At 40.7% G+C, this 72,089-nt stretch overlaps 1 non-coding gene across 1 annotated transcript; it reads right to left on the bottom strand.

Moving 5' to 3' along the window:
* Positions 1-57,917: 57,917 nt before the first annotated feature.
* On the bottom strand, positions 57,918-58,024 carry LOC148874630 (small nucleolar RNA R71). Its single transcript, XR_016106394.1, has one exon. It is a non-coding gene; the product is annotated as a small nucleolar RNA R71 (small nucleolar RNA).
* Between the last annotated feature and the right edge of the window lie 14,065 nt (positions 58,025-72,089).

Here is a 72,089-nt window from a genome sequence, read left to right as displayed (position 1 = left end):
TGTGTCTTCTTCCATCTTCAGGATGTAAAAATCAGCTGGAAAGATCAAATCGTTAACTTGCACTAATACATCCTCAACAATTCCTTCTGGGTATGCATTAGAACGATTAGCCAATTGAATAACAACTCTAGTCTCTTTTAAAGGACCTAGTCTCAATGCACAGTAAATCGAGTATGGCATGACATTAATAGATGCACCTAAGTCCAGCATGGCACGCTCGATTCGTTTATTGCCAATCACACAGGGTAGGATAAACATACTTGGATCAGCACGCTTTTCTGGCAGGGTCCTCTTGATCACGGCTGAAACGTTCTCTCCTACTCTTACATTTTCATCAATTCGCAGCCTCCTCTTGTTAGTGCATAACTCTTTCAAAAATTTTGCATATTTAGGGATTTGTTTTATTGCATCTAGCAAGGGAATGTTGATCTCCACCTTCCTGAAGGTTTCTAACACTTCTTGTTCATATTCCTCTTTCTTTGAATTTTCCAACCTGCTAGGAAAAGGTGGTACAACATTAGTAACCTTAGGGAGAGGGGGGTCCGATTTTACCTCAATGGGGCAATCATTTGACCCTTGTCCTTCCTCTTCCTTGGCTACCTTCGATGGTGAACTTGGTTGGGACTGCAACTCTCTTCCGCTTCTCAACACCACCGCACTTGCATTCTCTTTCGGATTAACTACCGTTTGTGAGGGTAGTTTCCCAGAGTTCTGCGCCTCCAACTTGCTGATGGAAGTGGCAAGTTGGCTAATTTGGTTCCCCAAATTCTGAATGCTAGCTCTTGTTTCCTACTGTAATTGCTAAGTATTAGTAGCTAGAGCCTTAACTATTTCATCCAAAGACATACCTGAATTCGGGGGTTGGCTTTGCGCTGTGATGGGTGTTGAAAACTGGGGCTGTCGACTGAGAAATTGGGGCTGATATTTCTGCTGTCCTCCTTGGGTCCCGTAGCTTAAGTTTGGATGATCTCTCCACCCCAGATTGTAATGATTGGAGTAAGGATCATACTTTCGTTGGGGCTGGCCCGGGAATCCTCCCATGGCATTGACTTGCTACATCGGGCCATCTTGTAATGATGGACACATGTCCGTAGGATGTCCAGGGATCGAACAGATACCACACACCCTGGCAGTTTGTAACTGTCCTGCTGCGAGCTGCTTAACCAAGGCAGTTAAATCAGAAATCTGGTTTTCTAAATTTGCATGGCTTACCTCGTTAACCCTTCGAATGGTACCTTCTGTCCTTGTACCAAATTGCTGAGAATTTTCGGCCATATTGGAGATTAATTCCCTGGCCGCTTCAGGTGTCTTGTTCACTAGAGCTCCTCCACTAGCTGCATCGACCATACTTCTATCCATGGGCTGAAGCCCTTCATAGAAGTATTGGATTAACAATTGTTCAGGAATTTGGTGGTGGGGACAACTAGCAACAAGCTACTTAAACCTTTCCCAATATTCATATAATGTCTCACCACCAAACTGCCGAACTCCACATATTTCTTTTCTTATATTTGCAGCCCGGGATGCAGGAAAATATTTATCTAAAAATATCCTATTCATTTCATCCCATGTGCGTACTGAACCGGAAGGGAGAATATATAACCAATCCTTTGCTTTATCTCTTAAAGTAAATGGAAAGGCTATGAGTTTTACCTGGTCCTCGGTCATACCGTGGGGTTTCATGCTTGAACAGACGACATGAAATTCCTTTAGATGTTTGTGAGGGTCCTCACCTGGGAAACCATGAAACAAAGGTAATAATTGAATCAAACCAGATTTGAGTTCAAAGGCTACCTCAAGAGTGGGGTACGTGATGCATAAAGGTTGTTGGTTCATAATTGGTGCAGCCAACTCCCTTAATGTCCTCTCTCTGTCAGCCATTCTTTCTACTTCTTCGAAGATGGGAAGATCACAATCTGAATTCACCTTCTTTGGTGAACGATCCTTCCTTTGCTTCGCCTCCTTTCTTAAACGACGAGTGGTCCTCTCAATTTCGGGATTGTACTCGAGTTCACCTCGTTGAGAAGCACGAGTCATAAAACAAAAGAGGTTAACAAGAGGAAGGTAATAGCTAAGAAATTAAAGTTGCTCCCCGGCAACGGCGCCAAAAATTTTGACGGGTTTGTCGAAGCCCTCAAAATTATTACTAGTCCCACAATAAAATATTTGCAGTAAAAGTGGTTCTAGGTCGAATCCCACGGGGAGCAAATCAGTAATCTCTTAGCCGAATGGATAAATTAATTGTGTGGGAAAATTAAATAACTAAAATTAAAAGAATAACAAACTAAGAGAAAAATCAGTCTTACCGAATTCTGGTTCAAGGGTTCAGGTTGAATCGATTGACCATCGATCCTAGGTACACTTCAGCATTCTTGCAATTCAGGCATTTAACCTTAGATTTATTAGGATAGCCATAATAAACCTTGTGTTTTCCTAATTCAGTTGACCAAACCCAGCATTCGATCAACACTTATCACCACTCAACTGGGTACGATAGCGTTCCATGTTAAACAATGATAGCATTAAGATTTGTGAAAACAGTTAAACCAAAATAACAATAATTGAGATAGCTGCAATTACTGAATTTTGTTCCATCGATTCTTTTAGGTTGAACCATGTTAAAACATTGGTCAAAGGCTGTCACGAACAATTGACCCAAAAAGATATCAACCTAATTGTTATTTGTACCATTATTCGTGACAATTACGGATCACCGAAATCATGGATAGCAGTAGGAAAATCAACATTAATTCAGTTTGTCAGACTAATTAACATTAACATCCAATAAAAATGTGCACAAGAACCAATGAATACTTGAATTAAAAAGAAAGAAAATAAAGTAACTACAGAACCTCACAATGGCACAAACGAACCTCCCCCCTTGAACCAGAAAAAGAAGCTTAGCTGCTCATGATCTGCGCAATCTCCATGCTTTGCTTCTCCATGGCCGAACTGATCTTCTTGAGTTGCTTGATACTTGATTGCTGGATGATTGAGTGATTGCTAGAGCTGGTTCGCCCCCCTCTTTATATAGCCAAAGGAGAGGGCTGTTTTCCAACTCCTTCTAGGAGATCATCTTATCTTTAGGGTGTTTTGATCTTATCTTGAACTAATCCTATCCTATCTCTTATCTAATGCTCTAATCTCAATCTTCTTATCTCTCTAGGATTACATTCAAGACTTTAGATCTGATAAAAATCTCTCCTTGGAGATTACATTCGAAATTCGGACTCTTAACTCTTGAATTCGAGTTGGACTGCTTCAAGGTACTTCTGCGAGTTAGGCTTAAGTTGTGAAATGGGCTTGGCTGCGAACTTGCTCCGACTTTGGGCTCGTTTTCATACTCGATGCGGGCCGAATCTGTCAAAACTCAAAACATAAAAGTTGTGGGCCTTCCTTTCATCTTTCTAATGCTTCTTGAATTGTCCAATTCAGTGTATGGAATTGAGAGTTAGGCCTAGATTAATGAATGTCGCCGAAACTGTGCAAAATCACCCGATTTGCCCTGTTTTCTTCCAATTGCCTTCTTTATTGCCCTGAATCGAAATACAAGAGTAATGAGTCCATTTAAGTGCTAAATAAATGTAAAAGAGTGAATATTAGGGGATAAAATTAGGGTTCGTTTTGGTCTCATCAGATAGTGTCACAACTAGCTCCTCCTGCTACACCACAACTCAACGGTGTTTCAGAGAGGAGGAATAGGACCTTCTTGGACATGGTCCGGTCACTTCTCGTACACTCAGAATTACCCACATCCTTTTGGGGATATGCATTAGAGACTACTATCTACTTGTTGAATCGGGTTCCAACCAAATCAGTTCTGAAAACTCCATATGAATTATGGACCAGAAGGAAGCCAAGTGTAAGACACTTGAAGATTTGGGGTTGTCCTACACATGTTAAAAGAACAAGTGCGGACAAGTTGGAATCCAAAACCAGTTGTTGCCTATTTATAGGCTACCCAAAGGATTCAGTGGGTTACCTATTCTACGACCCAAGTGAGTAGAAAGTGTTTTGTAGACGAAACGCCCAATTCTTAGAATATGAATACATCATGGACACTCACCGTCAGGAAATAGTTCTTGATGAGGAGAGCTCACGAGTAGTGGGAGATGTCCCACAAGTTCCAGGTAATGATCAACCTAGAAGGTCCACCCGGGTATCCAGACCACCAGTCCGATATGGTTATGACCAGGATACCTACCTGGTGGAAGCCTTGACTAGTGAAGAGGATCCCGTGACTTACGCAGAAGCTATGTTAGACATAGATTCCCAGAAGTGGGTGGAGGCCATGAGAGCTGAGATGGACTCGATGGAGACCAATGGAGTCTGGACTCTAGTAGATCCACCCTCTGGGGTAAAAGCAATTGGTTGCAAATGGATCTACAAGAGGAAGAAGGGCCCCGATGGCAGGATTGAGACCTACAAAGCTTGCTTGGTGGCGAAAGGGTATACTCAGAAAGAAGGCATCGATTATGAGGAAACCTTTTCGCCCGTGGCCATGCTTAAATCCATTAGAATCCTACTAGCTGTAGCAGCATACCATAATTACGAGATTTGGCAAATGGATGTCAAAACTGCGTTCCTGAATGGAGATCTTAGTGAAGATATCTACATGCAGCAGCCGCAAGGCTTTATTGCTGCTGGTCAGGAACACATGGTATGTAAACTCAACAGATCCATATATGAACTTAAGCAGGCTTCTAGGAGTTGGAACATCCATTTTGATTCTGCCGTCAAAACGTTTGACTTTGAGCAGAATCCGGATGAGCCCTGTGTTTACAGGAAGTCCAGTGGGGATAAGATTACTTTTTTAGTACTGTATGTTGACAATATCCTACTCATTGGGAATGATGTAGGAATATTGACTTCGGTCAAGGTATGGCTGTCACAGCAGTTCTCCATGAAAGATCTTGGAGGAGCTTCATATATATTGGGTCTTTGACTCTATAGAGATAGATCGAAGTGGATAATTGGATTATCCCAGGCTGTTTACATTGACAAAATTGTCAAAAGGTACAGCAAGGAAAACTCCAAGAAAGAAAATGTTCCTTTCAGACATGGAGTAACTCTCTCCAAGAAGATGTCTCCCAAGACTTCTGAGGAGATTGAGGGCATGAGAGACATTCCCTATGCCTCAGCCGTAGGGAGCATCATGTATGCCATGCTGTGCACTCGCCCGGACATAGCTCAGGCGGTGAGTGTGGTAAGCAGATTCCAGGCTAACCCAAGGCAGGAGCATTGGACAGATGTGAAGAATATACTTAAATACCTTCGAAGGACAAAAGAGTTTTGTCTGGTATTCGATGGTAGTTCACTACAAGTTCTGGGGATCGTGTGCTGTTTGTTAGAAAAGTAGCAAATAGGGGTCCACTGCAGACTCCACAACCGAGGCCGAGTACATTGCCACAAGTTAAGCTGCCAAGGAAGCCGTGTGGATGAAGAAATTCATACACGAATTGGGAGTGATTCCGTCTAGCACATCACCCATCCCGTTGTTGTATGACAACATTGGAGTGATCGCCCAAGCTAAAGAGCCTCGAGCCCACTCAAAGTCAAAGCACATCGAGAGGAAGTACCATGTACTGCAAAAGATCGTTGGTAGAGGGGACGTCCTAATTCAGGAGGTAGCATCAGCGGATAATGTGGCAGACCCATTGACTAAGTCACTGACACAGAAGGTGTTTGAGAAACACATGGAAAGTATGGGACTCTGGCTTGTACCAGATTGGACCTAAGTGCAAGTGGGAGCTATTAGACAGTCTTGTATGCCCTTAGCTTCAATCGGATTTGATGTACTTTTGTTATTTAGTGGAAATAAATTAAAGTGCATGTTTGATTCATGTTGTTTGGTGTAATTCTGTGTAAGACCCTAAAACTGGACACTTATAGAAACTTGTGTTAGTTTTAAATGGTCACAGCCATTGGATAAGTCTGGGGAGATTTATCCTGCCAAGGCTGATACTGATGTGCCACCAAGTGTTGGGATGGCTTGTTTCGGCCATCATGGTAAGACCTAAGGCACATGCAGTATGGGATTGCTTGAACCCTTGAACCAGACCAGATTTCTAGTGTTGCACTAGACCTTGGAGACAGATGAGCAAAACTGGAAAGTTACACCTGACCCCTAGACTCGATTATGACACATCACTAGGTGTCAGATCGGGCTATCTTTGATGTGTCAATCAGTGAGATCCTTAGTGGGGGTCAAAACTTGGACATGTTGGGGCAGTTTGAGAATTCATTTGAGTGACTGGTCATAGTGACAGGATCAGCCCCTTTGTCGGACAATGGTAATGATCAGGAATGCACCATCTCTGATGGAAACCAAATTGCCGACAATTGATTTCAATCGTTGGAATTTTGTTTTGCAAAATAAGATATATATATATATATATATATATATATATATATTATATGTATATGTACGGTTTCAAAATATTTGCAAAAGGTTTTAATTCCCGGGATCCATGAGAGTAGAGAGTGCGGCACTGTTCCTTGCAGCCGAGGGAGAGGTCTTCTCTTGTTGGGCAGTGCTTGATCATTAAGGGCTGAGAGGTTAAGTGTAAGACCATTTAGGATATTACCTGATGGGCTAATCTTGCATCTGCCCACAGTCCCTGGGTTTTTATAAGATGGCTTGGCCCAGGGACCACTTAATGTAAGTGTTGGGCCCATAGGGTCCATGTGATGGGCTCAAGGGGGTCATTGAGTCTTTCAATGAATTCGGCTGGGCCTTATAATAAAGGCTGGGCCAAACCCATGTGGCTGGTGTGTAGATCAATGCTTGGGTCCCACGCCATACAAAGAAGCCCAACTGGGTAGCAGGTTGGAAACTGGTTAAAAACTAAACACTTAATGGGCCAAAAGCCCATTTCGAACTGGGCTGATATGATCATCAGTTCATGGGGCGAATCTGAGATTAGTGTTAGTAAAAGGATTGGGTCATTGACCTTATCCACTCTAAGAGACCAAATTCAAATTAGATTTGAATCTGGCAACCTCCTGATAAGATCAGAAGTTAACTAACTTAATCTGCTGATAGGATTAAGATTAATCTCTATCAAAATACTGATTTGGATTATGATAACTCCAAAAAATATTGGGAGGTTTCTTAATCAAGAATAAAGAGGAAAAACCCCAGCAGAAATATAAGACTTTGAACTAGGGGTTTGAGAGAGCAAGAAACACATCCTGCAATCTGAGATTTGATCTCTCACAGACTCCATAGAGAAGAGACAATTCTGCCCTCTTCGTCCCTGGACTTCTCCTCCTTCAGCCGCCGCCACTACCTGTTGAAAGATTGGATCTTTGCAGCAACAGAAAGTCAAGAAAGCAGTTCTTGTCAATAGCCTTGCATGAAAGACAAAAGGATTTGGTGTTCAAGGTTTCCAGAGGGTTCTTGTGAAGAATCCAATGTGTAGGATGCACCCTGCTGGTTCCGTTCCATCCACAGCTGTGTCATTTTCAGTAGGAGCGGATCTTGGTTACTACTTTGGGCGTGAACACCAAATTTGGGAGATATTATTTCTCCGGATCTGGTTTGTTTATGGTTCAAGTAGGATCCTTGAATAATGTATTCTAAATTTAGGGAATGCGATTCCTAGTTGGAAGAAGGTAGGAAATTTTTGAAATTTGCCCCCCATTCCGCACCCTTCTTGGCATCCATTAGATGGATCCTACCATTCTTTTCAGAGAGGATGTACCTAATACAGAGAAATAGTATCTCCCAATGGAGGTGTTCACGCCCAAGGAAGGATCCAAAATCTGCTCCCTCTGAAGATGGTAAAGTGCAGGATGGAGCAGAATCAGTAGTGTTCTTCAAAAAGAACTTGACCTTTCACAAGAATCTACAGAATGGCTTGTGAATACAGCTCCAATCAATCTTTTACCAAAAAGATTGATATCAAGATCCAATCTTGATCACTCTTGTAGAGAGTAGGAGATCGAACTGCTGGAGGCAGCAAGAGAGTATTCGCAGGGTGCAGAATTCTCTCTTCTTGTGATTTCAGCTCTAAAGACAAGAATGTGTTGGTTGCATGTCTAAAGGCTGCCGCCCCCTCCTCCTTTTATATACTTAAAGGGATCAGCTCCTAATCCCATTAGGAGTTACTGATCCAAATCATGTTTGGATTAGAAGTTCCTTTAATTAATAAGGGATAACCCTTATCTTATCTGTAGATCAGATCAGCCATCTCCTAATCTAATTAGGAGGCTTCCAGATCTAAATCTTATTTAGATCTTGGATTCTCTAAGTGGATAGAGTCTGGGCCCAATCTTATCAGCTGATCCATCTCAAAATTCACCCCTTTTAATTCACTGATCGAATCAGCCCAGTTCGAAATGGGCTTAAGAACCATTTAAGCTTACGTACTCACTTAGCCTTCCAAACTGCTGCCCAGTTGGGCTTCCTTGTATGGCATGGGACCCAAACATTGATCTACACATCAGCCACATGGGTTCGGCCCAGCCTTTATTACAAGGCCTGGCCAAATACACTATTATGGACAGTGCACCCCCTGAAACCAATCAAATGGGTTCTATGGGCTCAGCACTTACCCTAAGTGGTCCCTGGGCCAAGCTACCTTGTAACACCCAGGGACTGTGGACAAATGCATGATTAGCCCATCAGGTATTATCCTCAATGGTCTTACACTTAATCTCTCAACCCATAATGATCATACACTGCCCAACAAGAGAGGACCTCTCCCTCAGCTGCAAGGAACAGTGTTGCATCCTCTATTTATATGGATCCCGGGAATTAAAACCTTTTGCAAATCGATTCAAAACCATAATATATATACTTTTATATCTCATATAAAATATATTTTGCAAAACAAATCTCAACAATTAAAATCGGCTACCAACAGTCTTGGCTTCCATCAGTGAGAGTGCAACCCCGATCATTACCTTTGTCTGACAAAGGGGCTGATCCTGTCACTATGATCACCCACTCAAATGAATTCTCAGACTGTCCCAACATACCCAGGTTTTGACCCCCGCTAAGGATCTCACTGATTGGTATATCAAAGACAACCCAATCTGACACCTAGTGCAGTATCATAATCGAGTCTAGGGGTCGTGTGTAACTTTCCAAGTTTTTCCCATCAATCTCCAAGGTCCAGGGCAATACTGGAAATCTAGTCCAGTTCAAAGATTCAATTAATCCTACACTGTATGTGCCTAGGGTCTCACCCTGGCAGCTTAGACATGCCTCCCCAATCGACTTTGTGGCACTACAGTGTCAGCCTTATCAGGATAGGTCTCCCCAAACTGACCCACTGGCTGTGAACATTCTAAACTAACACGAGTCTCATTAAGTGTCCAGTTTAAGGGTATTACACAAAAACATACCAAGGGAACATGAATCAAATATGCACTTTTTTCTTCATTTACAATAAACTTATAAAGTACATCATCTTTATTGAAGCTAAGGGCATACAAAACTGTATAACACCAGGCACATGGGTTTGGCCCAGCCTTTATTACAAGGCCCAGCCGAATTCACTGAAAAGCTCAGGGAACCCCTGAGCCCATCACATGGACCCTATGGGCCCAACACTTACATTAAGTGGTCCCTGGGCCAAGCCATCTTATTAAAACTCAGGGACTTTGGGCAGGTGCAAGATTAGCCCATTAGGTACTATCCTAAATGGTCTTACACTTAACCTCTCAGCCCTTAATGATCAAGCACTTGCCCGACAAGAGAGGACCTCTCCCTCGGCTGCAAGGAACAGTGCCGCACTCTCCACTCACATGGATCCCGGGAATTAACACCATTTGCAAACATTTTGAAACCATATAAATATATATATATATATGTATATTAATTTTGCAAAACAAAATTCCAACGATTGAAATCAACTGTCGGCAGTTTGGTTTTCATCGGAGAGAGTGCATTCCCGATCATTACCTTTGTCTGGCAAAGGGGCTGATCCTGTCACTATGATCACCCACTCAAATGAATTCTCAGACTATCTCAACATACCCAGGTTTTGATCCCCGCTAAGGATCTCACTGATTGGCATATCAAAGACAGCCCGATCTGATACCAAGTGAAGTGCCATAATTGAGTCTAGGGGTCAGGTGTAACTTTCCAGTTTTTCCCATCTATCTCCAAGGTCCAGGGCAATACTGAAAATCTGGTCCGGTTCAAGGATTCGAGAAATCCCATACTGCATGTGCCTTGGGTCTTACCCTAGTGGCCGAGACAGGCCATCCCAACACTTGGTGGCACACCAATATTAGCCTTGGCAGGATAAATCTCCCAGACTTATCCAACGGCTGTGAACTTTTAAAACTAACACAAGTCTCTATAAGTGTGCAATTTTAGGGTCTTACATAGAATTATACCAAACAACATGAATCAAACATGCACTTTATTTATTTACACTAAATATCAAAAGTACATCAAATCGGATTGAAGCTAAGGGCCTACAAAACTGTCTAACAACTTCCACTTGCATTTAGGTCCAATCTCGTACAAGCTGGAGACCCATACTTTCCACGTATTTCTCAAACACCTTCTTTGTCAGTGGCTTAGTCAATGGGTCTGCCACATTATTCGCTGATGCTACCTTCTGAATTAGGACGTCCCCTCTACCAAAGATCTCCCGTAGTACGTGGTACTTCCTCTCGATGTGCTTTGACTTCGAATGGGCCCGAGGCTCTTTAGCCTGGATGATCGCTCCATTGTTGACATACAACAACGGGATGGGTGATGACTGGATGGAATCACTCCTAATTCGTGTATGAATTTCTTCATTCACACGGCTTCCTTGGCAGCTTCACTTGTGGTAATGTACTCAGCCTCGGTTGTCGAATCTGCAGTGGACCCCTGTTTGCTGCTTTTCCAACAAACAACACACAATCCTATCATGAAAACATACCCAGATGTAGACTTTCTATCATCTGTATCCAACTGAAAATCGGCATCAGTATACCCCTAGTACTTGTAATGAACTACCATCGAATACCAGACAAAACTCTTTTGTCCTTTGAAGGTATTTGAGTATGTTCTTCATAGCAGTCCAATGCTCCTGCCCTCGGTTGGCCTGGAATCTGCTTACCACACTCGCCGCCTGAGCAATGTTCGGGCGAGTGCATAGCTTGGCATACATGATGCTCCCTACGGCTGAGGCATAGGGAACGTCTCTCATGCCCTCAATCTCCTCAGAAGACATGGGATACATCTTCTTGGAGAGAGTGATTCCATGCCTGAAAGGAACATTTCCTTTCTTGGAGTTCCTCATGCTATATCTTTTGACAATTTTGTCAATGTAAGTGGCCTGGGATAATCCAATTATCCGCTTCGATCTATCTCTATAGAGTCAAAGACCCAGTATATATGAAGCTTCACCAAGATCTTTCATGGAGAACTGCTGTGACAGCCATACCTTGACCGAAGTCAACATTCCTGCATCATTCCCAAGAAGTAGGATGTCGTCCATGTACAACACCAAAAAGGTGATCTTATCCCCATTGGACTTTCTGTAAACACATGGCTCATCTGGATTGTGCTCAAAGTCAAACGTTTTGACAGTAGAATCAAAACGGATGTTCCAACTCCTAGAAGCCTGCTTAAGTCCATATTTGGATCTATTAAGTTTACATACCATGTGTTCGTGACCAGCAGCTATGAAGCCTTGCTGCTGCTGCATGTAGATATCTTCACTAAGATCTCCATTCAGGAACGCGATTTTGACATCCATCTGCCAAATCTCGTAGTCATGGTATGCTACTACAGCTAGCAGGATCCTGATGGATTTAAGCATGGCCACAGGCGAAAAGGTTTCCTCATAGTCGATACTTTCTTTCTAAGTATTCCCTTTTGCCACCAAACGAGCTTTGTAGTTCTCAATCCTGCCATTGGGGCCCTTCTTCATCTTGTAGATCCATTTGCAACCAATTGCTTTTACCCCGAAGGGCGGATCTACTAGTGTCCAGACCCCATTGGTCTCCATCGAGTCCATCTCAACTCTCATGGCCTCCACCCACTTCTGGGAATCTTGTCTAACATAGCTTCCGCGTAAGTTACAGGATCCTCCTCACTAGTCAAGGCTTCCACCAGGTAACTATCTTGGTCATAACCATATCGGACTGGTGGCCTGGATACCCGAGTGGATCTTCTAGGATGGTCACTACCTAGAACTTGTTGTTGGACAATTTTGTATGCCCTTAGCTCTTTTAAGAATGATGTACTTTATGAGTTTATTGTAAATTAATAAAAGTGCATATTTGATTCATGTTCCCTTGGTATGTTTCTGTGTAATACCCTTAAACAGGACACTTAAGGAGACTCATGTTAGTTTAGAATGTTCACAGCTAGTGGGTTGGTCTGGGGAGACCTATCCTGACAAGGCTGACACTGTGGTGCCACCAAGTCGGTTGGGGTGGCCCGTCTCAGTTGCCAGGGTGAGACCCTAGGCACATATAGTGTTGGATTAATTGAATCTATGAACTAGACCGGATTTCCACTATTGCCCTAGACCTTGGAGATTGATGGGCAAAACTAGAAAGTTACACCCGACCCCTTACTCGATTATGATGCTGCACTAGGTGTTAGATTGGGCTATCTTTGATATACCAATCAGTGAGATCCTTAGCGGGGGTCAAAACCTGGATATACTTTGACAGTCTGAGAATTCAACTGAGTGGGTGATTATAGTGATAGGATCATCCCCTTTGTCGGATAAAGGTAATGATCGGGGATGCGCTCTCACTGATAAAAACCAAGACTGCCGGCAGCCATTTCAATCATTGAGAATTGTTTTGAAAAATATATTTTATATAAGATATAAAAGTATCTATATTATGGTTTCAAAATGATTTGCAAAAGGTTTTAATTCCCGGGATCCATATAAGTAGAGAGTGCAACACTGTTCCCTACAGCCGAGGGAGAGGTCCTCTCTTGTTGGGTAGTGTATGATCATTATGGGCTGAGAGGTTAAGTGTAAGACCATTGAGGATAATACCTGATGGGCTAATCTTGCATCTGCCCATAGTCCTTGGGTGTTACAAGGTGGCTAGGCCTAGGGACCACTTAGGGTAAGTGTTGGGCTCATAGAGTCCATTTGATGGGTTTTAGGGGGTGCACTGTCCATAATAGTATATTCGGCTAGGCCTTGTCACAAAGGTTGGGCCGAACCCATGTGGCCGATGTGTAGATCAATGCTTTGGTCCCACGCCATACAAGGAAGCCCAACTGGGTAGCAGTTAGGAAGGTTAAGTGAGCACATAAGCTTAATGGGCCTAAAGCCCATTTCGAACTGGGCTATTTAATTAGTTAATTATGGGGTGAATTCTCAGATGGATTAGCTGATAGGATAGGGTCTTGACCCTATCCACTCAGAGTGTCCAGATCTAAATGTGATTCAGATATAGAAACCTCCTAATGAGATTAAGAGAAAGCTGATCTAATCTTCAGATAGGATAAGGGTTTATCCTTATCAACTACAGAGAAGGCTCATCCAAATAGGATTTGGATTAGCAGCTCCTAATTGGATTAGGTGCTGATCTTTTAGGTTAACAAAAGAATGAGGGGTTGGCAGCCTTGAGAAGATAATTCATTCAAATCCTCTTCGGTGCTGAAATCAAGAAGGAAGAATTAAGCATCTTTGCAGAATTCTTTTCTTACCGCCTCCCTGTTCTTGCCGCCCTGTTTACCAGTTCGATCTCCAGTTGTGGGAGAAGTCAAGATTCGATCTTGACATCAGTTCTTTGAGAAAGAGTTGATAGGAAGTTATGCTCACGTGCCATCCTGCTGATTCTTGTGAAGGACAGAGTTCTTTGAGAAGAACACTGTTGATTCTGCTCCATCCTGCACTGCGCCATCTTCAATGGGAGTGGTCTTTGGATCCTTCCTTGGGCGTGAACACCTTCGTTGGGGGATACTATTTCTCCATATCAGGTATAATCCTCTCCTACTCCTTTTTGTTCAGATCTGGTTCAGTTTATGGTTCAATAATGATCCTTGAAAATATGATTTTTTAAATAGGGAATGCGATTCCCATTTGAAGGGAGAGAAAATTTTTGCAATTTGCCCCCTTATTCCACAATCTTTGGGTGTCCATACGATGGATCTCTCATCCCTTCAATGGTATCAGAGTCATGTTCAAATCTTGAACCAATTTGTTTCAGATTTGAACCTACGCAAATGGGCAGAAGGCGTTCTACCCGATTCGCGCAGATATGGGTTTTGGGAAATTTGTTCCCAAAATTGATGGGCAAATAATCTGAAATTAATTTTATATAAATCTGATTATTATTTAGAATAGTTCTTTTTGATTTTCTTGATTTATGGGTTGTCCGTACAAGAGGAGATCAAATTCTTTGTTTGCGTAGGGAACCTGGAAGATTTGCAGTTTCTTGATTTATTCATTACATTTGGTCTGTAAATAATTTTTTTTTTAATTTTTAGACTCAATGTATTAGGCATTCGATCTGATGTAATTATAATAGAAATTAGGTTTTCTATTTCTATTTATTTTTGGACCGAAGATGGCGGTGCATGGAAGGAGATTTCGCAGATGGGACATTCGCTACTTGCGATTTGCAGTTTGTGAAATTGCAATCTGTGTTCTAACCTCTGTTTTGCAGGATGGATTGTGCGAACAACCCTGTTTGACTGATTCTTGTTTTTGTTTTATCAGTTCTTTAATTTCAGATTATTTTCTTGAATTAAAGATTCAATTAAAGATCAAACCCTAGACCCATTCGAACCAAGATTGGTTCAAATTGTTTGGACCGAATCTAGGGTTTGATCAAGGCTGAATATCAGCCCTATTTTTGTTTAATGGGCCTAAGGATTGATAATTAATTGGATATTTAATTCGACCCAACCTGTAAGGCCCAGTTTTAAATTGTTAAAACTGCCAAAAGCCCACTTCAAAGGATAAAGCTATATGGGCCGAACTAGGTAACCCTAATTCAGCCCATATACCTAGATGATGTTAATTGTTAATATTAGGGATTAAAATGGGCTTCAAATGGGCCTTACAGATGATTAATTGATTAGATCAATTTATCCTTGCATGAGATGTATGGATGTGTGATGTGCTACGTACATGGACCATAAGTTCTTGGCCCATGCTCAATCGACAATGGCTCTTGCGCGCACCATGGCTGAATGCACATCATTGCCATGGTGTCCCTTTTGGTCATTGGATGACCTCCCTCAGTGGTGGGCCCCACACCTCATCAAGAGGTTACGTGCAGAACCCTAGCCGATTAAGGCCCATCGAAATCTAGCTTTATGAAAGTCAGTGGGAGCCACTTTGATTTGACCTAAATCAAACTAGGGCGTAATTAACTGTTCCCTCCAGCTAATATGAGTGAATGTGATAGGGAGATTCATATGATGAACTCTCTAAAGGCCTTCCATCATTAGCATGAGGATGGGTCCTTCAGTAATGAGGAAATGCACCAGAAAATGGGCTATCCATTTGTTGTTGGGCGTGTCTGAGTGTTTCATAAGATGATAGGGGCGTCATAGACCGATGTGGGAGGGGCTTCACCAGAAAATGGGAACTCTCTCACGGTACCTTGACGTTCACAAATATGATGGGCAAGCACTCACTGGACAGAAAGGTTTACCTGAAAATGGCTCTGAACCTTGTCTGACAGAGGCCAAAGGGAAAACTCATATGATGAGTGGATATGATCCTTCACAGAAAGGTGGTGGGGTTATGAAGCTGAAATAGTTGGCTCCATGCACCCTATGTGATTTCCCACATTTCTAGAGACAACCCCTAGTCTCCGTCACTGAGAAAGGAGGGAAATCTCAAGAGATGAATAAATGGAAATTGAACGTAGATTAAAATCCATATCTATGTAATGAACATGAATCAAATTAGGTTATGGACTGATGTTTGCTCTTTTATCAGAAAATGACAAACGGATCATTTGCAAATCTTCTTGATGACAACAAGCTTAAGGGCCCAAACTATGCTGACTGGTACAAGAACCTTATGTTGGTCCTATCTTCTGAAAAGATAGATAAAGTGGCAAAGAATCCTGCCCCAGAGTGTCCGTGCGATTGGGCTTATGAGGCTTGAAGGAGAGACTATCAGGAATGGGAGGAGAAAAACTCCCTTGCCCGTTGTTACATCATTGCCTCCTTGGACAATCTGATACAGAGGCAGTTTGATCAGATCGAACATGCCAAGGACATATTGGACATCAGGACGATGTATGTAGAACAGAATCATTCTACTCGACAAAAGGTCTTGAAACATTTCGTGACCGCATAAATGACCAAGGGCCAACAAGTTCACGATCATTGTCTTTGGATGATGGGATATATCAACGAACTGGAGGCTCTTGGATCTGGGTTGGACCTTGCGACCCAGATATATGCTATCCTTATTCTTTGCCTCCTTTCTTTAATCCATTCATTATGAACTATAACATGAACAAGTTGAATGTCAGTTTGCAAGAGCTCAGCAATATGTTGCAAAGAGCTGAAGAACTGATTAGAAAGGATGAGCCTATAGCTATGCTTGTTGAAGCTAGCAAGACAGGCAAGAGAAAGAGGAAGGCAAAGAAGCCTCAGAAGAAAGCCACTAAGGGCAAGAAGCAGAAGAAAGACAAAGCATCGGATGCCTATCACTTCTGTAAGAAGACCAGCCACTGGAAAAGGAACTGTCCTACCAACCTGGAATCCAAGAAAGGTAATTTCAAAACTTGTGTTATAGAAACCAATCTGTTGGTAGCTTCTGCATCCTGATGTATTGACTCTGGGGCTTCAACACATGCGTGTAATTCACTGCAGGGGTTCAAGGTAAGAAGAGGCTGAGTGAAGGAGAAGTCACACTCTACTTGGGGACTACTGCAACTGTTGCAGCCGCGGCCATAGGAACCCTGGAGTTACTTTTTAGAGAATGAACTATTGTACTGAGAGATTGTCTTTATGTACAAAATTTAAGGAGATTTTTTATTTTTGTCTCAAAACTGTGTGCAGATGGATATTCTATCTTCTTTAGTAATACGATTACTATTAAAAGAAATAACAGATTCATTGCATATGGGGAACTGGAGAACTGTCTCTATGTTCGACATCCTTCTCTAGAAACTAACATAACCGAAACTACATTGGTTGAAATCCCCAAGAAGAGAGCCTGTGATATAGTTAATCCCACATGTCTGTGGCATTACCGACTTGGCCATATCGGTGTTGACCGAATCACAAGGTTGGTAAATGATGGTCCTTTGGATTTTCTAACTGTAGAAGATCTTCCGACCTATGAGCCTTGCCTACAAGGCAAGATGACAAAGCGACCATTTAACGGTAAGCCTGAAAGATGTACAGGCACACTTGACCTAATACATACTGATGTATGTGTTCCCCTGAGTGTTAGGACACGAAATCAACATGTGTATTTCATCACCTTCACAAATGATTTTTCACGATATGGTTACATGTACCTAATGAGACACAAGTCTGAATCCTTTGAAAAGTTCAAAGAATTTAGAGAAGAGGTCGAGAAATAGTTAGGGAAAGAAATTAAAGCCCTTTGATCAGATCGAGGTGGCGAGTATCTCTCTGACGAATTCAGGAACTACTTAAAGGACAATGGGATAGTATCACAATTAGCTCCTCCTGCTACACCACAACTTAATGGTGTTTCATAGAGGAGGAATAGGACCTTATTGGATATGGTCTGGTCACTTCTCATACACTCAGAGTTACCCATATCCTTTTGGGGTTACGCATTAGAGACTGCGATTTACGTGCTGAATCGAGTTCCAACCAAATCGGTTCCGAATACTCCATATGAACTTTGGACCGGAAAGAAACCAAGTGTCAAACTGCTGAAGATTTGGGGTTGTCCAACACATGTTAGAAGAACGAGTGCAGACAAGTTGGAATCCAAGACCAGCCGTTGCCTATTTGTCGGCTACCCAAAAGGCTCTATTGGTTACCTATTCTATGACCCAAGTGAGCAGAAAGTGTTCTGTAGTCAAAAAAAATAATTCTTGGAAACCGATTTCATCCTGGACACCCTCGTCAGGAAGTTGGCCTTGATGAGGAGAGTTCAAGAGCAGTGGGAAATGTCCCACAAGTTCCAGGTAGTGACCAACCTAGAAAATTCACTCGGGTATCTAAGCCACCAGTCCATTATGGTTATGACCAGGATAGTTACCTGGTGGAAACCTTGACTAGTGAGGAGTCACTCTCTCCAAGAAGATGTCTCCTAAGACTCCTGAGGAGATTGATGGCATGAAAGACGTTCCCTATGCCTCTGTTGTAGGAAGCATCATGTATGCCTTGTTGTGCACTCATCCTGACATTGCTCAGGCAGTGAATGTGGTAAGTAGATTTCAGGCCAACTCAGGGCAGGAGCACTGGATTGCTGTGAAAAACATACTTAAGTACCTTCGAAGGACAAAAGAGTTTTGTCTAGTATTCGATGGTAGCTCACTACAGATCCAAGGGTATACAGATGTCGATTTCTAGTTGGATCCAGATGATAGAAAGTCTACATCTGGATATGTTTTCACAATAGGATCGTGTGTTGTTTACTGGGAAAGCAGCAAGCAGGGGTCCACTATAGACTCCACGACCGAGGCCGAGTACATTGCCACAAGTGAGGCTGCCAAAGAAGCCGTGTGGATGAAGAAGTTCATTCACGAGTTGGGAGTAGTTCCATCCAGCACATCACCCATCCCATTGTTGTGTGACAACAATAGAGCCATTGCTCAGGCTAAGGAGCCAGGAGAACACTCGAAGTTGAAGCACATTGAGAGAAGTACCACGTACTGCGAGAGATTGTTGGTAGAGGGGACGTCCTGATTCAGAAGGTAGCGTTAGCGGAAAATGTAGCAGACCCATTGATGAAGCCACTATAAAAGAAAGTGTTTGAGAAACACGTAGAAAGCATGGGACTCTGGATTGTACCTGATTGGACCTAAGTGCAAGTGGGAGCTGTTAGACAATTTTGTATGCCCTTAGCTTCAATCAAAATGATGTACTTTATGAATTTATTGTAAATGAATAAAAGTGCAAATTTGATTCATGTTCTCTTGGTATGTTTCTGTGTAATACCCTTAAACTGGACACTTAATGAGACTCATGTTAGTTTAGAATGTTCACAGCCAGTGGGTCAGTCTGGGGAGACCTATCCTGACAAGGCTGACATTGTGGTGCCACCAAGTTGGTTGGGGTAGCCTGTCTCAGCTGCTAGGGTGAGACCCTAGGCACATACAGTGTAGGATTAATTGAATCTATGAACTGGACAAGATTTCCAGTATTGCCCTGGACCTTGGAGATTGATGGGAAAAACTAGAAAGTTACACCCGACCCCTAGACTCGATTATGATACTACACTAGGTGTCGGATTGGGCTATCTTTGATATACCAATCAGTGAGATCCTTAGCGGGGGTGAAAACTTGGGTATCTTGGGATAGTCTGAGAATTCATCTGAGTGGGTGATCATAGTGACAGGATCAGCCCCTTTGTCGGACAAAGGTATGTTAGACAGTTTTGTATGCCCTTAGCTTCAATCAAAATGATATACTTTATGAATTTATTGTAAATGAATAAAAGTGCATATTTGATTCATGTTCCCTTGGTATGTTTCTGTGTAATACCCTTAAAATGGACACTTTATGAGACTCGTGTTAGTTTAGAATGTTCATAGCTAGTGGGTCGGTCTGGGGAGACCTATCCTGACAAGGCTGACATTATGGTGCCACCAAGTTGGTTGGGGTGGCTTGTCTCAGCTATCTGGGTGAGACCCTAGGCACACACAGTGTGGGATTAATTGAATTTTTGAACTGGACCAGATTTTCAGTATTGCCCTGGACCTTGGAGATTGATGGGCAAAACTGGAAAGTTATACTCGACCCCTAGACTCGATTATGATACTGCAATAGGTGTCGGATTGGGCTATCTTTGATGTACCAATCAGTGAGATCCTTAGCGAGGGTCAAAACCTGGGTATGTTGGGACAGTCAAAAAATTCATCTGAGTGGGTGATCATAGTGACAGGATCAGCCCCTTTGTCGGACAAAGGTAATCATCGGGGATGCACTCTCACTGATGGAAACCAAGACTGCCGGCAGCCGATTTCAATCGTTGGAATTTGTTTTGCAAAATAGATTTTATATGAGATATAAAAGTATATATATATTATGGTTTCAAAATGTTTGCAAATAGGTTTTAATTCCCGGGATCCATAGTTGAGAGAGTGCAGCACTGTTCTTTGCAGCCGAGAGAGAGGTCCTCTCTTGTCGGGCAGTGTATGATCATTATGGGCTGAGAGGTTAAGTGTAAGGCCATTGAGGATAATACCTGATGGGCTAATCTTGCATCTGCCCATAGTCCCTGGGTGTTACAAGGTGGCTTGGCCCAGGGACCACTTAGGGTAAGTGTTGGGCCCATAGAGTCCATCTGATGGGTTTCACAGGGTGCATTATCCATAATAGTGTATTCAGCCAGGCCTTGTAACATAGGCTAGGCTGAACCCATGTGGCTGTTGTGTAGATCAATGTTTGGGTCCCACGCCATACAAGGAAGCCCAACTGGGCAGTAGTTTGGAAGGCTTAATGAATACATAACCCTAAATGGGCCTTAAGCCCATTTCGAACCGGGCTAATCTGATTAGTCTTTAAGGGGCGAATTCTGAGAAAAGATCAACTGATAGGATTGGGCCCACACCCTATCCACTCAGAGAATCCAAGATCCAAATGAGATTTAGATTTGGAAACTTCCTAATTAGATTCAATGCTGGCTAATTTAATCTGCAGATAAGATAAGGATTATCCCTTATTTTAAAGGGACTTCTAATCCAGATATGATTTGGGTTAGTAACTCCTAATGGGATTAGGAGCTGATCCCTTTAAGTCTATAAAAGGAAAAGGGGGTGGCAGCCTTTAGACACAACATCACAACAGACAACCAACTGTCTTGTCTTCAGAGCTGAGATCACAGAAGAGAGAATTTTGCACCCTGCAAATACTCTCTAGCCGCCTCCTTCCTACAACAGCCGCCTATAGCAGTTCGATCTCCATTGCTTAGGAGAAATCAAGATTGGATCTTGATTCCAATCTTTTGGAGAAAAGATTGGTAGGAGTTGTATTCACAAGCCGTACAGGTGATTCTTGGGAAGAATCAAGTTCTTAGGAAGGACACTGCTGATTTTGCTTCACCTTGCACTGCGCCATCTTCAGTGTGAGCAGATTTTGGTTTCTACCTTGGGCGTGAACACCTCCATTGAGAAATATTATTTCTCTGTATCAGGTATTATCTCTCTCTCCTCCTTTTGGTTCAGATCTGGTTCAGTTTATGGTTCAAGAATGATCCTTGAAAATATGATTTTCTAAATAGGGAATTCGATTCCCAGTTGAAGGGAAAGAAAAATTTTTGAAATTCGCCCTCTTTATTCCGCAATCTTGGGCATCCATATGATGGATTTCCTATCCCTTGTGACACTATCCCGTTGACCTTCAAGTAGTCCCTGAATTCGTCAGAGAGATACTCGCCACCTTGATCTGATCGAAGGGCCTTAATTTCTCTCCCTAACTGTTTCTCGACTTTCTGCCTGAACTCTTTGAACTTTTCAAAGGATTCAGACTTGTGTGTCATCAGGTACATGTAACCATATTGTGAAAAATCATCTGTAAAGGTGATGAAATACACATGTTGATTCCGTGTCCTAACATTCATGGGACCACATACATCAGTATGTATTAGGTCAAGTGTGCCTGTAGATCTTTCAGGCTTACCGTCAAATGGCCACTTAGTCATCTTACCTTGAAGGCAAGGCTCACAAGTGGGAAGATTTTTTACGGTTAGAAAATCCAAAGGACCATTCTTTACTAGCCTTGTGATTCGGTTAACACCGATATGGCCAAGTCGATAATGCCAGAGGCACATGGGATTTACTATATCACGATTCCTTTTCTTGGGATTGTTGACCAACGTAGTTCTAGTTAAGTTTGTTTCCAGAGAAGGATGTAGAACATAGAGACCGTTCTCTAGTTCCCCGCATGCGATGAATTTGTTATTCCGTTTAGCAGTAATCATATTACTAAAATAAACAGTATATCCATCAGCACACAATTTAGAAACAGAAATTAAATTTCTTCTCAAGTTCTGTACATAAAGACAATCTTTAAGTACAAGCACTCCTTCTCTAAAGAATAATTCTACGGTTCCTATTGCCGCAACTGCAACACTTGCAGTAGTTCCCAAGAATAGTGTCGCTTTGCCTTCACTCAATCTTCTGCTAACTTTGAACCCCTACAGTAAGTTACACGCATGAGTTGAAGCCCCGGAGTCAACACACCAGGACACAAAAGTAACTAACATATTAGTTTCTATGACACAAGTTTTGACATTACTTTCTTAGATACTTGGTGGGTAGGACAGTTCCTCTTCTAGTGGCCCGTCTGCTTGCAGAAGTGACAGACATCAGATGCCTTGTTCTTCTTCTACTTCTTAGGCTTGGCAGCTTTCTTTAGGGGCCTCATTGCCTTTCTCTTTTTCTTGCCTGATTTGTTAGCTTCAGTAAGCATAACCACAGGCTCATCCTTCTTGAGTAGATCCTCGACACTCTACAACATTTTGCTGAGTTCCTGGATGCTGACATTCAGCTTGTTCATCTTGTAGTTCATTGTGAACGCATTGAAGGAAGAGGGCAAAGAATTTAGGATGGCATCCACTTGCGTGTGATGAACCTACAATTTATCTATATTTTATGAGGTTTTTGCATGAAATTTTATGCTGGTTTAATTAGATTTTGCCCTATTTTAGCTTGATTGCAAGAAAGATTTCAGGGGGAGCCATATCAACAAAAAGAAGGCAAAAGCAAGAAAAGAAAGCCCAAAATTTATCAAGTTCAGCCCGGCCCAGCCATGAGAGCAAGGGAGTTTCATTCGGCCCAAGTAGTGCAAGCTAACTCTTTGGAAAACCCAAGGGAAGAAGCCTAGCAAGAAGAAAATTTTGGCCCAACCCATTTTTAGCCCAAATAACAGCCTAGAGTGTAGCCCACATGAGCTCAAAAGCAAGCTAAGTTGTAGTCCAAATAGCAGCCCAAAGGGAACTAGGGGCGGCAACTCCTATAAGTTTCTTGAAGAGAAGGAGGGAGCACTCTAGAAGGTTCATGAGGGGTGTAATACACCAAATTCTAGAGACTTCAAAGAAGGGGCAAAAGCCCCCTTGAAAAACTATATAAGGAGGCCTCTAGGAAGGGGGAGAGGTGTTCAATTGCTTGAGAGGAAGGCTCTCCCACTCTTAGAGGTTCGGCCACCATGAGAGAAGAGAGGAGAAGAAGGCTAGGCGCAAGGAAGAAGAAGAAGAAGGGCTGAAGGAAGTTCAAGACAAGCAAGCTAGAAGAGAAGGTGAGTTCGAATTGAGGGTTTGTGATTCAAAGATCTTTTGTAATAAATCAATTGTAGTTCATTCTCTTTTGATTCGAATTCAGTTTCTTTGTTATATTTTCTTTCTTCTTTCTCCTTGTTTCCATTCTTCCTTGATGTATTTCAGTTCAGCAATCTAATTCTTTTTTATTCATTCAAATGGTCATGAATTGTACTTGAAATTTATTGAATAAGGGTGTTATTGTAGATTAATTCGGCCAACTAACCTTCAAAACTCATATCTGAATTCTCAGATCTGAGATTGCAAGATCTGAATTGCTTGAAAGAGAATTCAGATCTGCAATTTTCAGATTGGCCGAATTAATCTACAGCTTGGAATTCCTAGAGTGCTTGAGAGAGACTCTAGGAATTCAGATCTACTATTCAAGAACTGAATTGAGTGCAAGGTTAGAGATAACTTGCACAATTCAGTTGGTGATCAATTCAGATTTGAATTGATGTCTTAGAAGTGTTTGAAGAAATGCATGCATGGGGATTAGATTCTTGCTAGAGATAGAAAAACCGTCACTCATGCATAGGATGAACATGCGCTTGAGAGAGGTTGTTCATGACCTTGGGGTTTCACCAACCCAAGGCTCAATCATGATTTATTCGAATGATCCAAATTGATAGATTGCTGAATTCTGAGATTGACATTTACTGCTTACTCTTCTAACCTGATTTGAAGGCAATTGGACCAATGATTTAGATAGATTTTAATTTAGGATTTTTTTTATCTTTCATTAAAGTTTTGATTTATTTGTTGATCAGATAAGAAGTGCTCAATTTAGTATTGGTAATTGTTTCCTAAATCCTCGTGGGAACGATACTTCACTCACTACTTTATTACTTGAACGGCTAGTGCACTTGCTAGTGTCACAATGAGCCACACATCAGCGTGCCAAGATCTAGCCCGGATCCAAGGGCTTCGAGTTCGTTAATGTAGCCCATCATCCGAAGACAACAGTCTTGAACTTTTTTCCCTTTGGACATCTGCGCGGTTATGAACAGTTTCAAGACCTTCTGTCGAGTAGAACGGTTATGCTCTTCATAAATTGTCTTTAGACTGTCCAATATGTCATTGGCTAGTTCAATCTGATCGAACTGTCTCTGTATTGAGTTGCCTAGTGAGGCAATGACAAAGCAGCGGGATAGGGAGTTCTTATCCTCCCAATCTTGGTAGTCCCTCCTATGAGCCTCAAAAGCCCTATCACTCGGACACTGCGGGGCAGGATTTTTCACCACCTTATCTAACTTTTTGAAAGTTAGGATCAGCATAAGATTTCTATACCAATTGACATAGTTTGGGCCCTTAAGCTTATTATCGTCTAAAAGCTTTGCGAATTGACCGTTTGCCATTTTCTGATAAAACAACAAAGACTTTAGTCCACAACCTTAGTTTGATTCATGTTACCTACATAGATATGGTTTTGAATCTATGTTCCATTCCCATTTGTTCATCTCTGAGACTTCCCTCCTTTCTTAGTGATGGAGATGATGAAATGTCTCTGGAAATGTGGAAAATCACATGGGGTGCGTGAAGCCAACTGTTTCAGCTGCATAATCCCACCACCTTTTTGGGATGGATCATATCCACTCATCGAATGAGTTTCCCTTTGGCCTCTGTCAGACAAGGTTCAGAGCCATTTTCATGTAAACCTTTCTATCCAATGAGTGCTCACCCATCATATTCAGGTTACGCTAAGGTACCATGGGAGAGTTTCCATTTTCTGGTGAAGCCCCTCCCACATCGGTCTACGACGCCCCTATCATCTTATGAAACACTCTGACAGATCCAACAGCAAATGGATAGCCCAATTTTATGGTGCATTTCCTCATTACTGAAGGACCCATCATTGTGCTAATGACGGAAGGTCTTTAGAGAGTCCATCATATGGATCTCCCTATCACATGCACTCATTTTTGCTGGAGGGAACAAAATTACGCCCTAGTTCTAATTTTAGGTAAAACCAAAGTGGCTCCCACTGACTTTCATAAAGTCAGATTTCTGGTGGGCCTTAATCGGCTAGGGGTTCCGTACGCATCCCTTTTTAGGGTTGTGGGGCCCACCAAGCAAGGAGGAGTCATCCAATGACCTTAAGGGGCACCATGGCAATGATGTGCATTTAGCCATGGTGTGCGCAAGAGCCACTAATGAGTCTTCCTGGGCCAAATGCTTATGGCTCATGGTCGCAGCACATCAAACATCCAAACATCACATGTAAAGGAAGAATTGATCCAATCAATTAACTGTTGTAAAACCCATTGAACAGCCCATTTAAAATCTATAACATTAACAATTAATGTCGACTAGGTATATGGGCTGAATCATAGTTAGCAGTTTGGCCCATACAACTTTTCTCACAATAGTGGGCTTTTGCAGTTTTAACCATTTAAAACTAGGCTTTACAGGTGGGCCGAATTAATCCCTATAATTGAACATCATATTTGGAACAGCAAGTGTGAGGAAAAATGGACTGAAAAATAGTCCCCTTCGAACCCTAGATTCGGTTCAAACAGTTTTGGTCCAATCTAGTCCGAAATGGTCCGAAACTGATTTTCAATTCAAGAATTAATTCATGAAAGATCTGAAATTAATAATTTTGATTTTCAATAATCATAAATCAAATATGGACTATTCGCAACACCTGCAAAACGGAGGTTAATCACTAAGGATGCAGTTTCACAAATTGCAAATCACAGAAAGCTATTTCTCCATCTGCAAATCTCCAGTGCCGCCTTCTTCTTCCTTCTTCTTTAATCAAGAAAATAAAAGAAACAGAAATTCTATTTCTATTAATTAATTGCATTCTTGATCAAATCTTATACATTCAGTCTAGAAAATAAAAAAAAATTATTTACAGACCAAATTAAATAAAATAAATGAATAAAAAAGAAAAAGGGTGCGTAGACCATCTGTGCCAAATCTGCACTGCGATCTCCAGGTTCGAATAGTCCATTAAATCAAAATGAATAAAGAACAGTTCTAAATAAATTTTGGATTTAAAAAAATTAATTTCAGATCAATTGCCCTTAACAAGAAACAAATTCTTGAAAAAAAGAAAACAATTTGCGCAAATCTTGGCAGAACATCTTCTATCCATCTGTGAAGGTTCAGATCTGTTTTTCTTTTGGTTCAAGATTCGAACCTGTGGCTCTGATACCACTGAAAGAATGGAAGAATCCAATCTAATGGATGCCAAAAGGATTTCGGAATGGGTGGGCGAATTTCAAAAATTTTCCTACCTTCTCTCAACTGGGAATCGTATTCCCTAAATTTAGAATACAATATTCAAGGATCCTACCAGATCTCCCAAAGTTGGTGTTCACACCCAAAGAGGACACCAAGATCCACTCCTACTGAAGATGACACAACTGTATTTGGAACAGAACCAGCAGAGTGCGTCCTACACACTAGATCCTTCTCAAGAATCCTCTGGAAACTCTGAGCACCAAATCTTTTTCAGTCTTATCTGCAAGACTGATGTCAAGAATTGATTTCTTGATTTCTTTCTTCTGCAAAGATCGAATCTTGCTAGAAGGAATGGCGGTGGCTGGAGGAGAACTCCTGGGACGAAGATGGCTGAATTGCTTCTCTTCTCTTTGGAGTGTTTATGAGATCTAATCTCAGTTCGTAGGATGCTTTCTTGCTTACAACCCTTTGGTTCGAAATCTGATATTTCTCTCTTAGGGTTTCTCCTCTTTTCTTCTTAATTAAGAAACCTCCTAATTATGAGTTATCCTAATCCAAATCAGTATTTGGATAGGGGATGATCTTAATCCTATCTACAGATTAAGTTAGCTTACTCCTGATCTTATCTGGAGGTTACTAGATTCAAATCTGATTTGAATTTGGTCTCCCATAGTGGATAAGGTTAAAGGCCCAATCCTTTTCTAACTTTAATCCCAGACACAACCCATAGATGGGTGATCATATCAGCCCAGCTTGAAATGGGCTTTTGGCCCATTAAGTGTTCAGTGCTTAACTAGTTTCCAATATGTTGCCTAGTTGGACTTGTTTGTAAGGCGTGGGACCCAAGCATTGATCTACACACCAGTCACATGGGTTCGGCCCAGCCTTTATTACACGGCCCAACCATATTTGATTCTGAGCCCATCAGATCAAGTTATAGACTAGAGGTTCCTCATAACAAATATATGGTTGGCATTGATGCCAAAGAAGGATTAAAAAAAGAAGAAAATATGGTTGAGAATAGGAAGAACATAAGAAAAGAAGAAAATATTAGAGGGTTTTATGGCCTCTGATGTCTAAGGATTTCGTATTTGTCTAATGTTTAAAACATCTACATGGTTGGATTATTTTTTGGGCTTTGGTTTTAGTTTTAAATAGGATAGATGCTACCCTTAATTCTTTGCCTCCTTCCTTTAATCCATTCATCATGAATTATAACATGAACAAACTGAATGTCAGCTTGCAAGAGCTCAGCAATATGTTGCAAAGAGCTGAAGAACTAAATAGAAATGATGAGCCTGTAGCTATGCTTGTTGAAGCTAGCAAGACGGGCAAGAGAAAGAGGAAGGCAAAGAAGCCTCAGAAGAAAGCCACTAAGAATCAGAAGAAAGACAAAGCATCGGATGCCTGTCACTTCTGCAAGAAGATCGGCTACTGGAAAAGGAATTGTCCTACCTACCTGGAATCCAAGAAAGGTAATTTCGAAACTTGTGTTATAGAAACCAATTTATTGGTAGCTTCTGTGTCCTGGTGTATTGACGCCGGGGCTTTAACTCATGCGTGTAACTCATTGTAGGGGTTCAAGGTAAGCAGAAGGCTGAGTGAAGGAGAAGTCACTCTCTACTTGGGGACTACTGCAACTGTTGCAGCCACGGCAATAGGAACCGTGGAGCTAATTTTTAGAGAAGGAAAAATTGTACTGAAAGATTATCTTTATGTACAAATTTTAAGAAGAAATTTGATTTTGTTTCAAAACTGTGTGCAAATGGTTATTCTGTCTTCTTTAGTAATACGATTACTATTAAAAGAAATAACAGATTCATCGCATACGGGGAACTGGAGAACGGTCTCTATGTTCTACATCTTTCTCTAGAAACTAACATAACCGAAAATACGTCGGCTGAAATCCCCAAGAAGAGAGCCTGTGATACAGTTAATCCCACGTGTCTATGGCATTACCGACTTGGTCACATCGGTGTTGACCGAATCACAAGGTTGGTAAATGATGGTCCTTTGGATTTTCTAACTATAGAAGATCTTCCCACCTGTGAGCCTTGCCTACAAGGCCCTATGACAAAACGGCCATTTGATAGTAAGCCTGAAAGATGTACAGGCACACTTGACCTAATACATATTGATGTATGTGGTCCCCTGAGTGTTAGGACACAAAATCAACACGTGTACTTCATTACCTTTACAGATGATTTTTCACGATATGGTTACGTGTACCTAATGAGACACAAGTCTGAATCCTTTGAAAAGTTCAAAGAGTTTAGACAAGAGGTCGAGAAATAGTTGGGGAGAGAAATTAAAACCCTTCGATCTGATCGAGGTGGCGAGTATCTCTCTAACGAATTCAGGGACTACTTAAAGGACAATGGGATAGTATCACAATTAGCTCCTCCTGCTACACCACAACTTAACAGTGTTTTAGAGAGGAGGAATAGGACCTTATTGGATATGGTCTGGTCACTTCTCATACACTCAGAGTTACCCACATCCTTTTGGGGTTATGCATTAGAGACTGCGATTTACGTGCTGAATCGGGTTCCAACCAAATCGGTTTCGAACACTCCATATGAACTTTGGACCGGAAAGAAACCAAGTGTCAGACACTTGAAGATTTGGGGTTGTCCAGCACACGTTAAAAGAATGAGTGCAGACAAGTTGGAATCAAAGACCAGCCATTGCCTATTTGTAGGCTACCCAAAAGGCTCTGTAGGTACCTTTTCTATGACCCAAGTGAGTAGAAAGTGTTCTGCAGTCGAAATGCCCAATTCTTGGAGACCGATTACATCCTGGACACCCATCGTTAGGAAATTGTTCTTGATGAGGAGAGCTCAAGAGCAGTGGGAGATGACCCACAAGTTCCAGGTAGTGACCAACCTAGAAGATCCACTTGGGTATCCAGGCCACCAGCCCGTTATGGTTATGACCAGGATAGTTACCTAGTGGAAACCTTGACTAGTGAGGAGGATCCCGTGACTTACGCGGAAGGACATAAATTCCCAGAAGTGGGTGGAGGCCATGAGAGTAGAGATGGACTCAATGGAGACCAATGGAGTCTGGACTCTAGTAGATCCGCCCTCCGGGGTAAAAGCAATCGGTTGCAAATGGATTTACAAGAGGAAAAAGGGCCCCGATGGTAAGGTTGAGACCTTCAAAGTGAAAAGAATGGTAGGATCCATCTAATGGATGCCAAGAAGGGTGCAGAATGGGGGCGAATTTCAAAAATTTCCTACCTTTTTTCCAACTGGGAATCGCATTCTCTAAATTTAGAATACATTATTCAAGGATCCTACTTGAACCATAAACAAACCAGATCTGAACCAAAAAAAACAGGAAGGATTATACCTGATCAGGAGAAATAATATCTCCCAAAGTTGGTGTTCACGCCCAAAGAAGTAACCAAGATCCGCTCCTGCTGAAGATGACACAGTTGTGGATGGAACGGAACCAGTAGGGTGCGTCCTACACACTGGATTCTTCACAAGAACCCTCGGGAAACTTTGAACACTGAATCCTTTTGTCTTTCTTGCAAGACTATTGTCAAGAACTGCTTTCTTGACTTCCTGTTGCTGCAAAGATCCAATCTTCCAACAGGTAGTGGCGGCGGCTGAAGGAGGAGAAGTCCAGGGATGAAGAAGGCAGAATTGTCTCTTCTCTCTGGAGTCTGTGAGAGATCAAATCTCAGATTGCAGGATGTGTTTCTTGCTCTCTCAAACCCCTAGATCGAAATCTGATATTTCTGTTGGGGTTTTCTCCTCTTTCTTCTTGATTAAGAAACCTCCCAATATTTTTGGGAGTTATCCCAATCCAAATTAGTATTTGGATAGAGGTTAATCTTAATCCTATCTGCAGATTAAGTTAGTTAACTCCTGATCTTATCAGGAGGTTACCAGATTCAAATCTAATTTGAATTTGGTCTCTTAGAGTGGATAAGGTCAATGACCCAATCCTTTTACTAACACTAATCTCATATTCGCCCCATGAACTGGTGATCATATCAGCCCAGTTCGAAATGGGCTTTTGGCCCATACGAATATTGGGAAAGATTTAAACAACTTGTTGCTAGTTGTCCACACCACCAAATACCCGAACAACTGTTAATCCAATACTTCTACGAAGGGTTGCCCATGGATAGAAGTATGGTCGGCGCAGCCAGTGGAGGAGCCTTGGTGAATAAGACACCCGAATCGGCCAGGGAATCAATTTCCAACATGGCCGAAAATTCACAGCAGTTCAGTGCAAGGATGACGGTACCATTAGAAGGGTTAATGAGGTAAGCCATGTAAATTTAGAAAATCAGATTTCTGACTTAACTACTTTGTTAAGACAACTCGCTGCAGGACAATTACAAACTGCCAGGGTGTGTGGTATCTATTCGATTCTTGGCCATCATACGGACATGTGTCCATCATTGCAAGATGGTTTGATGTAGAAAGTCAATGCCGTAGGAGGATTCCTGGGCCAGCCCCAATGAAAGTATGATCCCTACTCCAATTACTACAATCCGGGGTGGAGAGATCATCCAAACCTGAGCTATGGGAACCAAGGAGGACAGCAGCAATATCAATCCCATTTTTTCAGTCAGCAGCCCCAATTTTCAGCACACATCTTAACGCAAGGCCAACCCCCAAGTTCAGGTACGTCATTAGAAGATATAGTTAAGGCTCTAGCTACTAATACTCAGCAATTTCAATAGGAAACAAGAGCCAGCATTCAGAATTTGGGAACCATATCAGCCAACTTGCCACTGCCATTAGCAAGTTGGAGGCGCAGAGCTCCGAGAAACTACCATCACAAACGGTAGTCAACCCCAAGGAGAATGTAAGTGTAGTGGTGCTAAGAAGCGGGAAGGAATTGCAGCTAGAACCTACCTCACCAAGGAAGGTGGATTAAGGACAGGAAGAAGAGGAGGTACCAGACTCAAGAGTTAGAGAGAACGTTTCAGTCGTGATCAAGAGGACCTTACCAGAAAAACATGTTGATCCAGGTATGTTCACCCTACTTAGTGTGATTGGCAATAAGCAAATCGAGCATGCCATGCTAGACTTAGGTGCATCTATCAATGTCATGCCATACTCGATTTACTATGCTTTGAGATTAGGTCCTTTAAGGGAAACTAAAGCTATTATCCAATTAGTTGATTGTTCTAATGCCTACATAGAAGGGATTGTTGAGAATGTAATGGTGCAGGTTAACGATTTAATTTTCCCAGCTGATTTTTACATTCTGAAGATGGAGGAGAACACGATCGAAGGTTCAGCCCCACTTCTATTAGGCAGGCCATTCATGAAAACAGCCAAGACCAAAATAAATGTGGATGAGGGTACCCTCTCTGTCGAATGTGATGGGGAGACTGTTAAATTTAATATTTTTGAAACTATGAAGTACCCAAATGAAGACCATTCAATCTATTTGGTTGACACTATTGATCCAACTGTGTAGGAAATTTTTGAAAAAGATATGAATGAGGAGCTAGAACCGAGTGCACAATTGGATACGAAGGCCCCTATTCTAGATTTGAACCCACCCATGAGGGATGGAAGGGGAGCACACTGGAAGCTGCAACCACGAGAGTTAGGGTAGCAAAGGAGAACATCAAGCATAATGATGTTAAACGATTGCGCTTATGGGAGGCAATCCATTGTGTTTAGTTAATTTTGTTATTTAGTTTGGTTTTGATTTTTGTGTTTAGCAGGAACCCAACAAGACAAATAGGGAAGTACCCCCAAATTCTTCTACTTTATGCATAATCACATACATTGGGGACAATGTATAACTTAAGTGTGGGGGGATTACGGAAATCTGATGAAAATTTGGGATACCTTACCTTCTTGAAATTTCTTCTCCCTAGAAACTTATCCTTGAACGATTTCAACTTAGCAAGAATCATGTGCTTAAGCTGAATGGATAGGATAGGATGCAAGCATGACTAACTGAATCTTTCTTGGCTGCATATGGTACCTCATGATTTTAATCGATCAATAGGCAAGATGCATAAGGGTTTGATTGATTTTCACATAATTATCTGTCAAACATGGGTTGATTATTCTAGAACTTGTTGTGTTAGGCATATTGAGAGCACAATCAATGAATTCATGGATCAGGTGGCGAAACCCTGTAACTCTTGAAAAAAAAAGAGTTTGAAAATAAAATCGTGACTAATGTGAGATGGAGCATAAAATGCACTCACATCTAGAAACAAAAACAAGTGTAAGATGGAGCATAAAATGCACTCACATCTAGAAACAAAAGCAAGTGTGAGATGGAGCATAAAATGCACTCACATCTAGAAACAAAAACAAGTGTGAGATGGAGCATAAAATGCACTCACATCTTGAAACAAAGGCAAGGGTGAGATGGAGCATAAAATGCACTCACCCTAGAACCCCAACTCCATTCTCACCTTCAGATCCTAGGAATTCATACTAAGTGATGGAGATGTAATACATAGCAAGCTTATGGCAATAAGCACACCTTGTTTTGGCTTAAGAAACAAAGAAAGGTAAGTGAATCTAGCTGTATTGGTTTGATAAAGCAATGAGTACCCATTCAGCCAAGGATGTTTTCAGCCCGGGAAGGCTTGTCTCCTTGACTATCGATTTAAATTGGGACCATGGGGAATGGTCATTTGCAATCACTCTTGGACGAGAAGAAGGGGAGAAAGAGATATAAAGAGGGAAGGTTACCAAGTCTGGACTAAAGCATGCAATGAACCAGGCCTCATGTAGAGAAAAAGAAAGATTGAAAATCAGTAGTTGGTTTCTTTTGTGTTACTTGAAGTTTTGCCTTGCCTGAGGGAGGGTAAAGTTTAAGTGTGGGGGGATTTGATGAGATCAAAAAGAACACTATTTTTATCCCCTAATATTCACTCTTTTACATTTATTTAGCACTTAAATGGACTCATTACTCTTGTATTTCGATTCAGGGCAATAAAGAAGGCAATTGGAAGAAAACAGGGAAAATCGAGTGATTTTGAAGGGATAGGATATCCATCACATGGACGCCCAAAGATTGTGGAATAAGGGGGCGAATTTCAAAAATTTTTCTCTCCCTTCAACTGGAAATTGCATTCCCTATTTAGAAAATCATATTTTCAAGGATCATTCTTGAACCATAAATTGAATCAGATCTAAACCAAAAGGAGTAGGAGAGGATGTACCTGATACAGAGAAACAATATCTCCCAATGGAGGTGTTTACACCCAAGGAAGGATCCAAAATCTGCTCCCATTGAAGATGGCGCAGTGTAGGATGAAGCAGAATCAACAATGTTCTTCCAAAGAACTTGACCCTTCACAAGAATCAACAGGATGGCTTGTGAATACAGCTCGAATCAATCTTTTCCCCAAAAGATTAGTATCAAGATCAGATCTTGATTTCTCCAAAGAACTTGAAATTGAACTAGAGATAATGGCGGCGGCAGAAAGGAGGCAGCAAGAGAGATTTCGTAGGGTGCAGAATTCTCTCTTCTTGTGATTTCAGCTCTGAAGACAAGGGTGTGTTGGTTGCATGTCTAAAGGTTGCCGCCCCCTCCTCCTTTTATAATCTTAAAGGGATCAGCTCCTAATTCCATTAGGAGTTGCTGATCCAAATCATGTTTAGATTAGAAGTCCCTTTAAGTGATAAGGGATAACCCTTATCTTATCTGCAGATCAGATCAGCCATCGCCTAATCTAATTAGGAGGCTTCCAGATCTAAATCTCTCTAAGTGGATAGGGTCTAGGCCCAATCCTATCAGCTGATCCATCCCAGAATTTGCCCCTTTTAATTGATTGATCAAATCAGCCCGGTTCAAAATAGGCTTAAGGCCCATTTAAGGTTATGTACTCACTTAGCCTTCCAAACTACTGCCCAGTTGGGCTTCCTTGTATGGCGTGTGACCCAAACAATGATCTACACATCAACCACATGGGTTCAGCCCAGTCTTTGTTACAAGGCCTGGCCAAATACACTATTATGGACAGTGCACCCCCTGAAACCCATCTCATAGGCTCTATGGGCCCAACACTTACCCTAAGTGGTCCCTGGGCCAAGCCACCTTGTAACACCCAGGGATTGTGGGCAGATGCAAGATTATTCCATCAGGCATTATCCCCAATGGTCTTACTCTTAACCTCTTAGCCCATAATGATCATACACTGCCCGACAAGAGAGGACCTCTCCCTCGGCTGCAAGGAACAGTGTTGCACTCTCTACTTATATGGATCATGGGAATTAAAACCTTTGGCAAATCATTTCGAAACCATATATATATACTTTTATATCACATATAAAATATATTTTGCAAAACAAATCTCAACGATTGAAATCGGCTGTCGACAGTCTTGGTTGCCATCAGTGAGAGTGCATCCCCGATCATTACCTTTATCCAACAAAGGGGCTGATCCTGTCACTATGATCACCCACTCAGATGAATTCTCAAACTGTCCCAACATACCCAAGTTTTGACCCCCGCTAAGGATCTCACTGAATGGTATATCAAAGATAGCCCAATCCAACACCTAGTGCAGTATCATAATCGAGTCTAGGGGTCGGGTGTAATTTTTTAGTTTTGCCAATCAATATCCAAGGTCCAGGGCAATACTGGAAATCTGGTCCAGTTCATAGATTCAATTAATCATACACTGTATGTGCCTAGGTTCTCACTCTGGCAGTTGAGATAGGCCACCCCAACCGACTTGGTCGCACCACAGTGTCAGCCTTGTTAGGATAGGTCTCCCCAGACCGACCCACTGGCTGTGAACATTCTAAACTAACACGAGTCTCATTAAGTGTCCAGTTTAAGGGTATTACATAGAAACATACCAAGGGAACATGAATCAAATATGCACTTTTATTCATTTACAATGAACTCATAAAGTACATCATCTTGATTGAAGCTAAGGGCATACAAAACTGTCTAACAGATTTTGCACAGTTTCGGTGACAGTCTGTAATCTGGGCCTAACTCTCAATTCTGGACTCTGAATTGGACAATTCAAGAAGCATTAGAAATGAAAGGAAGGCCCACAACTTTTAGGTTTTGGGTTTCGACAAATTCGACCCGAACCGAGTACGAAAATGAGCCTGAAGTCAGAGCAAGTTCATAGCCAGGCCCATTTCACAACTTAAGCCCAACTCACAAAAGTACCTTGATGCAGCCCAACCCGAATTCACGAGTTAAGAGTCTGAATTTCGAATGTAATCTCCAATGATAGAGTCTTATCAGATCTAAAGTCTTGAATGTAATCCTAGAGAGATAAGAAGATTGAGATTAGATCATTAGATAAGAGATAGGATAGGATTAGTTCAAAGAAGATCAAGACTCCCTAAAGATAAGATGATCTCCTAGGAGTTGGAAAACAGCCCTCTCCTTTGGCTATACAAAGAGGGGGGCGAACCATCTCTAGAATCACTCACTCCAAGATCCAAGAGATCATCAAGAAGACCAAGAAGTTCAAGAAAGCAGTTCGGCCATGGAAAAGCAAAGCATGGAGATTGCGTAGATCATGAGCAGCTAAGCTTCTTTTTCTGGTTCAAGGGGGGAGATTTGATTGTGTCATTGTGAGGTTCTGTAGTTAATTATTTTCTTGCTTTTTAATTCAAGTATTCATTGATTCTTGAGCACATTTTCATTGGATGTTAATGTTAATTAGTCTGATAATCTGAATTAATGTTGATTTTCCTACTGCTATCCATGATTTTGGTGATCCGTAATTGTCACGAATCGTGGTACAAGTAGCAATTAGGTTAATATCTTTTTGGGTCAATTGTTTATGACAGCCTTTGACCAATGTATTGACATGGTTTAACCTAAAAGGAATTGATGGGACAAGATTCAATAATTGCAGTTATCTCAAATATTATTGTTTTGGTTTAACATTTTTCACAAATTCTTAATGCTATCACCGATTAATATGGAATGCTATCGTACCCAGTTGAGTGGTGATAAGTGTTGATCGAATGATGGGTTTGGTCAACTGAATTAGTGGGGTGGTGATAAGTGGCTAACACTGTTGTGCCACCAAGTCGGTTGGGGTGGCCTGTCTCAGCTACCAGGGTGAGACCATAGGCACATACAATGTAGGATTAATTGAATCTTTGAACTGGACCAGATTTCTAGTATTGCCCTGGGCCTTGGAGATTGATGGGCAAAACTGAAAAATTACACCCAACCCCTAGACTCGATTATGATACTGCACCAAGTGTTGGATTGGGCTGTCTTTGATATACCATTCAGTGAGATCCTTAGCGGGGGTCAAAACCTAGGTATGTTGGTACAGTCTGAGAATTCATCTGAGTGGGTAATCATAGTGACAGGATCAGCCCCTTTGTCGGACAAAGGTAATGATCGGGGATGCACTCTCTCTAATGGAAACCAAGACTACCGGCAGTCGATTTCAATCGTTGAGATTTGTTTTGCAAAATATATTTTATATGAGATATAAAAGTATATATATTATGGTTTTCTGAAATGTTTGCAAAAGGTTTTAATTCCCGGGATCCATATAAGTAGAGAGTGCAACATTGTTCGTTGCAGCCGAGGGAGAGGTCCTCTCTTTTCGGGCAGTGTTTGATCATTATGGGCTGAGAGGTTAAGTGTAAGACCATTGAGGATAATACCTGATGGGTTAATCTTGCATCTACCCACAGTCCCCGGGTGTTACAAGGTGGCCCAGGGACCACTTAGGGTAAATGTTGGGCCCATAGAGCCAATTTGATGGGTTTCAGGGGGTGCATTGTCCATAACAGTGTATTCGGCCAGGCCTTGTAACAAAGGTTGGGTCGAACCCATGTGGCTGATGTGTAGATCAATGCTTGGGTCCCATGCCATACAAGGAAGCCCAACTGGGCAGCAGTTAGGAAGGTTAAGTGAGCACACTGACTGTGATTCAGATCTAGAAACTTTCTAATAAGATTAGGAGAAGGTTGATCTAATTTGCAGATTAGATAAGGGTTTATCTTTATCACCTAAAGGGATGTCTGATCCAAATAATATTTGGATCAGCAACTCCTAATTGGATTAGGAGCTGATCCTTTAGGGTTACAAAAGAAGGAGGGGGCAGTAGCCTTTAGAAGACACATACTCACATCCTCTTCAGAGCTGAAATCACAGAAGGAAGAATTAAACAACCCTACAGAATTCTTTCTTGCCGCCTCCCCGTTCTTGCTGCCTAAGTTTGCCAGTTTGATCTCTAGTTGTGGGAGAAGTCAAGATTCGATCTTGACTTCAGTTCTTTGTGAAATGATTGATAGGAAGTTGTGCTCACATGCCATCCTTTTGTTTCTTGAGAAGGACAGAGTTCTTGGAGAAGAACACTGCTGATTCTGCTCCATCCTACACTGCGCCATCTTCAGTGGGAGCAGTCTTTGGGTCTTTCCTTGGGCGTGAACACCTTCATTGTGAGATAATATTTCTCTATATCAGGTATACCTCTCTCCTACTCCTTTTGGTTCAGATCTGGTTTAGTTTATGGTTCAAGGTTGATCCTTGAAAATATGATTTTCTAAATAGGGAATGCGATTCCCAGTTAAAGGGAGAGAAAAAAAATTTGAAATTCACCCCCTTCATCCCGCAAGATTTGGGTGTCCCTTTTTTATTTAGTAAGTTTTTACAGATCCTTGCATTAGAACTGTGACATTTTTTATTGTCCACTCTCTTTTATAATTCTTATTTTTCTTTTTTTGTTTTGAGGAAAGAATGCAGATATGTCAATCAAATTTGAATAGAATTGACTATTCGATTTCCTAATCAAATTCAAATGCAGTTGTTGGTTTTAAATATCCGTTGAATTTTGAATGAAATTCAAATCATTACATCCCTAATCAAATTCGAATTCGAATATTGAGTGATTTGTTGTGAATTTGATCCATTTACACCCCTACTTCTCCTCCTCCTTCTCCTGTTTAAATTAAATTTACTAGCTTGTTCAAATTTTATTGGAGAGACTGGAATGACGTTCTTTCTCCTTTGATTGAATTGTTTCAACAAACCATTTAGAAATTTTCGTCCAAAAAAATTGTTGGTTTGAAATAGAGCATGATTATGGAATAACGAAACAAGACGTAACTAGTATTTAATAGTTATGGAATAAAATACAAAAAAAAGGGCAACATTCTTGGATTCAATTCTAGATTAAACAAAGGTGGACAATGGCAATTAGATAGGATTGATGGTTTTCATGGGTATAATAACGATCCACTTGATTTGCCTTGTGTTATAGGAAATGAAATGGGTTCTGAGGACATTAGTAAGAGAGCTAAGGTGGATAGTGACAATGAGACCAAAAACTATAGAATAGGGATTAATGGCTAAGATGGAATTGACTAATTGATCCCTCAACCTGATCCAATGCTACTGCATCTAGATTCCAACTATAGAAGCAATAACTAGAAATTGAAACAAACAAAGGAATAATTAGATTAAACAATTATGCAAAAATTTTTTGTATGATGCAACACTCTACCAATTCAAACCCTAGAGAGAAAAGAATGCTAAACCAAATATTTTGAAATGTTTTCTTGGGTTTTTGTTATATCCTTTTCTCATTTTATGATACAATCATTTTCTTTGCCTCATTCAACTAATTCTAAACTATAATCTCCTTTTGCAATTACTAGCTCTCATGCACAGTGGAAATGGTTAATAAAAGCATCAGAATAAGATCCTACAAACTGTGTAACAACCAAAGTAATTATTCAACTCAGAGCATATACCAAGAATTCTCAATTTTCCTATAAAATTTCTAGAAGCACAATTCAACAATTCAAAATGAATTCTTAAAGGAAAACATATAAAAAGGGTATTCAACTATTCATGTAATAGCTCAAACAAAATTTAAGTCAAACTAAGACTGAATACCCTTTTAGGAATAAGGAAAGTAATGAACATATGATACTTGGAATATTTGAACTTGTCAGAATTGTTAGAAGTAGTTACCAGGGCAGTATTGTCTTTTTCATGTATTTCTTTCTCTCTTATTGAAGGGATGAGAGGTCCATCCCATGGACACCCAAAGATTGCGGAATAAGGGGCGAATTTCAAAAAATTTTCTCTCCCTTCAACTGGGAATCACATTCCCTATTTAAAAAATCATATTTTCAATGATCAATCTTGAACCTTAAACTGAACTAGATCTGAACCAAAAGGAATGGGAGAGAATAATACCGGATACGGAGAAGTAATATCTCCCAACGAAGGTGTTCACGCCCAAGGAAGGATCCAAAGACTGCTCCCCCTGAAGATGGCGCAGTGTAGGATGGAGCAGAATCAGCAGTGTTCTTCCCCAAGAACTCTGTCCTTCGCAAGAATCAGTAGAATGGTACATGAGCACAGCTTCCTTTTCAATCCTTTCTCAAAGAACTGATGTCAAGATCCAATCTTGACTTCTCCCACAACTGGAAATCGAACTGGCAAACAGGGCGGCAAGAGCAGGGAGGCGGCAAGAGAGTATTCGCAGGGTGCAGAATTCTCTCTTCTTGATTTCAGCACTAAAAGAGGATCTGATGTGTTTCTTGGTCTCTCTCAAGGGTGCCGCCCCCTCCTTCCTTTTGTTAACTTGAAAAGATCAGCTCCTAATCCCATTAGGAGGTGCTTATCCAAATCATATTTGGATCAGCCTTCTCTTCTAGTGATAAGGTTAAACCCTTATCTTATATGCAGATAAGATTAGCTTTATCCTAATCCCATTAGGAGGTTTCTAGATCTGAATCACATTCAGATCTGAATCACACACACTCATATTAGCTGGAGGGAACAAAATTACGCCCTAGTTTGATTTAGGTCCAATCTGGAAATCTCCCAAGAACTGAAGATCGAACTGCTATAGGCGGCGGCTGCAGGAAGGAGGTGGCAAGAGAGTATTTGCAAGGTGTAGAATTCTCTCTTCTAGTAATCTCAGCTCTGAAGACAAGGATGTGTAGCTTGCATGTGATATCTAAAGGCTGCCGCCCCCTCTTCCTTTTATAGACTTAGAGGGATTAGCTCCTAATCCCATTAAGAATTGCTAACCCAAATCATATTTGGATTAGAAGTCCCTTTAAATGATAAGGGATAATCATTATCTTATCTGCAGATTAGATCAGCCATCTCCTAATCTAATTAGGAGGTTTTCATATCTAAATCTTATTTAGATCTTGGACTCTCAAAGTGGATAGGGTGTGGGCCCAATCCTATCAGCTAATCCACCACAAAATTCGCCCCTTAAGTGACTAATCAAATTAGCCCAGTTCGAAATGGGCTTAAGGCACCTTTGAGGTTATGTATTCATTTAGCCTTCCAAACTACTGCCTAGTTGGGCTTCCTTGTATGGCGTGGGACCCAAACATTGATCTACACATCAGTCACATGGGTTCAGCCCAGCCTTTGTTACAAGGCCTGGCCGAATACACAGTTATGGACAGTGCACCCCCTAAAACCCATCAGATGGGCTCTATGGGCCCAACACTTACCCTAAGTGGTCCCTGGGCCAAGCCACCTTGTAACACTCAGGGACTGTGGGCAGATGCAAGATTAGCCCATCAGGTATTATCCTCAATGGTCTTACACTTAACCTCTTAGCCCATAATGATCATACACTGCCCGACAAAAGAGGACCTCTCCCTCGGTTGCAAGGAACAATGTTGCACTCTCTGCTTATATGGATCCTAGGAATTAAAACCTTTTGCAAATCATTTCGAAACCATAATTTATATACTTTTATATCTCATATAAAATATATTTTTCAAAACAAATCTCAACGATTGAAATCGGCTACCAGCAGTCTTGGTTTCCATCAGTGAGAGTGCATCCCCGATCATTACCTTTGTTTGACAAAGGGGCTGATCCTGTCACTATGATCATCCACTCAGATGAATTCTCAGACTATCCCAAGATACCTCTGTTTTGACCCCCACTAAGGGTCTCACTGATTGGTACATCAAAGACAGCCGAATCCAACACCCAGTGCAGTATCATAATCGAGTCTAGGGGTCGGGTGTAACTTTCCAGTTTTGCCCATCAATCTCCAAGGTCCAGGGCAATACTGAAAATCTGGTCCAATTCAAACATTCAATTAATCCTACATACTATATGTACCTAGGGTCTCACCCCAGTAGCTAAGACAAGCCATCCCAACCGACTTGGTGGCACCACAGTGTCAGCCTTGTCAGGATAGGTCTCCCCAGACCGACCCACTGGCTGTGAACTTTCTAAACTAACACAAGTCTCATCAAGTGTCCAGTTTAAGGGTATTACACAGAAACATGCCAAGGGAACATGAACCAAATATGCACTTTTATTCATTTACAATAAACTCATAAAGTACATCATTTTGATTGAAGCTAAGGGCATACAAAACTGTCTAACAAGAAAATCCAAAGGTCCATCCTTCACCAGCCTTGTGATTCGGTCAACACCGATATGGCCAAATCGGTAATGCCTGAGGCATGTGGGATTTACTATATCACGAGTTCTTTTCTTGGTATTTTGGACCACGTAGTTTCGGTTAAGTTCGTTTCCAGAGAAGGGTGTAGAACATAGAGATTGTTCTCCAGTTCCCCGTATGCGATGAATTTGTTATTTCGTTTAACAGTAATCATATTACTAAAATAAATAGTATATTCATCTGCACACAGTTTAGAAATAAAAGTTTAACTTCTTCTTAAGTTTTATACATAAAGACAATCTTTAAGTACAATCACTCCTTCTCTAAAGACTAATTCTATGGCTCCTATCGCCGCAGCTGCAACACTTGTAGTCATTCCCAAGAATAGTGTCACTTCTCCTTCACTCAATCTTCTGCTAACTTTGAACCCTTGCAGTGAGTTACATGCATGAATTGAAGCCCCGGAGTCAACACGCCAGGACACAGAAATAACTAACATGTTAGTTTCTATGACACAAGTTTCGACGTTACCTTTCTTAGATTCCAGGTAGGCAGGACAGTTCCTCTTCTAGTGTCCGATCTGCTTATAGAAGTGACAGACATTAGATGCCTTGTTCTTCTTCTACTTCTTGGGCTTGGCAGCTTCCTTCTGGGGCTTCTTTGCCTTTCTTTTTTTTCTTGCCCGATTTGTTAGTTTCAGCAAGCATAACCACAGGCTCATCCTTCTTAAGTAAACCCTTGGCCCTCTGCAACATATTGCTGAGTTCCTGGACACTGACATTCTTGTTCATGTTGTAGTTCATTGTGAACGCATTGAAGGAAGAGGGCAAAGAATTTAGGATGGCATCCACTTGCGTGCCAAGATCTAGCCTGGATCCAAGGGCTTCGAGTTCGTTAATGTAGCCCATCATCCGAAGACAATGGTCATAAACTTTTTTCCCTTTGGACATCTACACGGTCATGAACAGTTTTAGGACCTTCTGTCGAGTAGAACGATTCTGCTCTTCATACATTGTCTTTAGACTGTCCAATATGTCCTTAGCTAGTTTGATCTGATCAAACTGCCTCTGTATTGAGTTGTCTAGTAAGGCAATGACAAAGCAGCGAACTAAGGAATTCTTATCCTCCCAATCTTGGTACTCCCTCCTATGGGCCTCAGAAGCCCTATCACCCAGACGCTCCAGGGCAGGATTTTTCACTACCTTATCTAACTTTTCGGAAGTTAGTGAAGGGATGAGAGATCTGTCATATGGACGCCCAAATCTTGCGGAATAAAGGGGGCGAATTTCAAAAATTTTTCTCTCCCTTCAACTAGGAATCTTATTCCCTATTTAGAAAATCATATTTTCAATGATCAATCTTGAACCATAAACTGAACTAGATCTGAATCAAAAGGAGTAGGAGAGGATTATACTTGATACAGAGAAATAATATCTCCCAACAGAGGTGTCCATGCCCAAGGAAGGATTCAAAGACTGCTCCCACTGATGATGGCGCAGTGTAGGATGGAGCAGAATCAGTATTGTTTTTCTCTAAGAACTTTGTCTTTCGCAAGAAACAGCAGGATGGCACATGAGCACAACTTCCTATCAATTCTTTTTCAAAGAACTGATGACAAGATCGAATCTTGCTTTCTCCCTTAGAGTTGGAGATCGAACTGGATGTCTGGTGGCTATAGGAAGGAGGTGGCAAAAAGATTTTCACAAGGATTGCAGAAATCTTTCTTCTGGGATTTCAGCTCTGAAGAGAATGTGAGTATCTGTATCTAAAGGCTGCCACCCCCTCCTTTTGTAATCCTAAAAGATCAGCTCCTATCCAATTAAGAGCTGTTGATCCAAATCATATTTGGTTCAGACATCCTTATATATGATAAGGATAAACCCTTATCATATCTATAGATTAGATCAGCCATCTCCTAATCTCATTAGGAGGTTTCTAGATCTAAATCATATTCAAATCTGGACTCTCTGAGTGGATAGGGTTAAGACCCTATCCTATCTGCTGATCCATCTTAGAATTTGCCCCTCTTAATTGATTGATCAAATCATCCCAGTTCGAAATGGGCTTAAGGCCCATTTAAGGTTATGTATTCATTTAGCCTTCCAAATATGCACTCTTATTCATTTACAATAAACTTATAAAGTACATCATTCTGATTGAATCTAAGGGCATATAAAACTACCCCACAGTTAGGAACAGCATAAGATTTTTGTACCAATCAGCATAGTTTGGGCCCTTAAGCTTGTTATCATCTAAAAGCTTTGTGAATTGATCGTTTTCCATTTTCTTATAAAACAGCAAAGACGTTAGTCCACAACCTTAGTTTGATTAATGTTACCTACATAGATATGGTTTTTAATCTATGTTCCATTCCCATTTGTTCATCCCTGAGGTTTCCCTCCTTTCTCAGTGACGGAGACGGTGAAATGTCTCTAGAAATGTGGGAAATCACATAGGGTGCGTGAAAACAACTGTTTCAACTGCAAAACCCCACCACCTTTCTGTGACGAATCATATCCACTCATCGTATGAGTTTCCCTTTGGCCTCTGTCAGACAAGGTACAGAGTCGTTTTTAGGTAAACCTTTCTGTCCAGTGAGTGCTCACCTATCATATTCAGGTTACGCCAAGGTACTGTGAGAGAGTTCCCATTTTCTGGTGAAGCCCCTCACACATCGGTCTATAATGCCCCTATCATCTTATGAAACACTCTAACAGACCCAACAGCAAGTGGATAGCCCAATTTTATGGTGTGTTTCCTCATTACTAAAGGACCCATCATTGTGCTAATGACAGAAGGCCTTTAGAGAGTCCATCATATGGATCTCCCTATCACATGCACTCATATTTGCTAGAGGGAACAAAATTACGCCCTAGTTCTAATTTAGGTCAAACCAGAGTGGCCCCCATTGACTTTTATAAAGTCAGATTTTTGGTGTGCCTTAATCGGCTAGGGCTTCCGTACACATCCCTTTTCAGGGTTATGGGGCCCACCAAGTAAGGTGGGGTCATCCAATGACCTTAAGGGACACCATGGCAATGATGTGCATTCAGCCATGGTGTGTGCAAGAGCCACTAACGAGTTATCATGGGCCAAGTCATTATGGCCCATGGTCGTAGCACATCAAACATTCAAACATCATATGTAAAGGAAGAATTGATCCAATCAATTAACTGCTGTAAAGCCCATTGAACAACCCATTTAAAAACCATATTATTAACAATTAATGTCGACTAGGTATATGGGCTGAATCGCAGTTAGCAATTCAGCCCATACAGCTTTCCTCACAAGAGTGGGCTTTAGTAGTTTTAACCTTTTAAAACTGGGCTTTACAGGTGGGCCAAACTAATCCCTGCAATTGAACATCAGACATGGAGCTGGAAGAGGGAGGAAAAATGGATGGAAAGCAGTCCCTTTCAAACCCTAGATTCGGTCCAAACAGTTTTGGTCCAATCTAGTCTAAAAATGTCAAAAACTGATTTTCAATTCAAGAATTAATCCATGAAAGATCTGAAATTAATAATTTTGATTTTAAATAATCACAAATCAAATATGGGTTGTTCACACCACCTGCAAAACAGAGGTTAATCACTAGGGTTGCAGTTTCACAAACTGCAAATCACAGAAAGTGATCTCTCCATCTGCGAATCTCCAGCGCTGCCTTCTTCTTCCTTCTTCTTCAATCAAGAAAATAAAAATACAGAAATCCTATTTCTATTAATTAATTACATTCTTGATCAAATCCTATACATTCAGCCTAGAAAATAAATAAAAAAAGTTATTAAAAGACCGAATTGAATAAAATAAAATAAAAAAAGAAAAAGGGTGCGCAGACCATATGTGCCAAATCTCCACTGGGATCTCCATGTTCGAACAGTCCATTAAATCAAAATAAATAAAGAACAATTCTAAATAAATTTTGGATTTAACAGAAATTAATTTCAGATCAATCGCCCTTAACAAGAAACCGTTTCTTGAAAAAAAGAAAATAATCTGTGCAAATCTTTGGGAGAACATCTTCTATCCATCTGCGCAGGTTTAGATCTGATTTTCTTTTGGTTCAAGATTCGAACCTGTGGCTTTGATACTACTGAAAGGATGGTAGGATCCATCGTATGGACGCCATAAAGATTGTGGAATGGGTGGGCGAATTTCAAAAAAATTTCCTACCTTCTTCCAACTGGAAATCGTATTCCCTAATTTAAGAATACAATATTCATGGATCCTACTTGAACCATAATCAAACCAGATCTAAACCAAAGACAAGGGAGGGATTATACCTGATTCAGAGAAGCAGTATCTCCCAAAGTTGGTGTTCACACCCAAAGAGGACACCAAGATTTGCTCCTGCTGAAGATGACACAACAATAGGTGGAATGGAACCAGCAAAGTGTGTCCTACACACTGAGTCCTTCGCAAGAACCTTCTGGAAACTCTGAGCACCAAATATTTTCAGTCTTTTCTACAAAACTGATGAAAATAGCTGATTTCTTGATTTCTTTCTTCTTCAAAAATCGAATCATGTCAGAAAAAATGGTGGCAACTGGAAGAGAACTCCTGAAATGAAGATGGCTGAAATCGCTTCTCTTCTCTCTATAGTGTGTATGATATCCAATCTCAATTCGCAGGATGTTCACTTTCACACAAACCCTAGGTTTGAATTCTGATTTTGTTCTCTTAGGGTTTCTCCTCTTTTCTTCTTGATTAAGAAACCTCCTAAGGAGGAGTTATCCCAATCCAAATTAGTATTTGGATAGGGGATGATCTTAATCCTATCTGCAGATTAGGTTAGCTTACTCCTGATCTTATCGGGAATTTACCATATTCAAATCTGATTTGAATATGGTCTCTCAGAGTGGATAAGGATAAAGGCCCAATCCTTTTGCTAACTTTAATCCCAAATCCACCCCATAGATGGGTGATCATATCAGCTCAACTCAAAATGGGCTTTTGGCCTATTAAGTGTTTAGTGCTTAACTAGTTTCCAATCTGCTACCTATTTGGGCTTCTTTGTATGGCGTGGGACCCAATCATTGATCTACACACCAGCCACATGGGTTAGGCCCATCCTTTATTACAAGGCCCAGCTGAATTCACTAAAAAACTCAATGAACCCCTAAGCCCATCACATGGACCCTATGGATCCAACACTAACATTAAGTGGTCCCTGGGCCAAGCCATCTTATAAATGTTAGACAGTTTTGTATGCCCTTAGCTTCAATCAAAATTGATGTACTTTATGAGTTTATTGTAAATGAATAAAAGTGTATATTTGTTTCATGTTCCCTTAGTATGTTTCTGTGTAATACCCTTAAACTGGACACATAATGAGACTCGTGTTAGTTTAGAATGTTCACAGCCAGTGGGTCGGACTGGGGAGACCTATCCTGACAAGGCTGACACTGTGGTGCCACCAAGTCAGTTGGGGTGGCTTGTCTCAGCTACCGGGGTGAGACCCTAGGTACATACAGTGTGGGATTAATTGAATCTTTGAACTGGACCAGATTTCCAGTATTGCCTTGGACCTTGGAGATTGATGGGCAAAACTGGAAAGTTACACCGGACCCCTAGACTCGATTATGGTACTGCACTAGGTGTCGGATTGGGTTGTCTTTGATATACCATTCAGTGAGATCCTTAACGGGGCTCAAAACCTGGGTATGTTGGGACAGTCTGAGAATAAATCTGAGTGGGTGATCATAGTGGCAGGATCAACCCCTTTGTCGGACAAAGGTAATGATCGGGGATGCACTCTCGTTGATGGAAACCAAGACTGCCGGTAGCCGATTTCGATCGTTGAGATTTGTTTTGCAAAATATATTTTATATGAGATATAAGAGTATATATATTATGCTTTCGAAATGCTTGCAAAAGGTTTTAATTCCCGGGATCCATACTTGAGAGAGTGCAACAATGTTCCTTGCAGCCAAGGGAGAGGTCCTCTCTCGTCGAGCAGTGTATGATTATTATGGGCTGAGAGGTTAAGTGTAAGGCCATTGAGGATAATACCTGATGGGCTAATCTTGCATCTGCCCACAGTCCCTGGGTGTTACAAGGTGACTTGGCCCAAGGACCACTTAGGGTAAGTGTTGGGCCCATAGAGCCCATCTGATGGGTTTCAGGGGGTGCACTATTCATAACAGTGTATTCGGCCAGGCCTTGTAACAAAGGCTGGGCTGAACCCATGTGGCTGATGTGTAGATCAATGTTTGGGTCCCACACCATACAAGGAAGCCCAATTGGGCAGTAGTTTGGAAGGCTTAATGAATACATAACCCTGAATGGGCCTTAAGCCCATTTCGAACTGGGCTAATTTGATTAGTCTTTAAGGGGCGAATTCTGAGATAAGATCAGTTGATAGGATTGGGCCCACACCCTATCCACTCAAAGAGTCCAAGATCTAAATGAGATTTAGATTTGGAAACTTCCTAATTAGATTAGAGCTGGCTGATCTATTCTGTAGATAAGATAAGGATTATCCCTTATCTCAAAGGGACTTCTAATCCAGATATGATTTGGGTTAGCAACTCCTAATGGGATTAGGAGCTGATCCCTTTAAGTCTATAAAAGGAAGAGGGTGCGGCAACCTTTAGACATCCAAGAGACTCACCAGCAACAGTCTTGTCTTTATAGCTGAGATCACAGAAGAGAGAATTATGCACCCTGCAAATACTCTCTAGCTGCCTCCTTCCTGTAGCCGCTGCCTTTTGCAGTTCGATCTCCATTGTTTGGGAGAAATCAAGATCGGATCTTGATTCCAATCTTTTGGAGAAAAGATTGGTAGGAGTTGTATTCACTAGCCACCCAGGTGATTCTTGGGAAGAATCAAGTTCTTAGGAAGGACACTGCTGATTCTACTCCACCCTGCACTGCGCCATCTTCAGTGCGAGCAGATTTTGGTTTCTACCTTGGGCGTGAACACCTCCGTTGAGAGATATTATTTCTCTATATCAGGTATTATCTCTCTCTCCTCCTTTCGGTTCAGATCTGGTTCAGTTTATGATTCAAGAATGATCCTTGAAAATATGATTTTCTAAATAGGGAATTCGATTCCCAGTTGATGGGAAAGGAAAAATTTTTGAAAATTTCCCCCCTTTATTCCACAATCTGGGGCGTCCGTATGACGGATTTCCTATCCCTTCAGTGGTATCAGAGCCATGGTTCAAATCTTGAACCATTATGTTTCAGATCTGAACCTGCGCAAATAGGGAGAAGGCGTTTACCCAATTTGCGCAGATATGGGTTTTGGGAAATTTGTTCCCAAAATAGATGGGTAAATAATCTGAAATTATTTTTAAATAAATCTGATTATTATTTAGAATAGTTCTTTATAATTTTCTTTATTGATGGGTTGTTCGTACAAGAGGAGATCAAAATCTTTGTTTGCGCAGGGAGAACTGCAAGATTTGCAGTTTATTGAATTTATTTATTATATTTGGTCTGTAAATAATTTTTTTTTATTTTATTTTTAGACGCAATGTATTGGCATTCGATCTGATGTAATAATTAATAGAATTAGATTTTCTATTTATTTCTATTTTTGGATCGAAGATGGCGACGCAGAGAAGGAGATTTCGCGGATGGGAGATTCGCTATCTGCGATTTGCAGTTTGAGAAACTGCAATCTGTTATCTAACCTCTGTTTTGTAGGATGGAGTGTGCGAATAGCCCTGATTAACTGACTATTGTTTTTCTTTCATCGGTTATTTAATTTCAGATTATTTACTTGAATTAAGGATTTAATTAAAAATCAAACCCAAGACCCATTCGAACCAAGATTGGTTCAAACTGTTTGAACCAATTCTAGGGTTTAATCAAGGCTAAAAGTCAGCCCTAATTTTCCCACTAATGGGCCTAAGGATTGGTATTTAATTAAATGGTTAATTCAGCCCAACCTGTAAAGGCCAAGTTTTAAATAGTTAAAACTGCAAAAGCCCATTTTAAAGGATAAAGCTATATGGGCCGAACTGGGTAACCCTAATTCAGCCCATTTACCTAGATAATGTAAAGGGTTAATATTATGGAATTTTAACGGGCTTCCAACGGGACTTACAGATAATTAATTGATTGGATCAATTTATCCTTCCATGAGATGTATGGATGTGTGATGTGTTGCGTACATGGGCCATAAGTACATGGCCCATGCTCATTCGACAGTGGCTCTTGCGCACACCATGGCTGAATGCACATCATTGCCATGGTGTCCCTTTTTGGTCATTGAATGAATTCCCTCAGTGGTGGGCTCCACACCTCATCAAGAGGTTACGTGCAGAACCCTAGCCAATTTAAGGCCCACCGAAATCTGACTTTATGAAAATCAGTGGGAGCCACCTTGGTTTGACCTAAATCAAACTAGGGCATATGATGAGACCAAAACAAACCTTAATTTTATCCCCTAATATTCACTCTTTTATGTTTATTTAGCACTTAAATGGACTCATTACTCTTGTATTTCGATTCAGGGCAATAAAGAAGGCAATTGGAAGAAAACAGGGCAAATCGGGTGATTTTGCACAGTTTCGGCGACAGTCAGTAATCTGGGCCTAACTCTCAATTCCAGACACTGAATTGGACAATTCAAGAAGCATTAGAAAGATAAAAGGAAGGTCCATAACTTTTATGTTTTGGGTTTTGACAGATTCATCCCGCATCGAGTACGAAAATGAGCCCAAAGTCGGAGCAAATTCGCAGCCAAGCCCATTTCACAACTTAAGCCCAACTCGCAGAAGTACCCTGAAGCAGCCCAACTCGAATTCAAGAGTTAAGAGTCCGAATTTTCAATGTAACCTCCAAGGAGAGAGTTTTATCAGATATAAAGTCTTGAATGTAATCCTACAGAGATAAGAAGATTGAGATTAGAGCATTAGATAAGAGATAGGATAGGATTAGTTCAAGATAAGATCAAAACACCCTAAAGATAAGATGATCTCCTATAAGGAGTTGGAAAACAGCCCTCTCCTTTGGCTATATAAAGAGGGGGGTGAACCAGCTCTAGCAATCACTCATTCCAAAATCCAAGAGATCATCAAGAAGACCAAGAAGCAAGAAGGCAGTTCGGCTATGGAGAAGAAGAGCATGGAGATTGCGCAGATCATGAGTAGCTAAGCTTCTTTTTCTGGTTCAAGGGGGGAGGTTCGATTGTGTCATTGTGAGGTTTTGTAATTACTTTATTTTCTTTTTTTTAATTCAAATATTCATTGGTTCTTGTGCACATTTTTATTGGATGTTAATGTTAATTAGTCTGACAAACTGAATTAATGTTGATTTTCCTACTGCTATCCATGATTTCGGTGATCCGTAATTGTCACGAATAATGGTACAAGTAGCAATTAGGTTGATATCCTTTTTGAATCAATTGTTCGTGACAGCCTTTGACCAATGTTTTAACATGGTTCAACCTAAAAGAATCGATGGAACAAAATTCATTAATTGCAGCTATCTCAATTATTGTTATTTTGTTTAACTGTTTTCACAAATCTTAATGCTATCATTGTTTAACATGGAACGCTATCGTACCCAATTGAGTGGTGATAAGTGTTGATCGAATGCTGGGTTGGGTCAACTGAATTAGGAAAACACAAGATTTATTATGGCTATCCTAATAAATCTAAAATTAAATGCTTGAATTGCAAGAATGCTGAATTGTACCTAGGATCGATGGCCAATCGATTCAACCTGAACCCTTGAACCAGAATTCGGTAAGACTGATTTTCTCTTGTTTGTTTAGTTTGTTATTCTTTTAATTTTAGTTATTTAATTTTCCCACACAATTACTTTACCCATTTGGCTAAGAGATTATTGATTTGCTCCCTGTGGGATTCGACCTAGAACCACTTTTACTACAAATATTTTATTGTGGGACTAGTACTAATTTTGAGGGCTTCGACAAACCCGTCACTAACCGTAGAAAATCTTCCCACTTGTGAGCCTTGCCTACAAGGTAAAATGATTAAGCGGCCATTTGTCGGTAAGCCTAAAAGATCTGGAGGCACATTGACGTAATACATATTGATGTATGTGGTCCCCTGAGTGTTAGGACACAGAATCAACACGTGTACTTCATCACCTTTACAGATGATTTTTCACGATATGGTTACGTGTACCTAATGAGACACAAGTCTGAATCCTTTGAAAAGTTCAAAGAGTTCAGACAGGAAGTCGAGAAATAGTTAGGGAGAGAAATTAAAGCCCTTCGATCGGATCGAGGTGGCGAGTATCTCTCTGACGAATTCAGGGACTACTTAAAAGACAATGGGATAGTGTCACAACTAGCTCCTCCTGCTACACCACAACTTAACGGTGTTTCAGAGAGGAGGAATAGGACCTTATTGGATATGGTCCGGTCACTTCCCATACACTCAGAGTTACCCACATCCTTTTGGGTTACGCATTAGAGACTGCGATCTACGTGCTGAATCGAGTTCCAACCAAATCGGTTCCGAACACTCCATATGAACTTTGGACCGGAAATAAACCAAGTGACAGACACTTGAAGATTTGGGGTTGTACAGCACACGTTAAAAGAATGAGTGCATACAAGTTGGAATCCAAGACTAGTCATTGCCTGTTTGTAGGCTACCCAAAAGGCTCTGTAGGTTACCTATTCTATGACCCAAATGAGCAGAAAGTGTTCTGAAGTCGAAATGCCCAGTTCTTAGAGACTGATTATATCCTGGACACCCATCGTCTGGAAATTGTTCTTGATAAGGAGAGCTCAGGAGCAGTGGGAGATGTCCCACAAGTTCCATGTAGTGACTAACCTAGAAGATGCACTCGGGTATCCATGCCACCAGTCCGTTATGGTTATGACCAGGATAGTTACCTAGTGCAAACTTTGACTAGTGAGAGGATCCCGTGACTTACGCAGAAGCTATGTTGGACATAGATTCCCAGAAGTGGGTGGAGGCCATGAGAGCAGAGATGGACTCAATGGAGACCAATGGAGTCTGGACTCTACTGATCCGCCCTCCGGGGTAAAAGCAATTGGTTGCAAATGGATTTACAAGAGGAAGAAGGCCCCGATGGTATGTAGCAACATACCATGATTATGTTGGTATCGATTATTAGACCTTCAAAGCTCGTCTGGTGGCAAAAGGGTACACTCAGAAAGAGGGCATCGATTATGAGGAAACCTTTTCGCCTGTGGCCATGCTTAAATCCATTAGGATCCTGCTAGCTGTAGCAATGATGAACTTACAATTTATCTATAATTTTTGAGGACTTTAGCATGGATTTTTATGCCGGTTTTATTAATTTTTGCCTTAATTTAGCTTAATGCTAAGAATAGGTTCAGGGATAATCAATCCAAGAGAAGGAAGGAAAAAGGCAAGAAAAGAAGGTTCAAAAAGACCAATTTCAGTCCAGCCCGGTCGTGGAAGCAAGAGAGAGCACTTCGGCCCAAAAAGAGCAAGTGAATTCCTTGAGAAAACCCCAGAAAATAAAGCCTAGCTATGAGGAGAATTCGGCCCAGCAAGGAAGGCCCATTTTTAGCCCAAATAACAGCCTAGAGTGTAGCCCACATGAGCTCAAAAGCAAGCTAAGTTGTAGCCCAAATAGCAGCCCAAAGGGAGCTAGGGGCGGCAACTTCTAGGAGTTTCTTGAAGAGAAGGAGGGAGCACTCTAGAAGGTTCATGAGGGGTGTAATACACCCCATTCTAGAGGCTTCAAGAAGGGGCAAGAGCCCCCTTGAAAAACTATATAAGGAGGCCTCTAGGAGGGGAGAAAGTTGTTCAATTGCTTGAGAGAAAGGCTCTCCCACTCTTAGAGGTTCAGCCACCTTGAGAGAAGAGAAGAGAAGAAGGCTAGGCGCAAGGAAGAAGAAGAAGAAGGGCTGAAGGAAGTTCAAGACAAGCAAGCTAGAAGAAGAAGGTGAGTTCGAATTGAGGGATTGTGATTCAAAGATTTTTTGTAATAAATCATTTGTAGTTTCATTCTCTTTTGATTTGAATTCAGTTTCTTAGTTATATGTTCTTTCTTCTTTCTCCTTGTTTCCATTCTTCCTTGATGTATTTCAGCTTGTAAAATTTCAGTTCAGCAATCTAATTCTTTTTGATTCATTCAAATGATCATGCATTGTACTTGAAGTTTCTTGAATAAGGGTGTGATTGCAGATCAATTCGGCCAACTAACCTTCAAAACTCAGATCTGAATTCTCAGATCTGAGATTGCAAGATCTGAATTGCTTGAAAGAGAATTCAGATCTGCAAATTTCAGATTGGGCGAATTAATCTACAGCTTGGAATTTCTAGAGTGCTTGAGAGAGACTCTAGGAATTCAGATCTACTATTCAAGAACTGAATTGAGTGCAAGGTTAGAGATAACTTGCACAATTCAGTTGGTGATCAATTCAGATTTGAATTGATGCCTTAGAAGTGTTTGAAGAAATGCATGCATGGGGATTAGATTCTTGCTAGAGATAGAAGAACCGTCACTCATGCATAGGATGAACATGCGCTTGAGAGAGGCTGTTCATGACCTTGGGGTTTCACCAAACCAAGGCTCAATCATGATTCATTCGAATGATCCAAATTGATAGATTGCTGAATTCTGAGATTGACATTTACTGCTTACTCTTCTAACCTGAATTGAAGGCAATTGGATCAATGATTTAGATAGATTTTAATTTAGGATTTCTTAGCTTTCATTAGAGTTTTGATTTATTTGTTGATCAGATAAGAAATGTTCAATTTAGTATTGGTAATTGTTTCCTAAATCCTCGTGGGAACGATACTTCACTCACTACTTTATTACTTGAACGGCTAGTGCACTTGCTAGTGTCACAATGAGCCACACATCAAGTTTTTGGCGCCGTTGCCGGGGATTTATAGAAGCAATATTAGGAAACATTGAGCATTCTTAATCTGATCTCATTCAGCATTGCATTCATAGTTGGGTTAATTTGCTAACTTTTTCATTTCAGCTTGGACTGCAACTGCTGTACTACTGTAGTTATGTTTCTTCTTTCTTAAGTAGATTACTTTCTTTTTTTTGGTTTCAGTTTCATTTTAATAAAGGCATATTTGATTTCTATTCAATCTTGATGTTGTTCCCTTCAAAAAGAAAAAAAAAAAAAAAAAAAAAGAAAAAATTCACATAAACATGAGTGTTGCAGATCTGAGTTGCATTCGGCACTCAGATCAGCAGATTTCAGATCTGCAGCACTCAGCCGAAAAGAGTTGCTTGTGTTTCAGATTTTATTATTCTTTTCTTTCATTACAAAAAGAAAAAAAAAAAACAAATGAAAAAAAAAGGGGGAGATATTTTGAACAACCAGAGGAGCAATTGAGAATTCGGATCAGAACTCAGATCTGAGTTCAGATCTGAATTCTGCTATTGCAGATCTGCAACAGTTCAGATCTGAGTTCCTCTGAACTCAGACCTGAACTGATGAAATTTTGAGGGGAATTGGGTGTCATCACCACCCCAATTCACCCTAGGGCACTTCTGCTATTCCCCAAAAACAATTTGGTAGCAATAACTGAAGGTAAGGCAATTGAGATTTCAGATCCGAACTCAGACTTGAGTTCAGACCTGAACTCTGCTATAGCAGAACTGCAATACTCAGAAAAAAAAATATCTGTTCTCAGCCCTTTATTATTCTTTTCTTTCGTTGCAAAAAGAAAAAAAATATATATTTAGATAGTGAAAAAAAAAAAAAGAGAGAGAGAAAGAACCATGGAAACCAAGGATTCGGATCAGAACTCAGATCTGAGTTCAGATCTGAGTTCTGCTGTAGCAGATCTGCAACAGTTCAGATCTGAGTTCTCTTGAACTCAGTCCTGAACTGATGTAAATTCAAAGGGTAATTGGGGGTTATCTTCACCCCAATACACCCTACAAAAAATCTGCTATCTCCCAAAAATAATTGGATAGTCATGGTTAAAAAAAAAAAAAAAAAAAAAAAAAAAAAAAAAAAAAATTCGAATCTGCAATCACCTAGATCTGAACTGGGGTTGTGAACAGAGAAGGATACAGGGCATACTTTGCTGTATTAAATAACTTGTACTCCGATATATCTGAGCTGATTTGGTTGAAGAAAAGTATATTTAATCTGAGAATTTTTTATGCCTCAAGAGATTTCATGAAAAGTGGCACTTCCACACCATTTTTTCTATTAGAGTTCAGACCTATAGCAGGGCTACTATAGCAGACCTGCTACAGCAAGACTGAACCAGGGCAGGTTTTGAACAGGTTTGTATTACAATTAACATTACTAAATTGGCATTGTGAATTGTCCTAGGCTGATCTTTGAAATTTTTTTTTTTTCAAGATAGATAGCTCTGATTTCAGCTATGCATGAATAGAAAGTCTAGCAGATCTGAATGGGTGTGTGCAGCCATGTGTACTACATTCCAATAAGTGTATACTCCATCAAGGGCTACATTGATGGAGCCATGTTTCTTCTCTTGATACTTGATTGTTCCATCCTTAGTTTCAGTTTTAATGTAGCTTATGCAAATCAAATTTCTCTTCTTCTTTTGGTTCTAAAAAAAATATATATATATATAAATAAATAAATAAATAAATCTCAAAATGAGTTCAGATCTGAATTGCATTCATCAATCAGACCTGCACTCATCCAAAAAGATTTTGGTTGCATTGCTGTATTTTGTTTTAGTTTTCTTCCTTTAAAAAAAAAAAAAAAAAAAAAAAAGAAAAGAAAAGAAAAATAGAAAAAGAAAAGAAAAAGAAAATAAGATCCCAGCAGCCACACCATGGTGAATACAGGTCTGATTTCAGATTTTTTTTTTTTACTAACTGATTGATTTTGGTTTTGTGCAGATCTGTATACAGCATGTTTCATTGCTGATATCAGTAGGTTATCCTGCTGAATTGCTCAGTTTTAGTATGGCTACTCCATCTGGTGTTTGGTGATGCATAGCTCATCAAAACAGTGGGCTCAGATCTGATATTTAGTAGCCTTCCAATATGGAAATCAGACCTGAGCACAACTGTACTGTTATCAGCAGCTGCTATTATATTTATTGTTGTTCTCAGTGGCTTCTGAGATTTCAGAGCTGATCTCAATTTTGTATAGAACTGATGTCTGAATTGCTATCAATCATTTGTACATTGATTGACCTTCAGTAGCACAGAAGAGCCTTTTAATATGAAACTCAGACCTGAACACAATCACTGCTGATCCGCACTTGGCTGTCCTCAGTAGCTGCTAAGATTTCATAACTGTATATTACTGTTCTCAGTAGCTACTGAGATTTCAGCTCTCAGCAGTTTAGATCTGTGTAATTAAATCCCGTCCCTGATTTCAGCAATATAAAGAAGAGGAATTTGTAAACTATTGTTCTACTCAGAGATTACTGAATTCAGACCTGTTTGTAAATTGCTACTGAATTTTGTATATTGAATAAGATGTTGATATGCTTTTAGTTAGCTGCATTTATTTATTTTAGGATGTAGGTTTGTATATTCCAATACTTCACTTTACATTTTCAGTTGTAATAGGATTAGTTATTTATTTTCTTTTGTGAATATTGGCCTTTTTATTGCTTTGACCTTTACAGTTTATGACAAGCAGACCTGAACTGGAAGAGATCCTTTACGACCCGGAGATTGAACGGACTCTCCGTGTCCGTTTGAGAGCTGCTAAGCAAGTCAGACAAGAAGCACAAGAAATGGCTGAACAAAGAACTATGATGGATTATGCCAAGCCCACCCTCACCGGGACTGTCTCCAGCATTATCAGGCCAACTATTGCTGCCAATAACTTCGAAATTAAACCGGCCATAATCCAAATGATACAAAATACGGTTCAGTTTTGTGGTATGGCCCATGAGGATCCGAATGCCCATATTGCTAACTTCTTGGAAATCTGTGACACCTTCAAACACAATGGGGTAAGTGATGATGCCATCCGGCTGAGGTTATTCCCATTTTCTTTGAAGGATAAAGCCAAAGCTTGGTTGAACTCATTACCGGCAGGATCTATAGCCACATGGGATGAAATGGCCAGTCGTTTTCTCTCTAAATATTTTCCCCCTTCTAAAACTGCTAAAATGAGGAATGACATCACTACATTTTTCCAGCAAGAGGGGGAATCTCTCTATGAGTCCTGGGAACGTTACAAAGAGCTACTAAGGAGGGTTCCTCACCATGGCCTTCCGATTTGGCTGCAGGTGCAAACATTTTATAATGGTTTGACCGATTCAAACAAGACCATCTTAGATGCAGCAGCTGGGGGCTCCATAAACAATAAGACTCCCGAGGTTGCCCATGCACTCATCGAGGAGATGGCAGCCAATAACTACCAATGGCATTCAGAAAGGACACCAGTTAGAAAGCAGCATGGCCTTCATAATGTGGATACATACACAGCTCTCTCTGCACAAATAGGAGCACTTAGCAAAAAATTTGATGAGATGCAGATGGCAGCTATGCATGTACAGTATGATAAGTGTGGGGGAGGCCATGATAGCACTGAATTCCAAGTTGGCAGTCAGACTTTTCAGTCCACAGAACAAGTAGACTTTGTTGGCAACTTTACAAGACAGCCAGGAAATCAGTACCATCATGCCCATAACCCCGGATGGAGAGGCCACCTGAATCAGCATGCACCTAAGCCTTTCCACCAAAACTTCTATCAGCCGGAACCGAAATCTAACTTGGAGGAGCTGATGACCAAGTTCATAGCTAGTGCGGAAAATAGATTTCAGAAAAACGAAACATCGATAAGGAACTTGGAAACTCAGGTTGGGCAGCTGGCACAGATGATTTCAGAAAGGGCTCCGGGTACCTTACCTAGTAACACCATGGTAAACCCAAGGGAACAAGAGGCTGTTGGGAGAATTCCCAATTCAAATACTTAGTCATAAACTGTCTTACTTGCTTTTTGTTTTTATTTTTCATAGCATTTAAGTTTAGTTAGTTTTTCTTAGAATTTAATTGAATAAAGATACTGATCTCCTCTTCTAGTTTGCAAGTGATTTCTAGCAGAAGAAGTTTTCCACCGACAACATATTGCAGAATTTAAGAATGATCTTCAGGGAAGTCCTCTAAATACCTCCTATTACTTGATGATGCTCTTGCTAGTTTTATTGTTACTGCCTAACACTACGAACATTGAGGACAATGTTCATCTTAAGTGTGGGGGAGTGAGCCTGAGACTAGGGTATGGGGGCTGAAACCATGCACCTCATTCACCCCAACACACATATGCAGGCAATGACATCACCAAAAAAAAAAAAAAAAAGACTGGAACCCCTCAAGTTCATTACTATTTATTTGAAGATTTTTAAGAAGGAATTCAATGAGTTGAGGGAGACTGATGTACTTGTTAAGTTTTTATTCTTGTGAATGACCCAATTTGATATATGCATGAGAAAAGGGGAGCTGAATATGCCTTTCAGCATGACTAGCCCTAACTTCCTTCATGTGTATGGAAGCCCTTGATTTCATTGTTAATGGTCAAGAAAGCTAAGTGCACATCTGAAGTGTTGATTCTTGAGGTTCAATAATTGCAAAGAAGGACAAAAGCCCAAATTGACTCCGCTATTTTGAGCTGAATAGTAAAACTAGCAGCTCAGAACATGAGCCCTATTTACCTACCTCAAGTAAGTGACCAGTGTGAGATGGAGCATAAGATGCACTCACACCAAAAAAAAAAAAAAAAAAAAAAAAAGAAAAGTAAAAGAGAGAGAAAAGTGTGTGAGATGGAGCATAAAATGCACTCACACCGAAAAAAAAAAAAAAAAAAAAAAAAAGAAAAGAAAAGGGTGAGATGGAGCATAAGATGCACTCACCCCTAGAATTAAGAAATTGTGGTGATAGCTGAGGTTCAAAGGGGCACTCTAAAGTTGAACTCTCATTGAGATTCAGTTACAGATGTGAAACTTAGTGAAATTTGATTATTAACCTTGACAATTAAGGAGCTGATTTATATATGAATTAGGAGTGAAGGCTAGACTATGATGAAATTCATATTCTCCTTTCCTTGGATCTGATACATATCTTAATTGGTAATTTACAAGAATAAGAGTTGAGCACTTACAAAAGTTCCCCGACTACTCAATGCATTTCTATCTTAAAAAGTTCACCAGGTAAATGGTGAGAACAGAAGGGGGGAATGTTAAGTTTATGGCTGATGTCTTTGCTTGAGGACAAGCAAAAGCTTAAGTGTGGGGGTATGTAGCAACATACCATGATTATGTTGGTATCGATTATTAGACCTTCAAAGCTCGTCTGGTGGCAAAAGGGTACACTCAGAAAGAGGGCATCGATTATGAGGAAACCTTTTCGCCTGTGGCCATGCTTAAATCCATTAGGATCCTGCTAGCTGTAGCAACATACCATGATTATGAGATTTGGCAAATGGATGTCAAAACTGCATTCCTGAATGGAGATCTCATTGAAGATATCTATATGTAGCAACCGCAAAGATTCATAGTTGTGGGTCAGGAAAACATGGTATGTAAACTTAATAGATCCATTTATGGACTTAAGCAAGCTTCTAGAAGTTGGAACATCTGTTTTGACTCTTTCGTCAAATTGTTTGACTTCGAGCAGAATCCGGATGAACCCTGTGTTTACAGGAAGTACATTGGAGATAAGGTTACCTTCTTGGTTCTGTATGTAGATGATATTCTACTCATTGGGAATGATGTAGGAATGATGACTACGGTAAAAGTATGGCTTTCACAGCAATTCTCCATGAAAGATCTTGGAGAAGCCTCCTATATACTAGGTCTTTGACTCGATAGAGATAGATCAAAGTGGATAATAGGATTATCCCAATCTTCCTACATTGACAAAATAGTCAAAAGATACAGCATAGAAAACTCCAAGAAAGGAAATGTTCCTTTCAGGTACAGAGTCACTCTCTCCAAGAAGATGTCTCCCAAGACTTCTGAGGAGATTGATGGCATGAAGGACGTTCCCTATGCCCCTGCCATAGGGAGCATCATGTATGACATCCTATGCACTCGCCCTGACATTGCTCTGGCAGTGAGTGTAGTAAGAAGATTTCAGGCCAACCCAGGGCAGGGGCATTGGACTGCTGTGAAAAACATACATAAGTAACTTCGAAGGACAAAAGAGTTTTGTCTAGTATTCGATGGTAGCTCACTACAGATCCAAGGGTATACAGATGCCGATTTCTAGTCGGATCTATTTGATTGAAAGTCTACATCTGGGTACGTTTTCACGATAGGATCGTGTGCTATTTGTTGGGAAAACAGCAAACAGGGGTCCTAAATTGCAAATTAATAGTCCACAACCCAAGCCAAGCGCATTTTCGTAAGTGAGGCTGCCTTTTTAATGAAGGTGTTCATTCCTGAATTTGGAATTCAGCACATCACCCACTCCATTGTTGTATGACAACATTGGACCTACGGGAGGATGACAGTAGAGGTAGCATCATCGAAGAATGTGGTAGACCCATTGTCTAAGCCACTTTCACAGAAAGTGTTTGAGAAACACGTGGAAAGAATGGAACTCTGGCTAGTACCTGATTGGACCTAAGTGCAAGTGGGAGCTGTTAGACAGTTTTGTATGCCATTTGCTTCAATCAAAATGATGTACTTTATGAGTTTATTGTAAATGAATAAAAGTGAATATTTGATTCATGTTCCCTTGGTATGTTTCTATGTTATACCCTTAAACTGGACACTAAATGAGACTCGTGTTAGTTTAGAACGTTCACAGCCAGTGGGTCGGTCTGGGGAGACCTATCCTGACAAGGCTGACACTGTGGTGCCACCAAGTCGGTTGGGGTGGCTTGTCTCAGCTACCGGGGTGAGACCCTAGGCACATACAGTGTGGGATTAATTGAATCTTTGAACTGGACCAGATTTTCAGTATTGCCCTGGACCTTGGAGATTGATGGGAAAAACTGGAAAGTTACACCCGACCCCTAGACTCGATTCAGTGAGATCCTTAGTGGGGCTCAAAACCTGGGTATGTTGGGACAGTCTGAGAATAAATCTGAGTGGGTGATCATAGTGGCAGGATCAGCCCCTTTGTCGGCAAAGGTAATGATCGGGGATGCACTCTCACTGATGGAAACCAAGACTGTCGGCAACCGATTTCAATCATTGAGAGAGTGCAACACTGTTCCTTGCAGCCGAGGGAGAGGTCCTCTCTTGTTGGGCAGTGTATGATCATTATGGGCTAAGAGGTTTAGTGTAAGGCCATTGAGGATAATACCTGATGGGCTAATCTTGCATCTGCCCACAGTCCCTGGGTGTTACAAGGTGGCTTGGCCCAGGGACCACTTAGGGTAAGTGTTGGGCCCATAGAGCCCATCTGATGGGTTTCAGGGGGTGCACTGTTCATAACAGTGTATTTGGCCAGGCCTTGTAACAAAGGTTGGGCTAAACCCATGTGGCTGATGTGTAGATCAATGTTTGGGTACCATGCCATACAAGGAAGCCCAACTGGGCAGCAGTTTGGAAGGCTTAATAAATACATAACCCTGAATGGGCCTTAAGCCCATTTCGAACTGGGCTAATTTGATTAGTCTTTAAGGGGCGAATTCTGAGATAAGATCAGCTGATAGGATTGGGCCCACACCCTATCCACTTAGAGAGTCTAAGATCTAAATGAGATTTAGGTTTGGAAACTTCCTAATTAGATTAGGAGCTGGCTGATTTAATCTGCAGATAAGATAATGATTATCCCTTATCTCAAAGGGACTTCTAATCTAGATATGATTTGGGTTAGCAACTCCTAATGGGATTAGGAGCTGATCCCTTTAAGTCTATAAAAGGAATAGGGGGCGGCAGCTTTTAGACATCCAAGAGACTCACCAGCAACAGTCTTGTCTTTATAGCTGAGATCACAGAAGAGAGAATTATGCACCCTGCAAATACTCTCTAGCTGCCTCCTTCCTGCAGCCGCCACTTTTTGCAGTTCGATCTCCATTGCTTGGGAGAAATCAAGATCGGATCTTGATTCCAATCTTTTGGAGAAAAGATTGGTAGGAGTTGTATTCACTAGCCACCCAAGTGATTCTTGGGAAGAATCAAGTTCTTAGGAAGGACACTACTAATTCTGCTCCACCCTGCACTGTGCCATATTCAGTGGGAGCAGATTTTGGTTTCTACCTTGGGCGTGAACACCTCCATTGAGAGATATTATTTCTCTATATCAGGTATTATCTCTCTCTCCTCCTTTTGGTTCAGATCTGGTTTAGTTTATGATTCAAGAATGATCCTTGAAAATATGATTTTCTAAATAGGGAATTCGATTCCCAGTTGAAGGGAAAGGAACAATTTTTGAATTTCGCCCCCCTTTATTCCGCAATTTTGGGCGTCCATATGATGGATTTCCTATCCCTTCAATAAAAACCCAGGGACTGTGGGCAGGTGCAAGATTAGCCCATCAGGTACTATCCTAAATGGCCTTACACTTGACCTCTCAGCCCATAATGATCAAGCACTACCCGACATGAGAGGACCTCTCCCTCGGCTACAAGGAACAGTGATGCACTCTCCACTCACATGGATCTGGAGAATTAAAACCATTTGCAAACATTTTGAAACCATACATATATATATATATATATATATATATGTGTGTGTGTGTGTGTGTGTGTGTGTGTTAATTTTGCAAAACAAAATTCCAACGATTGAAATCAACTGACGGCAGTTTGGTTTCCATCAGGGAGAGTGCATTCCCGATCATTACCTTTGTTCGACAAAGAGGCTCTTGTCACTATGATCACCCACTCAGATGAATTCTCAGACTGCCCCAACATGCATAGGTTTTAACTCTCGCTAAGGATCTCACTGATTGGCATATCAAAGATAGCCCGATCTGACACCCAGTGAAGTATCATAATCGAGTCTAGGGGTCAGGTGTAATTTTCAAGTTCTGCCCATATGTCTCCAAGGTCCAAGGCAATACCAGAAATCTAGTCCAGTTCAAGGATTCGATTAATCCCATACTGCATGTGTCTTGGGTCTCACCCTGGTGGCCGCGACAGGCCATCCCAACACTTGGTGGCACATCAGTATCATCCTTGGCATGATGAATCTCCCCAGACTCATCCAAAGGCTGTGAACATTTAAAACTAACACAAGTCGCATTAAATGTCCAGTTTTAGGATCTTACACAAAATTATACCAAGCAACATGAATCAAACATGCACTTTATTTATTTACACAAAAAAAATATCAAAAGTACATCAATTCAGATTGAAGCTAAGGGGATACAAAACTGTCCAACAAGTTTCCTAGTAGACATATGTGTGTAGAGGTGGAGCAAATGTGAGGGATTTTGTCCTTGGGCCAGAGGTGCACGAGGAGGTGGTAGAGAGTTACATGGTACAAGGGGTGGTGGTGCTCGTAGTGGTAGTGGTAGCCCATGAGTGCTCACATTGTGGATGAGAAGGTCACACAATTAACTTTTGTTATGATCTTCATGGCCCTCCATCTTCTTAGGCTAACCAAGAAATGGTGGAAGGGGATTTTGGGAGTCTTAGTGTAATTGAAGATGCTCCTACTTCTAATGTTGGTAAGGATAAAGATGTTAAATATTGTACACCCTTAGTTCCAATCAGATTGATGTAAAGATACATTTATTGTAAATGAATAAAAGTACATTATTGTTCCATGTTGATATTGGTATATTTTTGTGAAATTACCCCTTAAACTTGCACTTATGAGACTCGTGTTATTTTATAATCTTCTTAGCCATTGGATAGACTTGGGGAGTTTATCCTGTTAAGGTTGACATTAATGTACTACCAAAGAAGTTGGGGCAATTTGTCTCAACTGCTAGGGTTAGACCCAAAGCACATACAATATGTATTTGGTTGAAAAACTGAACACTGACCATTTTCCAATTATGCCTTAGACATGGAGATTGATGGAAAAAACTGGAAAGTTACACATAACCCTTAGACTTGATTATGGTACTACACTAGGTGTTGGATAGGGTTATCTTTGATGTGCCATTCAATGAGATCCATTGAGTGTCAAAACCTAGGTATGTTGGGGCAGTCTGAAAATTCACTTAAGTGGGTGATCATAGTGATAGGATTGGCCCTTTTGTTGGACAAATTGAATGATAGAGCTTACACTCTCTTTGATAAAAACCTAAACTACCGATAGTGGATTTCAACTGTATTTGAGATTTGGTTTTGCACAATATACTTTTATGATATATACACACACACACACACACACACACACACACACACACACACACACACACACACACACACACACACACACACACACACATATATATATATATATATATATATATATATATATATATATATATATATATATATATTATGTTTTATGAAAAATGTTTGCGAAATGTTTTAATTCCTAGGATCCATTCGAGCAGAGAGCGTGACATTGCATAGGGTTCTTCATAAGGAGACCCAACCCGACCAAACCGACCAACATGGACTGATCCAACCCAAGTCGTCCGGGTTTTCTTCAGCATCGGTCGGTTTTGGGTTATAAAAACTCATAAACTGATGATTCGGTTCGACTTTGGTTTTCATGTATGAAAACCGAAACTGACCCGAACCAAATCGACTTAGTAGTTAGTTCCTAGTTAGTAGTTACAACCTACTTAGTTCCTACTTAACTAAGTTTTTTCTATCCTAGTTACAGTTAGGTTGTACAACAACTAAGTCACCACTAAGTAGAGCCGAAACTGACCCAAACCGACCCAAACCGACTCAAAACGATCAGGTCGTTTTGCTTAACACAGGGTCGGTTTCAATTTCAATTTCAGGTAACCCGACCAAGTCGGGTCGGTTGGAAAAACATCAGTAAACCGACCCAACCCGACCCGTAAACAGCCCTAACATTGCACCTTGTAGCCAGGGGAGAGGCCCTTCCTTGTCGGGCAGTGTTTGTGAAGGGAAAGGAAATCCATCACATGGACGCCCAAAGATTGCGGAATAAGGGGGCGAATTTCAAAAAATTTTCTCTCCCTTCAATTGGGAATCGAATTCCCTATTTAGAAAATCATATTTTCAAGGATCATTCTTGAACCATAAACTGAACCAGATCTAAACCAAAAGGAGTAGGGAGAGATAATACCTTATACAAAGAAATAATATCTCTCAATGGAGGTGTTCACCCCCAAGGTGGATCCAAAATCTGCTCCCACTGAAAATGGCATAGTGCAGGGTGGAGCAGAATCAGTAGTGCTCTTCCAAAAAAACTTGATCCTTCTCAAGAATCACCTGGATGGCTTGTGAATACAACTCCCTTCAATCTTTTCTCCAATAGATTGGAATCAAGATCCAATCTTGATTTCTCCCCAAGCAATGGAGATCGAACTGTTGTAGGCGACAACTGCAGGAAGGAGGCGGCTAGAGAGTATTTGCAGGGAGCAGAATTCTCTCTTCTGTGATTTCAGCTCTGAAGACAAGACTATCTATTGCTGATGATTGTCGGTTGTGTCTAAAGGCCGCCACACCCTCTTCCTTATATAGACTTAAAGGGATTAGCTCCTAATCCCATTAGGAGTTGCTAACCCAAATCATATCTGGACTATAAGTCCCTTTAAGATAAAGGATAATCCTTATCTTATCTGCAGATTAGATCAGCCATCTCCTAATCTAATTAGGAGTTTTTCATATATAAATCTTATTTAGATCTTGGACTCTCTAAGTGGATAGGTGTGGGCCCAATCCTATCAGCTGATCTTATCTCAGAATTCGCCCCTTAAGTGACTAATCAAATTAGCCCAGTTCGAAATGGGCCAAGGCCCGTTTAGGGTTATGTATTCATTAAGCCTTCCAAACTGCTGCCTAGATGGGCTTCCTTGTATGGCATGGGACCCAAACATTGATCTATACATCAGCCACATGGGTTCAGCCCAGCCTTTGTTACAAGGCCTGGCCGAATGCACTATTATAGACAGTGCACCCCCTGAAACCCATCAGATGGGCTCTATGGGCCCAACACTTAGCCTAAGTGGTCCCTGGGCCAAGCCACCTTGTAACACTCAGGGACTGTGGGCAGATGCAAGATTAGCCCATCAGGTATTATCCTCAATGGTCTTACACTTAACCTCTTAGCCCATAATGATCATACACTGCCCGACAAAAGAGGACCTCTCCCTCGGCTGCAAGGAACAGTGTTGCACTCTCTCTAGTATGGATCCCGGGAATTAAAACCTATTTGCAAACATTTCGAAACCATAATATATATACTTTTATATCTCATATAAAATATATTTTGCAAAACAAATTTCAACGATTGAAATCAACTGCCGGCAGTCTTGGTTTCCATCAGTGAGAGCGCATCCCAGATCATTATCTTTATCCGACAAAGGGGCTGATCCTGTCACTATGATCACCCACTCAAATGAATTCTCAGACTATCCCAACATACCCAGGTTTTGACACCCGCTAAGGATCTCACAGATTGGTACATCAAAGGCAGCCCAATCCGACACCTAGTGCAGTATCATAATCGAGTCTAGGGGTCGGGTGTAACGTTCTAGTTTTGCCCATCAATCTCCAAGGTCCAGGGCAGTACTGGAAATCTGGTCCAGTTCAAAGATTCAATTAATCATACACTGTATGTGCCTAGGGTCTCACCCTGGTAGATGAGACAAGCCACCCCAACCGACTTGGTAGCACCATAGTGTCAGCCTTGTCAGGATAGGTCTCCCCAGACCGACTCACTGGCTGTGAACTTTCTAAACTAACATGAGTCTCATTAAGTGTCCAGTTTAAAGCGTATTACACAGAAACATACCAAGGGAACATGAATCAAATATGCACTTTTGTTCATTTATAATAAATTCATAAAGTACATCATTTTGATTGAAGCTAAGGGCATACAAAACTGTCTAACAGTTTGATCATTATGGACCGAGAGGTTATGTGTAAGAAACCATTACAGGGATGATTACCCGATGGGCTTTATCTTACTTAAGTCCATTATCCTTGGGTTTTCATAGGATGACTGAATTTAATGATCATTTAAGTGTAAATGTTGGGTTCATTTTGAGCCCATAGTGATGTGCTCAGGGGTTCATTGCATTTAATAGTGAATTCGGCCAACCTTTTTCTACAGAGGCTAGGCCGAACCCATGTGGACTTATATGATGTCATTGTGGGGTCCTTCACCATACAAATTAGGCCTAAATTGACCATGCAACACCCTTGGGTCATGAGCCTTATAGTTGATGGGCTTAAGGCCCATAATTAATCTGATTAATTAAGTTGTCACATGACGGCTTAAGTTGTCATGTGACATGGGGGGAATTTGGGTTTGGAATTGGGTATGAATCACCCATCCTCTTAAGAGGATAAGGCTTATCTCTTAAAAGAGTCTAGATCCAAATTAGATTTGGATAATCTCCCAATTTGATTAGGAGAAGTGCTCCATAAAGAGACAAAAGAAGAAGAGGATGAATTAGACTCTAAAGATAAGTTCTCTGTTGTTCTTTTTGTCTCCCAAGAAACCCTAGTTCAACCACAGCTATTTTGGGACTGATAAAGATAAGTTTTATTCAGATTTTTTCAAGAAAAATCCAGAGGAAGTTCGTGCTCACCTTCCCCAGTTCGATCCAAGTAGTTGGATTATAGTTTTATTGAAAATTGTGTTGTTGAACCGGCTTCAGGAATACGCTGTGCCATTTTCACTTGAGGCTGGTTTTAAGACTGATTTGGGCATGAACTTTCATATTGGGATCTGCGTTTATGGTATCCATATCAAGTATACATCTCCCTCTTTGATTAGTTACAAATTTGGTCCAGTTCAGTGCAAGACCGATCCTAAAAATTGTAGTTTTTCAAAACATAGGGAATTCAATTCCCAGAAGAATTAGGAAATTTGGGAAATTTCACTCAGCCATCCATATAATGGATCCTAACCCACCTTTAATGGTATCAGAGCACTAGGTTCAGCCCTTGGACTGAACCATATCAGATTTGAACCAAAACTTAAATCGGCAAGAACTTGTCTAGCAGATTTGAGTAGCTAACAGAAAATTCTAATAAATTAGTTCTCTGAATGGGTAAATGATCTAAAATTTTGGTGAATATATTCTGAAATATCATAGAATTGTTCTATTATGGATTCTTGAATTCTTGTAATGAAAGTGTTATGGAGATCGAAATCTTGTTGGCAACAAGTTTTGTGTACATCGAGATCTTTTTTTAATTATGTGGTCTATAGTTAATTATTTTCTTTTCTACAAAGAATGTATTAGGTTTTTTTCTTATGTAAGCAATAGAAATTAGGGTTTGTTTTACAACAGATAAATCACTGGAGCATGCGGAGAAGACAGAGCTTGTAGATGGAGATTGATCTACAGATTGCAGTTTTCGTAGGGATGTAGTTTTGTCCAGATCGGGTTTGAACCATCACACTATCAGCCCTAGCTATTTATTTTGGTTTGTTTTCTGTTTTAATTGTGAATCATAACTGAGAATTTTAGATCATTGCCTATGTGAATTGATGCATATTTTGGACACCAAACCCTAGGCCGATTTGACCTAGTTTTGGTCCAATTTTGTTGGGCTGAACATATGGTTCTTTGGGGTTTAATCACAGACCCTTGGATCATGGTTTAAGTGACCTAAAATTGGTTTTAGGTCAGGGGTTTGATGGCCCATTACATGGACCAGTTCAGCCCATACTTGAAAACCCCTTTTATGTTAGATTAAATCAAGACTTGCCCACTTCAACATAGACAACTATAAGGGTTGAACTGCTTTTTGCAATTTAGCACATATAACAAGATAAAGTTATTAGATAATTTGGTCCATTGGTGGGTTAATCATGTTTTAATCAAAATAGATATAGATTTTACAAGTTTTAAATTGATTTGGATCAATTTTTTGTGTGTATATGATGTGCTGAATGGATGTGATTTGTTCATGGGCCATAAGTACTTGGCCCATGTATTGACTTATGTGGCTCTCTACAAACATCATGGATGAATGCATATCATTTTCATGATGCCCATAGATCATTGTATGATCTCCTTTGCCAATGGGCCCCCTAATTAGCTTTCTCCCCAAGAGGAACCTCACAGGAACCCTAGCCCATTAAAGGCCCATTTGAATCTGACTTTATGAAAGTCAATGGGAGCCACTATGGTATGACCTAAATCTGACCTAGGGATTGATATATGCATTCCCTCCTAATTAATATAAGTGCAATGAGATTGGGAATATCATAGGATGATTTCTCTAAAAGCATTCCATCATTAGCATGAAAACAAGCTGAATTGGTAGGTGGAGATGCATCATAAAATTGGGTTATCCATTTCACTGAAGTAGTTAGTGGGATTTCTTCATGAGATGATAGGGGCGTCATAAATAAATAGGAGAGGCATATCCTAAAATGGAAGACTCTTCCAAGGTACATTGGGGATCACAATATGACGAGTATGCACTTACTAGATAGAAAGGTTCAACCCAAAATGGCAATGAACCTTGTCTAATGAAGGCCAAAGGGAAAGCTCATTGAAGGGGTGGATACATGATCCTTCATAGAAAGTGGTGGGGTTAGGCAACCTAAACAGTTGGCCCCATGTGCCTATGTGATTTCTCACATTTCCAGTGACATGAACTATGTTCTTGTCATTGTGATAAGAGGGAAATCTCAGAGATGAACAAATGGCAATGGAACATAGATAAAATTCCATTCTCTGAAAGATAAAATGAAACAATTTTATGGTCATAGACTAATTATTCATTCATTTTATCAGAAATGGCACACGGATAGTTCGCTAAATTATTAGAAGACAATAAACTGAAAGGACCCAACTAAGCGAATCAGTATAGTAACCTAAATCTAGTGCTCACGTCCGAGAAATTGGACAACGTTGCCAAAAAACCAGTACCTGAACGTCCGAGTGACAAGGCTTTTAAAGCATGAATAAGGGAATATTAGGAATGGAAAGGGAAAAATTGTCTTGCCCGGTGTTATGTCATAGCCTCTTTGGACAATTCTATCTAAAGACAATATGACAAAATTGATATATACAAATATATCCTAGATAGTCTAAAGACCATGTATGAGGTGCAGAATCGTTCTACTAGATAGAAGGTCCTCAAACTGTTGATGTCCACGAGGTTGACTGAAAGCCAACCAGTTCATGACCATGTCATGCAGATGATAGGTTACACAAATGAATTGGAGGCTCTTGGCTCTCAACTTGACGATGACACCAAGACTGATGTCGTCTTGAACTCTCTGACCTCATCTTTCAATCAATTTGTCATGAACTACAACATGAACAAGGTAAAAGTTAGCTTGCAAAAGCTCAACAATATGTTGCAAAGAGCTGAATAACTAATCATGAAGGACAAACTGGTAGCCATGATTGTTGAAGGTGGAAAACCTCACAAGAAGAAAATGAAGGCAAACTGAAAAAACAAAAGAGAGACAAATTATCAAATGAATGTCACTTTTGCAAGCAGACTAGGCACTAAAAGAATAACTGTCCTCAATATCTAGAATCCCGCAAGAACAAAGAAGGTAATTTCAAATCTCTTGTCATAGAAACCAATATGTTGGTCACTTTTGCATCCTAATGTATTGACTTAGAGGCTTCCACTCATGCATGTAACATTGCAGTGGTTCAACGAAAGCAGAAGATTGAATGATGACGAGGTTGTGCTTTACTTGGAGACAACTACAACCATTGTGGCTATTGCTATAAGAACAGTAGATTTGATTTTTAAAAAAGGAATTGTTACATTAAAATATTGTCTTTATGTTAGACAGTTTTGTATGCCCTTAACTCCAATCAGTTTTGATGTACTTTTGACATTTAGTGTAAATGAGTAAAGTGCATATTTGATTCATGTTGTGTGGTATGTTTCTATGTAAGACCCCTAAACTGGACACCTAGTGAGACTCGTGTAAGTTTAGAATGTTCACAGCCGTTGGATAAGTCTGGGGAGATTTATCCTACCAAGGCTGACGGTGGTGTGCTGCCAAGTGTTGGGGTGGCCTGTCTCAACTGCCAGGGTGAGACCCAAAGCACATGTAGTGTGGGATTACTTGAATCTTTGAACCGGACTAGATTTCCAGTACTGCCCTGGACCTTTGTGATTGATGGGCAAAATTGAAAAGTTACACCTGACCCCTAGACTCGATTATGATACTGCACTAGGTGTCGGATTGGGCTGTCTTTGATATGCCAATCAGTGAGATCCTTAGCGGGGGTCAAAACCTGGGTATGTTGGGACAGTCTAAGAATTCATCTGAGATGATGCACTTTCT

Source organism: Nelumbo lutea, chromosome 1 (assembly GCF_056320005.1).
Source record: "Nelumbo lutea isolate HS-2025 chromosome 1, American lotus-T2T, whole genome shotgun sequence".
Lineage (NCBI taxonomy): Eukaryota > Viridiplantae > Streptophyta > Magnoliopsida > Proteales > Nelumbonaceae > Nelumbo > Nelumbo lutea.
Note: the sequence above shows the minus strand (reverse complement) of the source record. Positions and strands in the feature narration are given on the sequence as shown.